Source organism: Pelodiscus sinensis, chromosome 13 (genome assembly GCF_052426305.1).
Source record: "Pelodiscus sinensis isolate ZL-2025 chromosome 13, ASM5242630v1, whole genome shotgun sequence".
Classification (NCBI taxonomy): domain Eukaryota; kingdom Metazoa; phylum Chordata; order Testudines; family Trionychidae; genus Pelodiscus; species Pelodiscus sinensis.
Window position 1 is genome coordinate 47,581,717 of NC_143064.1, and position 66,437 is coordinate 47,648,153.

General features: G+C 64.5%; 3 protein-coding genes across 3 annotated transcripts in view; 1 reads left to right on the forward strand and 2 right to left on the reverse strand.

Annotated features, from left to right (window-relative positions):
• Positions 1 to 294: 294 nt before the first annotated feature.
• On the forward strand, positions 295 to 18,511 carry ZDHHC9 (zDHHC palmitoyltransferase 9). Its single transcript, XM_089781683.1, has 10 exons — positions 295 to 413; positions 3,445 to 3,710; positions 12,082 to 12,242; positions 12,730 to 12,888; positions 13,429 to 13,566; positions 13,670 to 13,716; positions 13,881 to 13,985; positions 14,310 to 14,413; positions 15,504 to 15,648; positions 16,429 to 18,511. The coding sequence occupies exons 2-10, from the start codon at positions 3,544 to 3,546 to the stop codon at positions 16,531 to 16,533; spliced, it is 1,131 nt and encodes a 376-aa protein (XP_089637809.1). The 5' UTR covers positions 295 to 413; positions 3,445 to 3,543; the 3' UTR covers positions 16,534 to 18,511.
• A 450-nt stretch (positions 18,512 to 18,961) lies between these two features.
• On the reverse strand, positions 18,962 to 42,176 carry SASH3 (SAM and SH3 domain containing 3). The gene is made up of 8 exons (XM_075896612.2): positions 41,318 to 42,176; positions 29,875 to 29,970; positions 29,099 to 29,248; positions 28,086 to 28,218; positions 27,160 to 27,323; positions 25,670 to 25,876; positions 21,513 to 21,663; positions 18,962 to 20,564 (listed from the first exon to the last, which is right to left on the reverse strand). The coding sequence occupies exons 1-8, from the start codon at positions 41,372 to 41,374 to the stop codon at positions 20,377 to 20,379; spliced, it is 1,146 nt and encodes a 381-aa protein (XP_075752727.1). The 5' UTR covers positions 41,375 to 42,176; the 3' UTR covers positions 18,962 to 20,376.
• An 8,128-nt stretch (positions 42,177 to 50,304) lies between these two features.
• The window catches only part of XPNPEP2 (X-prolyl aminopeptidase 2), a 25,300-nt gene continuing 9,167 nt past the window's right edge, over positions 50,305 to 66,437 (reverse strand). Inside the window, exons 4-21 of the mRNA XM_075896609.2 lie at positions 65,660 to 65,723; positions 64,886 to 64,990; positions 64,499 to 64,585; positions 64,220 to 64,366; positions 63,023 to 63,124; positions 62,260 to 62,341; positions 61,732 to 61,927; positions 60,470 to 60,559; positions 59,824 to 59,933; positions 59,251 to 59,328; positions 58,798 to 58,869; positions 58,295 to 58,355; positions 56,339 to 56,408; positions 52,910 to 53,014; positions 52,454 to 52,513; positions 52,122 to 52,198; positions 50,735 to 50,833; positions 50,305 to 50,661 (exon numbers count right to left, since the gene is read on the reverse strand). Of these exons, the coding sequence (XP_075752724.2) occupies positions 50,461 to 50,661; positions 50,735 to 50,833; positions 52,122 to 52,198; positions 52,454 to 52,513; positions 52,910 to 53,014; positions 56,339 to 56,408; positions 58,295 to 58,355; positions 58,798 to 58,869; positions 59,251 to 59,328; positions 59,824 to 59,933; positions 60,470 to 60,559; positions 61,732 to 61,927; positions 62,260 to 62,341; positions 63,023 to 63,124; positions 64,220 to 64,366; positions 64,499 to 64,585; positions 64,886 to 64,990; positions 65,660 to 65,723 (1,806 nt within the window). The 3' untranslated portion in view covers positions 50,305 to 50,460. The remainder of the gene's footprint in view (positions 50,662 to 50,734; positions 50,834 to 52,121; positions 52,199 to 52,453; positions 52,514 to 52,909; positions 53,015 to 56,338; positions 56,409 to 58,294; positions 58,356 to 58,797; positions 58,870 to 59,250; positions 59,329 to 59,823; positions 59,934 to 60,469; positions 60,560 to 61,731; positions 61,928 to 62,259; positions 62,342 to 63,022; positions 63,125 to 64,219; positions 64,367 to 64,498; positions 64,586 to 64,885; positions 64,991 to 65,659; positions 65,724 to 66,437) is intronic.

The following is a 66,437-nucleotide window of genomic DNA, read 5'->3' on the forward strand; positions in this document are numbered from 1 at the left end:
GCTGGGCCCGGAGCCCCCTTCCCTGCCCTGTGCTCCCCTAAAGCCAGGGCCCGCTCCCTGCGCCCCGGGCGCTGGCCCCCCTCCGAGCCCTGCCGTGGCTCCCGCATCGCCACGCCGTGCGTCCTGGGCCCCCCTGCCCGGCCCCTGGGCCGCACCCCCGTCCCTAGGCCCTTCTGGCGCTAGGACCCAGTGAGGTAGGAGCGGGGCGGCGGTGAGAGTGACACACGCCTCAGCCAATAGGAATGCGCTGCAGAGGTTAGGGGCGGGGCCTCGTATAGGACTGAGCCAATGGCAGTCGCCGCCGCTGTCGCGCCCCACCCGAGCTGGGCGGCTCCCCGGAGTCCGGGAGCCGGAGGGAGCAAGAGGCCCGGCCCGGCCCGGCCTGCGGAGCCGGCTGCGGGAGCGGCCGCCAGGTGGGGGCCGGGCGGGGTCAGGGATTCGCTGGGGGGGGCCCGGTTCGGGGGTCACGGCGGGGGGCGGGGGCCGAGTCGGGGGGGTCCGAATTGGCCCTGGCTGCGGAGCCGGGGCCGCATCCCGGGGATGGAGCCGCCTTGCCGGGTGCAGGGGCCCAGCCCCGGGGCGCTCGGCTCGGGGGCGGGCTCGGCTCGGGGGGGGGCCCAGCCCCGGGGTACTCAGCCCGGGGGGGGGCTCGGCCCGGGGGGGGGGCTCGGTTTGGGGCCATTGCTGCGAGCCCCGGGGTGCTCGGCTCGGGGGGGGGGGGCCCAGCCCCGGGGTACTCAGCCCGGGGGGGGGCGCTCGGCCCGGGGGGGGGCTCGGCCCGGGGGGGGCTCGGTTTGGGGCCTTTGCTGCGAGTCCCGGGGTGCCCGGTTCCCCCTTGTGCTCCGCTGCGCGGGGCGCGCTGCCCGCCCCTCTCCTGCGCTCCCTGGGCGCCGGGCCGGGCTGGCGGGCGGTGGGAGAGGCGCCCGGGCTGTGCGGGAGCCGCGGGGCCAGGCAGCCTCCCCTTGTGTTCCCCTCGCCCGGCCAGGGCGGTGCGTTCGGCTGCTGTTGGTCCCCTCCCTTTGTTTTTGTCTGCCGGGGGATCCGCAGGCATGCCGAGCCCACGTGTGACACAGCTACACGAATGGCTTCATCCCTGCGCTGCATCTCCAGCTTCCCTTTGCAAAGCCCCACCCCCGGGTGCAGGGGGACCGTGCATTGTGAGCAGGGGGCCTGCTGATGCTCTGGGAGAGTCCGGAAGCGCTCCCTTCCCTTCCCTTAGCGGGCGGGTGGGACCTGACGCCTGGCCATGGCAGCTTTTTGTTAGCGGGTTCTCTGCCGCCGCCTGTCCCTGGCCAGATTGCCCGCGGGGTCGCCAGGTAGAGAGGAGTCCAGTGCGGAAGCGGCTTGTTACTGAGGTGAGACGCTTCGGCTGGCCAGCCCCTCCGAGTTACTCTGCTCGGATCCTTCTCCCGAGAGGCAGGGAATGAATCCGCTCCCGCGTGCTGCAGGCACCCCCCGAACGTCCTTTGCGAGGCTGTCTTGTGTGGTAATGCTGGTTTGGAAAGAGGAGGTGCCGTGCCGGTGTGTCCTCGTCGCATTGGCCTGGAAACCTCCCCTCGGCGTCGCTATCCATCTGCCACAGAGCGCCCGAGGCGCAGTCCAGTGCCCTGCACGCCACGAGGCCATGTGGCTACCCTGCGGCCTTGGGCGGCTTGTCTCCTGCAGGCTCCGGGAGGTCCCCAGTGAGGTGCCCATGGGCTAGAAAAGCAAGCGGTGAGGGAAGACTGGACAGGCCAAGCAGATCTCTTTGAGTCAGTGTGCAAACCGTTGTGACTGCAGTCGGCCCAGATACAGGGCAGGCCTGTCTTTATTCCCCCGCATCTCTGGCCCTGTGTGCTCAAACCTCATTGCTCTGCAACACCTCCTGACAGTAAAACTTACCGCGCAACCCGGGGGAGGGGGAGCTGACGCCTGAGCCTGCCTATCCCTGCCACCGTCGGTTTTGGGGGGCAGGGCGAAGCTCGAGCCCAAGGGTTTCGGCTAGGGATGTCAGATGTCGGTTAACCGAATAGTCGATTAACCTCACGAATTCTTGTCGGTTTACTTGACTGTCCTTTAGCCCCGGGGGCGGGGCCGGCAACCTGTGCGCTCTGGCCTCGCTCCCGGGGAGCCCCCGCCCCCCCCGCACTGCTGCCTCTATCAGAGGTGCCAGGCAGGAGCTGGTCTATGAGGGGGGGCAGTTTAAAAACCAGCTCCTCTCATAGAGGCAGCAGCGCAGGGTGACAGCAGCCCTTGTCCGGGGGTGGGGCTGAGCTCCTGGACCCAGGACTCGCTGGAACTGGGCCGGGCTGTCTGCCCACCTGGCTCCTAATACGCTTTCAGTGCAGAGCCGCAGCAGGGGCAGGTCCCGGATCTGGCGTGAGCCAGGACTGAGCCGGCCTGCTGGCCAGCCTGCTAAAACCTTTGCTGGTGAGGGGGGAGTGCGTGTAGTCTGTAGCATTAACCTCTACGCTTCTGCTTAGCGGTTAATCGACTCCACTGTCACATCTCGAGTCTCAGCCCCCGTGGAGGGGCCTGTGACCTGAACCTCACTGCCCGGGGCTGGAGATGGTGGGGCTCTGGCCTCGGCTCCATCAGCTCTAACCCCAGCCTGCCAATCCCATTGAAACGGGGCTATGACCCACTCTGGGGTCTCGGCCCCCAGTTTGAGAGCCGGTTTTAGCCAGTTGTGGATAGTTACGGGAGCAGCGGTGGGAAGGGAACTGGGCGAGGGCCTTGGCTGCATGAATCTAGGATTTCCCATGCGTAAATCAAGGTCTAACTTTGTAGTGTCTGAGCCTCTTGGAGGGGTCAGAGGGACCAGGAAATCCATCCCAGACTGGAATGCGTAAGTGGTGTGGGCTGCTGGGTAGGGCTCACAAAGGGGGAGTCAGGGACCTGGGTTCTAATCCTGCCTCTGCACCTGGGGCTTTGAGGGGTAATGTGAGTTCCACAGCTGTGAGAAGGGGACTGATGGCTTGATGATTGGGGCCAGGAAGGTGGACTCAGGAGACCTGGGTTCTATTCCTGGCCCTGTCACACATTTCCGGCATGGCCACAGGCATGTGACTTAATTAGTCTGTGACTCAGTTCTCTGCCTCTGGAATGGGGATAATCCATCCCCACGTCACTGCCCTGAGTGGGACATGTGCTGTGGGGTGGGGCAATGTGAGTACCCAGACAACGTGTGAGATTTCTCTAGAGAGAGATGCTGTGAGTCGGGCTCTCCTGAGGGAGGATCTAAAGGCGGAACTCCTGAGCTACAGACACCGTCGGCTCCCCGCTGGGCAAGGCTGGCAGTGCCTGACTGGAGAGCCGCAGGGGTGTGGAGGAGCTGGATCCGAGAGGGCGGGAAGAATCTTGTGCCTCTTTGCAAATTGGGCAGCTCCAGAGCCACGTGCCGTGGGGGGCATTGCTGCCTAGCCTCCGAGCCCGTGGTGATGGCCTTGTCTCTGATCTCTCTAGTGGCCGTGGCTGGGCTCCTGATGATGCTGCATTTGGCAGCGCGGGTGGAGCAGAGGCTGGACGTCGCGTGGTCGCCCTACGCCCTGTGAAGGAGCAGTCATGTCGGTGATGGTGGTGAGGAAGAAGGTGATGCGGAAATGGGAGAAGCTGCCGGGCAGGAACACCTTCTGTTGCGACGGTCGCATCATGATGGCCCGGCAGAAGGGCATCTTCTACCTGACGCTCTTCTTAATTCTCGGCACCTGCGCCCTCTTCTTTGCTTTTGAGTGAGTTTGGGGGGCTGCTTGTGGGGGGGCTCGTGGGGCTGAGGGTGAGGGATAGAATTTGCCCCCCCCCCCCAAGGGGCATGAGGCTTGGGATTTGGCTTCCGGCATGAAGGAATTTCTTGTCGGCCTCAGGTTCTGATTCTGGTTGGCGAGTGTATTGGGATCTGTGGGGTGGGTCACCAAATGAAAATACAGGTTTTTCAGGGCCCCTGCTGTGTTCCTCCCTGGAACCAGAAATGCCTTTGAGATGTGACTGAGTCACATGACGCCATTTGGAAAGAGCCAGTAAGCATGCGAGGCTTTGGGCTCGTCGGGGTTGTGTCATTGGTCCCGCATGACGCCGTGTCACTGTGGTTGTTCCTCTTACGCGTAGGACGAGCACACGCAAGTTGCTGGTTTGAAACCGGCTCTTGCTTAAACCAGCATAAGACGAGGCTTCGCCCTTCGCCCTCCCCGCCTGGATGGGGTGGGTGGAGCGGGTTGCTGGAGGTACCGCCTTGTTGGCCAATATGGATCGTGGCTCCTAGGAGTGGAGTAAAAGTCGCTCTTGAGGGGCCTGCGTCGGGGAAGGCGACTTAGAGGAAGCTCAGTTTGTTAGTGGCGCTCTGCCGTCTCTTGAGGGCTCGTTTTCAGCTGCCTTTCAGGGGGACCAGCTCCACTGAGCCTCCCCTCCTGGGCATTTGTGATGCTGGCAGGGGCCTGGTTGCCCTGACGGGTACTCGAGGCCCGCGGTGTCCAAGCAGCTCTGAAGCAGTAGCCACTACGGTAGCTGCTGCTATCGCGAACTAGCCACGTTATTCTGAAACTGTCAATCGTTTTGTGAGCCGCCGTGCTCCGCTCAGTCGGCCAGACGGCCCCCTGCGGCTACCACGCGTGCGGGACACCGGGGCTCTGGGTTATGTGATGGGCTGGCAGGCCAGCGTGTGCCTTGGGAAGCAGAGGAACGGGACCTCTCTTGCGTCTGCAATCTAAGCAAATGTCGCAGCTTCGAAAACCTGCCTGTTTCTGCCAATGGGATACGGTGTTTGTCAAACTAAACGGCCGCTCTGGTAACCCCAGACTTTGTGGCTTGCTCGCCTCGCTGGCCTAGACCAATCGCCCCAGTTACGGTTTGACTACTTCCTGCCTGGATCAGCCTCGCTCCTCTAGGTCGGGTGGGGAGCTTCAGGCTCGGGGGCTGGACGCGGCCCTCGGCTTGCCTGGATCCGGCCCCCGGGGCTCAGGGCCCCCCATCAGAGTTTGGGGAGCCCATGCTGGTGCTCCAGCCCCCCTGCTGTTGCCCTGGGGGCTGGAGCGCACAAGATCTGCCAGGCTGGGCCCCCCTGGCTCTTGTGTGCAAGAGGAATCCGGGGGGGGGGGGGGGACTCTTTCCTTCTCTGTCGGGGGCCATAGTGAGGGATTTTTTCCGTGGCCCCCGACTGATTTTTCTGGGGGTGAGTGGCCCCCGACCCAGAAGGGTCCCCGCCCCTGCTCTGGATAAAGCCTACGGCTCAGACCACGTCCGTGTTGAATAGCCTCTCTGGAACGTCTGGCGAGAGATGTGCCAGGTCTTAGCAGTAGCACCAAAGGGGTTAATGTCAGGGCATAGACCTGCTCGACCTGGGAAACTGGCTTTCCTGCTTTGCCTGGCATCCGGGGGAGGCCTGGCTCTGTCCCCGGGCCAGCGTCCCCCCCTCTCGGGGTTCATTTCTGCCCCGTGACCTCCTGCCCTCCCGGAGCAGGGACATGAGTGTGTCCACGGTGCTGCTCTTGGGGTGGAAGCCGCGTTCCTCCGCCCCACACGCGGCAGGCAGCCGCTGTTATCGGCCGCGGGTTGAGACCCCGGCTCGAGTATGTGGTAAGAGGTGTGATTCCCTCCCCGCCCCGCCCCCGAGGAGGTGAGCAGAGGTCCTGAGGTCCCGGTGTCCCTCCCCATCAAGAGAACCCATGAGACAGAGCTCCCGAGGGTTCAGTCCGCGACTGCCTGTGCACGGGTGCTGAAGGAAATGCCCCGAGTTGTGTTGAAGAGGGGGCTGAGTCACTGCAAGTGGCTTTTCTAGCCTCCGGACCAGGCCCAGGCTAGCGAAGGGGGGGGGGGGGGGCGGGGGTGTTTTGGGTGCCTGTGTCATTCAGCTCAAGCATTCCTCCGGCCACACCTTCCCAGGAGGTGAGCGAGCCCTGGGAATGCCTGGAATGGGGAAGTGTCAGCTGCTGCCGTGAGCCTGCAGTGCTCCCGGCCTTTGTCCCGCAGGCTGTCCCCGGGCAGGGCCAGAGCCCCGGGCTCCCTAAGGCCTCCGCCTGCAGCAGCCCGGCTCCGTTTGAATGTGTCCCCCTCCCCCGGGGGGTTGGGTCCCCAGTGCTGCTGTCTTGCCAGGTCTCCGCGCAGGTGGCCTGGGGCCCGATCGCCCCGGCTTGCGGTGACAAACGTTCTCGGCATCCTCCCGCTCCGAGGCCCCGGAGCGTCCTGTCTGGAATGGGAGAGGAGCCCGGCCTTTGGGCTGCCCGCGGTGCGCCTGGGAAATTGCGCTGCAGCGACGGAAGGGCTCGCTGCCACGCCCCGGGCAGTGACCTGATTGTCACGGCAAGCAGCTCCGTGCAAATCTCCGCTCGCTCGCCACGAAGGGATGGCGGGCGGAACGGCACAGAGAGCCTGAGCCCCGCGCCGGAGGCCAGCTCTCTGCGTCACAGGCCATGGCAGCGTGTTCAGAGACGGGGGCGTGGGGATCCTGAACAGAGAGAGCCGCTGAATTCAAAAAAGGGGGGGATGAGTAGGGATGTGAGCGACTAATCGACTAGTCGTTTTCCCCCCCTTGCTGCCCCTATCAGAAAGAGGCAGGGGGGGGGGGGGGGGAAAGGATCCTGGCGGGAGGTGGCTTAAAAGCCGTTTCCCCTCCAGCTCCGTGGGAGGGGGCAGGGCGCAGCGGCAGCGTTCCACCCTTGAAATGTCCCCCTGGGGCCCTTGTGCATGGAGCCAGTCCCCTGGCTGGCCCAGGCTCCCCTGGCGTTTGTCTTTGAAAGGCCCTAGAGCCCCTGCCGAGCTCTTGCTACGTTTCAAAGCAGAAGCGCCCTTATCGACCAATCGAATAGTCGATGGAAATTCCGTCAACTATTCGATTAGGTGATGAATCTGATTTTAACATCCCTAGAAATGAGATGTATGCAAATGCACAAAGAGGTGGAGAAAGGCAAACGGTGCCCTTGTATTTATCCTTTTCAGAATACAGCAGTAAAAGGCCATCCCACTTAATAGGCAGTCATTTAAAAGCTGCTCGGAGTCTAGTGTGTACGCACTGCTGCGCTGTCTTGGAAGTTCGCTAGGGATCAGCCTGTGTCTCTGAATTGTCCTGCTTTTCTGACTACGTTGCCTGAATGCTACCGACCCAGTCGTCAGACTGTCCGTTTGCCGGAGCAGCGGCTGTCATGGGGCGGCGTCCTTGAGACCTGTCCTGGAGCGTTTGTGCTGTTGATTGTTCTCTCTCAGGAACGAACTGTAGCTGTTGACAGTTTCTGTTGAACTCCGCTGTTGGTCGTGGTCACGTATGATCTGGCTGCTGAAGTCTCTTTCAGACGTTGGTGTGTCCCTCTTTTTTTTTTTTTTTTTTTTTAAATTGCCTGGGTAGGTTTCTTGAAGCTACCTCTGAAAGATTTGTCAATTTCTCATTAATGGCCTGGGCTCATGGCTTAACCTTCACAGTTACATGCAGGGGTCCCCCACGTGGTGCTGCTGCCTCTGCATCAGAGGCAGCTGCATGGAGGAGCAGGCAGGAGCTGCCTTTTAAGCGCCAGCTCCCAGGGAGCCGCCTGCGCCCCGGGTGTAGATATGTAACCACTGAAAATGTCAGCAGTTACATTTACCAACACCCCCCCCGCTGTTTAACATCCCTCCCCCGGCGAGGAGCCCTGGGGGTACCGTATCCTAGTATCCCAAAGCCCTTCCCCCTGCGCACACGACAAACGCGGCTGCCAGGGCGGTGGAATTCAAGAAGCCCGGTGCCCTGATCCCGGTCCCGCCGGAGGACCTGTCCAGTCAGGGCGCACGCTGCATTCGCTGTCTGATGAAAGCGCAGTGCAAGCTGCTGCAGGCCGAGTCAGCAGGGAAACGCGGAGCCAGCCCCCCGCCAGGCGCTTTCAGACCCTGCCGGAGGAGAGGGAGGAACGTGCTGCCTTTGAGCAGGCTCTGGGACCAGCGGCTTCCTCGCTCCCCTTTGCTGGGCAGATTCCCTCGTCCGCCTCCTGTTCCGCCCCAATCTTTCCAGCCCCTGCTCGGCCAGCCGAGCCCAGCTCTGCTTTGTGAAACGTGGGGCGGGCAAGGACCCAGCCCGTGAGCTGAGTGCAGTGCAGGCCCCAAAGGAAACCAGCTAGGTGCCCTGCCCGCCGAGGGAGGCCTACCTGGGCGGCAGCCGAGAGAGTGGGAGCAGTCCCTGCTGCCTAGCTCAGAACACAAGTTACTGGCCCAAGGCAGGGGTCGTTTGAGGCAGCGAGAGAGGGTGGCCCTGAGGCCCAGCGGCCAGAGAGCAGAGGAAAACCCAAAGCTCAGACACGCTGTGTGGATCTTACAGGCCGGGGACGTCTGCAAGGAGCTCTTCGTGCCTGTTCGCCTCGGGCCCCTGACTTGGGCCCCCAGACTCCGACCCAGACATCTAAGCCAGGCAGGTGGGAGAGGTGTTTCCCCTGACGCCAGAAGCACTTGACTCGCTCCCTGTTGTGTTCTCGTCCTGGCCCAGCCCGGTGGCGTGGCACCGTATCGCGCTGGCACTGTGCCCGTGTGCCCGGGAGGCTCCCTGGCCCCCCTGCAGAATATGGGCAGTGCTGGCCTGCGAAGGTGGAAGAGCTGCGCGCCGAATGGAGAAGCCCTTTGTGTTGTGCCACAGCGAGACGGCGCAGGACGCTCCTGCACGGCTTCTCTTTGGAAAGATCAATGCAGCCCGCCTGCAACGCCAAGGAAAGAGCAGCTGCTGGGGAGTCTGGGAGCGGCCCGTCACAGAACTGCCTTGCGTTTCCCAACGGATGCTGACGTATCTTGGGCACCGGGATCCTGCTTGTCCCCTGCCCTTTGGTTTACATCCGGTAAGAATCCTGCCCTGCAGCCCTCCTGGGCGGTAGGCGCTTTCAAGAGGCCGGTAGACCTCGTTCTGCAGACGGTACGCACGTGGGCGACATGGCTGTCCTGGCCAGGCCTGGGCTAGCCAGGTTAGACGGGTCTCGGCAGTCCTGTCCCTCACAACGCAGGCCTGGCCGCCGACGGTAAAGTGGGGAACCACCAGGCCGCATGTCTAAGCAACCCCATGGAAGACTGACTACAAGCACTTGCCAGCAAGGTCCATGCTCTGCCAGCCCCATGACAGACAAAGAAGCGGGGCGCTTCCAGGGTCTGGTGGCGTCACTGGCCTTTGTCACGGTTGCAGCCCCCTCGTGCGTCCTAGAGCGGCTCCGTGGTCTGAGGCCTTTCCGACGCCAACGGATCGTCTGGCTCAGGAGCCAGTTCTTCACTGTTCGGACTCCCGAGAGCACGCGACAGGAGCGTGGGCCGCGGGGAGCTGGGGTGGATCTCCAGCAGGAAGTTGAGGGAGGAGGCCTCAGGGAGAAGCGTTGTGCCCGAGGAAGACGGGCTTGGTGGCGAAGTGGGCCGTGGACTCTGAAGGTACTGTGTGCTCGGGACCCCTCTTGCTCTGATCAGACGCCCTGAACGATCCCAGCCTGGTACCCGTCCCTACCACGTCAAACTTCCAAATACTCCACAGGCCTGGGGAGGCAAATCACAGTGTGGAATTTCTGATCCTGGGGGCGGCATGGCAGCACCCTGGCCCTCCCGGCGCGAGGGGGGAGATGGACAAACCCCACCGCACAGGAAGATGCTCGGGGTTGTCCAGACCCGCGCGTGAATGCCGCGTGCGCCAGACGCAGTGTAGCCACGGCTGACCTGTGCTTCCTCTGCCGCTACCATGGCTACGCTGCTTACCGACTAACCGGTTAGACGTTCGCACCCTTAGTTAATCTCGCCCGGTCTCTGGGCTCGTGCATGGCGCGCTCTACTGGTTCAAGGCTGGGGGACGCGGTGTCCTTAGCACCCCTCTTCCTGCACCCGTCTGACCACACGCCCGTTGCAGACACGCAGGCCTGTCTCCGGGGGAAGGGCTGGCTGGATCCCAAAGTGCTTCTAGACAGAAGCTTGTCTTGGGGTGAACGCGTCGCGTGTGTCGCCACAGTAAGTGGCGTTTGCATGTGGCTCCCTTTAGGGCTCAGACTTTCAGCGGGGTGGCCCTTCTGAGGCGTGGTTCGTTTGCCGTGTTTCATGCGTGACGGGAGGTTGTTCCTGTGGCTGGAATAATCCCGCTGATTTTCCAGTTAGATTGTGGCTGAGGGGTGTCCGTGGCGAACGGTGCCTGTCCTGCTGCGGCGGGCAGATCTGTCCAACTTGTCTCCGTTCGCGAGATGTAGGTGACCTCATACGGCAACAAGCCGGAAAGGGGGGTTAAAAGAAGCTCTTTCTGGATGACGCTCCGTCTGTCTGCGTGTCACTTCTCCAGGTGCCTGACTGCCCGCGTGTGGCATGTTTCCGTGGGTGGAGGTTTGCAGCCTCCGAAGGGCACGCTCCAGATTTGCCTCCAGCCCGCGGGCTGCATGAGCACGTGTCAGAGCGCCTGCTCTCGGGAGCGGGTCGCCCGCCAGACACAGGACCCGTTGTCGTGGGTCAAAGCCTACGTCGGGGACAGGAACTGGGTTACCCTTCCGTGCCTCGCTAGAGCATCTAGCGCCTACCGTGGAAAATCAGGAGCCCAGTGCCTGGTGCGCTGTGTGGAACCACCAGCTTCTCTCCCTTTTTGGCTCAAAACGCCGCCCGGCCACTTGGATCTCACCTGGCTCGGCTCACGGTATTGCTGGGGGAGGGGCCCTGGCCATCGTGGCGCAGGCGGGTCGGGGCGCAGGGCCGGCAGAGGGCTCCGGAGCTGGTTGGATGCCGGGAAGCAGTGCTGGGCGCCCCGTCTCCACCAGGGGACTGCCGGGCCGGGGGGCTCCCAGGAGAATGGTGCGACCGGGGGAGGGGGGAGATGGCGAGCGCTGGGGCAGGTAAGAGGGGTCGAACGGGCTAGAGCAGCAGGTCTCAAACCACGGGGCAGGCGCGAGCCGGGCGCCCCTCTCCACTCGGCTCTGGCTGTCCGCCCCGCGTGGCTGTGGCTTGTGATAAAGGGGACAGCTGGAGCCCCCAGTCCTGGGGCAGTCGCTGCTGGAGGCTGAGTGGGGGGCTGCCATCCAGGCATGGGCTCTCTTCCCCCTCCGTCCCTCAGCGGGAGACGGCCAGGTCTCGGGCTCTCCTCCTCCTTCCCCGCCCCCCAATTCCTCAGCAGGAGACAGGCCTGGGCCTCGGGTTCTCCTTCCCGCCCCCCTCCCTGCCAGGGGCTGGTCGTCCTGCAAGGGTGGCCACAGGGCACGAGCTCAGCTGTGCCAGTGACGTTTGCTGAGTGTTGCTTTTCACATTCCCCCTTTACTTCTGCGCTGCTGCTGGCCCGGCGCTGCCTTTCTAGCTGGGCACCCGGCTGGCAGCCCCTGCTCTCCGCTCTGCCCAGGCGCAGCCTGTGTGGCAGGAGACCGTCCCAGCGGGCGCCAGGAAGGGGGCCGGTCCAGCAGCGGGAGAGCCCTCGGCTCTGGAGAAGAGATGGCGGGAGCGGTGCTCTCCCTGCCTCACAGCACAAGAACAAAGGGACACTCAATAACGGGAAGGTGGCAAACTCCAAAGCGATAAAGGGAAAGACTTTGGCCCATGCTGTGTGATTAGCCTGTGCACTCCCGGGTCCAGGTCAGGCAGGCGGAGCGCTAGTCGGTCCAAGAGGGACGGGTGTGTATAGAGAGGGGCAGATGAAATCAGGCTTTTAAAAACTGTTTTTATTTAAACTGTATCTTAAACCCCCACCTGTGTTACGCTGGAGTCCCCGTGGTGAGACTTGGGTCTGCTCGAATCCCGGAGATGGCATTTGAAACGGAGCAGTGCAGGGTCACTGCTGAAGTTTAAAAAAAAGGCCTAGCACTGAATGAGTGAGAGTTACTGTCTGGGCACCTGAAAGCTAGCGCCTGCGGACGGGCTGGCCCAGCTTCTGACAGGCGCAGGCTCTTCTGCACTGGCAGCGTATTCGACTGTCGGTTCAGCGAGGAGTTACTTCAGTCCCCGCCGTGCGGGGGACGCGTCTCTCGAACAGTCAGCACAGCGTGGCGTAGTCACTGCGCTGAAACTGACTGCACTGCCCTGAGAGGCGCCAGGGTACCACTGTCGGTAGCTGCCCCGGGGGTATGCCCGGGTGATGGGCTGGAGACGCGGCGATCCTCACGGAACTGCGCCGAGGCCTGGCCTGGCCGTGAGGAGATGACCCCGCCCCTCCTCGCTGCTCTCCCTCCACAGGTGTCGCTACCTGGCGGTTCAGCTGTCGCCAGCCATCCCCGTCTTCGCCGTGGTTCTGTTCCTGTTCGCCATGGCCATGCTCCTGCGGACGAGTTTCAGCGACCCCGGCGTGATCCCCAGAGCCCTGCCTGACGAGGCCGCCTTCATTGAGATGGAGATCGGTGAGTGGAGCAGCTCCCATGCACAGAACCGGGCCAGAGGCCACGTCCCGTCCCCGTGCACCAGGGCCTGGCTTCTCTCTCGGGGGTGGGGGGGGCCGGCGTCTTCCCTGCGGAGGAGGGCGTGTGCCTGGAGAGTGGCGGGGTGCCCTCCGTGTGTCTCAGCCCTGGACTGCTGCTCCATCCCTCGGCTGTCTGGAGGCCTCTCCTGCGCTGGGTTTGGCTCAGGAATTCCCCTCCCTCCCCCGCCAGGCCTTGGTCAGGACTGGGAGCAGGGAGATCCAAGCGGAGCCGTTCTCCCCTTTCTGGAGGGTGGTTGGGCAGCGACGTCGTCCCAGGGGTTCGCCCCTGGTCCTTTCCCCGCCGAGCCCTTGGCGTCTCGCCCCCGGCGCTGCGAGCGGGGCCGCTGACTGAGCGTGGCGCCGGCGAGACGGGACCGTTCTCCGACAGGCGGTGGCCAGTCTGGCGTCTGATTGGCGTTTGCTTTCAGAGGCAACCAATGGAGCGGTGCCTCAGGGCCAGCGCCCGCCCCCACGGATCAAGAACTTCCAGATCAACAACCAGATCGTGAAGCTGAAGTACTGTTACACCTGCAAGATCTTCCGGCCGCCCCGCGCCTCGCACTGCAGCATCTGTGACAACTGCGTGGGTGAGCGCGAGCCGGGGAGCCGCGGGGCCCGGCCCAGCACGCCCGCCTCGCGCAGCGCCGGGGGCCTCGGGCGGCTCCCACAGCGGCTAAGCCCAGCTGCGTTGGGGGCAGACCCTGGGGGTTGGGCTGCCCCGGGGAGGCCTGGCTCGAATCCCAGAGTCCGAGATTGGGCTGGAGGCTGGAGGGTTTCTCCCCCTCCCGTGCGTTGGTGCTGAACGAACTCCTCGAACTCGGCCCGGTTCTCGGCCACCAGCCGTTTGGGGCAGCGCGTCCCGCAGGCGGCTCCGTCCGCCAGGGCTGAATGGGAGGTCGGATCAGGAGCCTGCGTGTGTGGGGCGGGGGGGTAGGAATGCTCTTCCCAGGATCCTGCCCCCACGGGGCTAGCCCCAGCACAGCCCACGAGCACTTCCGGCTGGCGGAGGCAGAGGACGGGGCAGCCCCTTGCTTGGCCTTCCCCGGCTGCACTGGCGGGTTGTGTGGGCAGAGCTCGGGTGCCCCCCTACCCCCCACTGCAGCTGAGCTCCCCTCTTGCCCCCCCAGAGCGCTTCGACCATCACTGCCCCTGGGTGGGGAACTGTGTGGGGAAGCGGAACTACCGGTACTTCTACCTCTTCATCCTCTCGCTCTCGCTCCTCACCATCTACATCTTCGCCTTCAACATCGTCTACGTGGCGCTGAGTGAGTCCGGGGGGGCGGGGAGGGGCCGGGTCAGCACAGACGCTGGGGGGCGGGCCTGGCTCCGGGGAGCGCCGGGCGTGACCCTCTTGTTTCTGTTGCCCAGAGTCCCTGAAGATCGGCTTCCTGAACACGCTGAAGGAGACCCCGGGGACATATCCTTGCGTGCTGCGGGCAGATAGCGCCAGGGGAGACCCTGGCAGCGTTTGGGGGGCGATGGGGGAGGGGCAGGCCCGGGTGCTGGGGGGGTGCCGTGAAGCAGGGCCGTTGGAAGTAGGGGCCCTGCCGTGTGGCTCTGGATCCTTAACCGGCTGCGCACGGTCCTGGAGGTGCTTATCTGCTTCTTCACCCTGTGGTCGGTGGTGGGGCTGACTGGGTTCCACACCTTCCTGGTGGCGCTGAACCAGACCACCAACGAAGACGTGAGTGACGGTCCCCGCGGGGGGGGGGGGGGGGGGAGTCCCAGGGCAGCACGTGGGGTCCCTGCTGCCACCGGCTCCAGAAATGCACCGTGGGTCGGAGGCCTTTGAGCTGCTGCCCATGATCCGGGAGGCCCAAGTCACCCCCCGGGGCCTTTGGCCTCTGCCCTGCCCCGGAAGCACCAGGAGGGGTCCTGGGTGGAAGGGGGGTGTGGCCGGGGCACGTTACCTCCGCCATCAGCCCGCAGAGGAAAGGAGGGGCTGAGCCCCGTGTGCCCCAGGGCGTCGGGGGCCTCACGCCCGGCCCGGGATGGTCTCTGCTTGCAGATTAAGGGGGCGTGGACCGGGAAGAACCGGGTGCAGAACCCCTACAGCCACGGGAACGTTGTGAAGAACTGCTGCGAGGTGCTGTGCGGGCCGCTGCCCCCCAGGTAGGAGCCGGAGCCCCTGAGGCCTGCGTGGCCGTGGGGCCGGAGGGGCCCTGGTGGGGGATCGGGGCCGAGGGCCCGACCGTGCCAGCCCATTACACAGTGGGGCTGCCCGGAGCGAGGGGCTGCCCCCCGGCCCTGGCGCTGGCCGGGGACAGAGGAGCCTCTTTGTATGAGCCAGGCGGCGAGAGCAGACGTGGCCTGTGGCGCTGGCCGTGGCCGTCTCCTGCCCTGGCAGCAGCCTTGCTCCTGTCCTACCAGCGGGCCTGGCCAAGCTGTGCCCCCCGCCCTGGGCCTGGCCAAGCTGTGCCCCCCGCCCCCCCGCCCTGGGCCCGGCCGGGCTGTGCCCTCCGCCCCCCCCACCCTCCCGCCCTGGGCTTGGCCAGGCTGTGCCCCCGCCCCCCCCACCCTCCCGCCCTGGGCTTGGCCAGGCTGTGCCCCCCGCCCCCCCACCCTCCTGCCCTGGGCTTGGCCGGGCTGTGCCCTCTGCCCCCCCCCCCTCCCCCCCGCCCTGGGCCCGGCCGGGCTGTGCCCTCCGCCCCCCTACCCTCCTGCCCTGGGCCTGGCCAAGCTGTGCCCTCCGCCCCCCCCACCCTCCTGCCCTGGGCTTGGCCAGGCTGTGCCCCCCGCCCCCCCACCCTCCCGCCCTGGGCTTGGCCGGGCTGTGCCCTCTGCCCCACAACCCCCCTCCCCCCCGCCCTGGGCCCGGCCGGGCTGTGCCCTCCGCCCCCCCTACCCTCCTGCCCTGGGCCTGGCCAAGCTGTGCCCTCCGACCCCCCCACCCTCCCGCCCTGGGCTTGGCCAGGCTGTGCCCCCCGCCCCCCCCCCGCCCTCCTGCCCTGGGCCTGGCCAAGCTGTGCCCTCCGCCCCCCCACCCTCCCGCCCTGGGCTTGGCCGGGCTGTGCCCTCTGCCCCACAACCCCCCTCCCCCCCGCCCTGGGCCCGGCCGGGCTGTGCCCTCTGCCCCATCCTCCTCCCCCAGCCCCGGGCCAAGCCGGACTGTGCCCTTATCTCCCCCCCCCCCCCCCGGGCCAGGCCGTCAGCCCCCGCCCCCGCGCCATTCCTTCCCTCAGTGCGGCCCCGTTTCTTGCAGTGTGCTGGACAGACGGGGTGTCTTGCCGCAGGAGGAGAGCAGCACTCGGGGGCCCGGCGTGCCGGAGAAGAGCCCCTGGGGGCCAGGCGCTGCGCAGGCGCCGAGCGGCACAGGGCAGGGCAGCAGCCCCACGCAGCAGAGTGCGGTACGTGTCCCCTCCCCACGCAGCCAGGTGCCCTGCGCTCGCCGGGGGGAGGGGCTGAGCACTACGTGCAGCCGGGGGCGGGGGGGGGAGGCAGCTTCCTGGGAGCGAAGCGTGGCCCCTGGAAGGAGCCTGGCGGCAGAGCTGACGCTGGCAGGGGGCCCTCGCCGGAGGGGGCTGCAGAGCAGTGTCCATGCGGCCCCTGGTGCTCCCGGCAGGCAGGTGTCCTTGTCTGGGGAGTTGCTGGCCCAGGCCGGCGCTCGCTGCAGCCGGGATGCAGTAACGGGGGCCCCCAAAGTCCGGGCCCTGCTCTGACTCCTCCCTCGCTCTGGAGCCTTTTCTCTGCCCCGTGGCGCCGTCTCCGGGTGAGGGCTCTGGGCAGTGCCGGCTGGGTCCCGCTCAGCCCGCCAGCGGCACACGGTGGGGCTGGGCATGTGACCTCGGGACAGGGCAGCGGCTGAGGGGGCTGCTGGCCTCGTGGCAGGGGCAATCGGAGGGCTATTCCCCCGCCTGCGGGTGAAGGAAGGCAGGCAGGAGCCCCTCCAGCCACGGGAGCAGAGGAAGGCAGCTCAGGAACAGCCTCTCGGCCGGCGCGGGCGGGGGCACAGCCCGGTGTGGAGCCTGTTCAATCAAACCGGTGTATGACGGGGGCCTGCGATAGGCGGCACCGAGCTCAGTGCCCCTGGAAGGGCCTTCGTGTCCGCTGGCCCCGTCCCTGCCTGAGCTCCGGGGAGGGAGCTGTCGCAGGTGCCTGCTCCGAGCCGTTCCTCTCCCTCCTCCCAGGTCCCCATGCTGCCGCTGAACCCCGCTGAGACGCCCGAGGAGACTCCGCCTGCGGCCTCGGCGCCCCCAGCCCCGCCCCGGGACGATGGGCCGGCCCAGCACTAGCCTCTGCTCCCGAGGGGAACGTTCTGTTCTGCCCGTCGCCGCCAGAGGGACTGAGGCGGAGAAGCCGGCTGGCGGGCAGGAAGCAGGCTGCTGGGGCCGGACGGCCATTTTGCTTTCGTCTTTATTCACCTCGACCGTGGACAGGAGCCGCCAGGCTGCGGCCGGCGGTGTCTGGCGTGAGCAGAGCGTGTCGGTTGGTGGCAGAGACCCGTCCCCGTGAGCTGCCCTCCTACCGCGCTGAGGCAGGACTCCCGGCTCTTCAGCTGGTCCTCAGTGCTACATCCTTGCTCTGGCATGGCCTCTCCCGGCCCTGCGGGCGCCCGGCCTGCCCGCTGCCCTGCCGGCGAGTGGCAGGGAAGGTGACTGTGACCATGGCAGTGTTTGTCTCTCTCCCTTCCCCCTCCCCCTCCCTCTGTGGCTTTCTTGTGTTGGTTCAGGTGGCGGGGCCGGGCGCGCCCGGGCAGGCGTCCCCCCCCCAGGTGGTTTCCGTCGCCCGTGGCCCTGGGAGCGACTGGCAGGCTGGCGAGAGGCCCGTGAGGAGGCAGGCGCGGGCAGCGTCCCCTGGGGAGTGCACCTTTCACTGGGAGCTGTGCCAGGCGCAGAGCGCGCTGCTCCCTTGCCTGGGCACCAGGGCATCGTACGGCGGGAGGGCAGAGTCCTCTGGGGCCTTGTGCTCCGGGCCTGGGCAGGATTCGCTCCCTAGTGCCTTGCTGACGCCTGTCAGGCCCCAAGCAATGGGGCTTCCTCTCTTCCCTGGGAGGCCGTTCCCCCATTGAAGTAAAAGGTGAAAAGCTCTCCCTGCCCCCCGTGCCCTGGCTGCTCTGAACGCCCGTTGCCAGGCGGGGCTCAGGCAGTATTGCTGCAGTATTCCAGGGCCCCACGTCTGCACAGGGCCCTCGAGCCTGACCTGCGGCACCTCCTCCCTGCCTGCGCCAGGCCCCGGGGGCTCCCGGCTCCACTCCTGGGGCAGGGAGAGCTGTGGGGAGGCAGCTCAGCCTTCTCCTTCGCGCTTCCCTTCCCTCCCCGAGAAACGTGGGGCGGGGTGAAGAGGTGGAGCCCTCCGTGGCACCCCCGTGTCCCCTGCCCGCCTCGGGAGTTCCCGGTCTCTGCCCAGATGGGGAGTGCTCGAGTCCACGGAGGGGCGTGCTGATTCCCCTCCAGCTTGTATGTCCTCGGGGGAGACCCTGGCCTGGGTGGGGGGGGGGGGACTGGGGTATCTGAGGGGCTTTCATGCTCCCCCGGCCCCATATTCCCTGGCTTGTTCGTCAGGAGCTCGGAGCTCTCGGCTGGCAGCGGAGGAAAGACCGGCAGCACCCCCCTCGCAGGGCAGGGGAGCGGCTGGCGTTGCCCGTCCCGCTGGCCGAGGGCAGCGCCGGTGGGAGCTGAGGCAGGGTCCCTCACTTGGCCGCGTGGCCGACTCCTGTGCCGTTCAGCCCCGCTCGGTGCCGGCTCATGCAAGGGGGTGGCCAGGGTAGAAGGCCCAGGGGCGTTCCCACTGTTCCCCAGCCTGGTTCAGAGCTGCTGCCTCCCTCCCCTCCAGCCGGGGGTCGTCCCCTGCAGCCTGTTCCCTCCCTCCCTGACGGGAGAACCCAGCGGAGCCGCCCTGGGCCCGGCTGCCCCTTCGGAGACTGCCAGCCCTCGGCCAGGCTCTGAGCTCTCCGTGTCCCACGCTGGCTCGGGGCTGCCCCTCGTGGCTCTGCCCCCGCCCGTCCATTGGAAGCTGTGGCCAAACCCTCTTCCCCCTGCCAACGTGCTACCGACCAAATCTCAGCGTGTTGCAAAAACTGTATTTTTGTTGTTACTGATCTATTTTCTAACGTGCCGTGTCCGTCTCTGCCGGGGGAGCCGGTGCCTCCAACGCCGCGGCTCCGGGTCTGGTCCGTTCTGTTTGGCAGGGAAGGAAGCTTTGGGTTTGGGCGGTTGGATGGTTTGTTTTTGTGGTTTTTTTTAACAAATGAAGGAACCCTGATCAGCTGGAGCCTGAGCCGTGGTCTCTGCCTGCCTGTGTCTGTCAGTCGCCTCCCGTCTCTGCGGCGTCCCAGGGGACTGGGCCTGGCCCGGAAGAACCAAGGGGTCAGATTTCTGCGGTGTGCTAATGTCCTGGCAGGAGCCTTGTGGGGAGCCCTTGGCAGGCCTGGCGGGAGGGCACGTCGGCTGCTGGGCTGAGCTGGGGGCCTGGCGGGGATCTGGGATTGTGCGAGGGGGAGACGGGAGCAGCCGTTCTGCAGAGGAAGAACACAGGCCGCTGGGCCGGTAGAAACGGGGGGAAGTTGCAGGCTGGGGCGGGAGGGAGGCAGCCGCCCCTCACGGGGGATCGGTTTCTAACAGGCGGAAGCCTTGTACTGCCCCTCCCACGAGGGGAGATGGCATCCCCAGCTCCCGAGCCCCTTCCCTGGCTGGGGGGAGGCAGGAGGCTGATGCACGGAGCCGTAGGGCAGAGCAGCTTTTATTGGGGTCAAGCAGGGGGCGAATGCAAAGCCCAGACCTACCTCACCGCCCCAGCACGTTTTTACGGGCAGAGGCGCCCTGCGGTTCAGGGCTTGCCCCCGAGCTGGGGCCAAAGGTCTCTGCTGGACGCCAGGGCTCCTGGCAGCAGTTGTGGGCGCTGCAGCCTCTGGCGCCGGGCCGGAGTTAGCCGGTTACCCAGCCGCTCCGCTCGCTGCATCTCCTTACCGAGTGTTCCTCAGAGGGCCCGGGCACGGCGCCCCTCGGACAGCCCCGACGCCAGCCACGCCGCCCTGCGTTGAGCCGCACAGGGCTGCTCCCGTAGTCCGTGTGCCCAGCCCGCCGGGGTCGGTCTGTCTGGCGCGCTGAGCAGGGCCAGCACATGGACTCAGGTGGTGGGCACCCTGGGTCTCTGCCCCCTGGGGGCGCGTGGGCGGCTGTGGGCCCCGGCGTGGAGCAACGAGGATTGTTGCCAGCCAGCTCCGCATCAGCTTCCTGGGGGCAGGCTGGGCGTGGCCGTGCCCGGCGGCTGTCGTCGCCCGGTGGGAGGTGAGGACGCTGCCTCGCCAAGGCAGATGGGCCGGGGGCAGGGAAGGCCGGGAGTGCGGGTGCAGGGCTTTTCCAACACACTGGTGCGTTTCCCGCCGAGCCGCCGCCGGCCAGAGCCCCAGAGAATGCACATGGGGGGTGGTTTGCTGCAGCGTGGGCCAATTTCCACGACTCGGCGTGCTGTGACGAGGGCCAGCAAAGCCCCTGGAACCAAATCCTCTGCTTTCCCGCCAAGCTGGGCCCTGCAAGGACGCGCCCCGTGCGGGGGAATGCTGCTCCCGGCGCTTTGCGTGGCAAGGCTCTCGCGTGGGCCCCGTGGCCCTGCTCTGCCACGGGTCGCCCTGCAGCCGCCTTGCGCTAGAGCCACAGCGCTCTCCATCCTCGGTGTCCAGCTCCCTGGCCTCCTCGCGTAGCCGCCCTCGTAGACAGCCTCTGCTGGGCACCTTCCGCTGCCCGGCCTCAGGCACGGGGCTTTGGGACGCCAGCCACCTCCCGCCGGCTTCCCGTTCAAAGGGGTGCTGCTTCCCGCAGCCTCCAGCGAGGCCCAGGCAGCCCCCGGCTCTCAGCTAGTGCACGGCGCAGAGCCTGCAGGGTCTAATGGAGAGGCTGGGGGCCGAGCGATTGGCAGCAGCAGGGTCTGTCTTGGCTGGAGTGCGGGGGGCCCCGGCGGCTCCCCCAGGACAGAGCTGTAGGGCGGGGACCTCGGCAGCCGACCGTGGACCAGCCCCAGTGTCTGCCCTTCGGGCTCCCAATGCCAGTCCCCTGCAGGGTGGGCACCGTGCCTGGGGGTGGGGCGTGCCCGGGGGTCCTGTCCTGTGCTGCTCCTCGCAGGCTTGGGGCAGGGCAGGCTCAGGAGGACTCGTCTAGCGCCAGAGCCCGGAGCTGCTCCTCAGTGCAGGGCAGCTCCGCCTCGTCCCGGCCGCTCTCCAGTGACTCGGATCCTTCGAAGCAGCCCGAGTCGCGGGGGATGTCCCCTTTGGGGTCCGTGGGGGACGGCTGCCGCTCGGAGCTCTCCCCTTCCTCCGCCTCGCTGGCTGCTGCCGGGGGAGGGAAGCCGAAGTGTTAGAGCTGGGGACTCGTGGGCCGTTTGCAGCCCAAGCAGGTTCCCAGTCCGGCCTGCGCCCGGCTGCTGGCCCAGGAGCTGGGGAGGGGGCAGGACAGGCTGCTGCATGGCTGCCCTTCCCGGGCCTCCTGCCACCATGGTGAGTGTGTGTGTGGGGGGGGCTGATCCCTGCTGCCGGCCTCCGCCTGCCCAGGGTCCTGCCGGCTGACCGGAGCGAGGGGACTCCCATCCACAGGACAGCTGGGGCGGCTGCTGCAGGGCCAAACGGGACCATCCTACGGGTGGGACGGCTCTGACCCGCCTGCCCCGGCCACGGGCACGGAGCGAGCAGCTGTGATACTGGGGCCACCCCTGCAGCCCTACCAGAGGGGGGTGCCCACTGGCCCCCCAGCAGGACTTGAGGCCTGGCACTGGCCCCGAGATGCACTGAGACACCCCTGCGGTAAAGCCAGAGGGCTGGGCCAGGCCGGGGGGGGGAGGCTGCTGCAGGGACGATCTGGTTTACGAGCTACGACTTGCTCTGGGTCTGGCCAGCTGCCCTGGGGGAGGCCCCTGCCTTATTCTGTCCCCCTCCTGCTGCTCCCCCGGGCGCACGGAGCAGCTTGCTGCGGGGAGGTCTCCGGGGCTCACCCTGCCTGGGCACCGGGAGGCCGCTGGGCAGAGCAGGTGCCATGTGGGCTGTGGGCTGAGCACTGGCTGGGCTTAACCTGCCTGGCTGCCAGCTGGGGCTGGAGGGGAAGCTGCCCTAGTGGCTGAGTCAGCAGCTAACGCCCAGGCCCCCTGCCTCCCGGCCCCTCGCCTGGGGGCCCTCTGCCCCAAGCAGCAGGTGGTTGCAGGGAGGGCCAGAGCCAGCCGGGAGTTGCAGGCTGGCTCAGGCCAGGGCCCGCTGCAGGGGGGGTCTCAGCAGGTGTCGGCTCCTTACTGTCGTAGTCCAGCAGCAGGTCCGCAGCGGTGAGCAGCTTGGCGCGATGCTGCGGGTCCATGATGTTCAGCTCATTGAGGTGAGTCTCCCGCAGCTCCTTGAAGTCCTCCAGGGTCTGGTAGCCATTGAGGAGCAGGGTGGAGATGTGTTCCTGGGGGGACAGACCGTTCAGCACCCGGCAGAACGCACGGCCCGGGCCGCAGGGTCTATTTACCCTCCCACCCCGCTGCCAGCCCGGGGGCTGCAGAAACCCCTGGCAAAGAGGAGCAGTGGGACCGCTGCCGGCAGGGCTCCAACGGCCCCTCGCTCCATGGGCCGATGCTAGTCTATCCTGGCCTCAGCCGCACCGGGGTTAACTCTGGCCTGCCTACTGGACTGACGGGAGCATTCGTGGCTTGCAAGGCCAGGGGGCTCCCCTGTACAGCACAGGCCAGAGATGGCCCCAGAATAGTCCTTAGGGCAGGGCTCCTAGAAAAACAGCAGCTCTAGTTTGCAGTGTGCTCTGTAGAGGAGAACTGCGTTCTGCCACCATGCTCGGTGGCCGTGGTCCCCGGGATCGGCACAGCTGTACTGAAAGGTGAAGGGATGGGACATAGCGTGGTCCCGGTGTTCGTTGCGGCTGTACTGAAAGGTGAAGGGATCAGAGGGGGCAGAGCTGTCATGGTCTTGGTGTTTGGTGCGGCTGTACTGAAAAGTGAAGGGATGGGACGGGACGGGGCGGAGCTGTCGTGGTCCTGGTGTTTGGTTCATCTGTTCTGAAAGGTGAAGGGATTGGAGGGGATAGAGCTGTTGTGGTCCCGGTGTTCGGTGCGGCTGTACTATAAGGTGAGGGGATGGGACAGGACGAGGTGGAGCTGTTCTGGTCCCAGTGTTCGGTACGGCTGTTCTGAAAGGTGAAGGGATCGGAGGGGGTAGAGCTGTCGTGGTCCCGGTGTTCGGTGCGGCTGTACTGAAAAGCGAGGGGACCGGACGGGGTAGAGCTGTCGTGGTCCCAGTGTTCGGTGTGGCTGTACTGAAAGGTGAGGGGATGGGACAGGACGGGACAGAGCTGACGTGGTCCTGGTGTTCGGTGCAGCTGTACTGAAAGGCGAGGGGACCGGACGGGGTGGAGCTGTCGTGGTCCTGGTGTTCGGTGTGGCTGTACTGAAAGGTGAGGGGATGGGACAGGACGGGACAGAGCTGACGTGGTCCTGGTGTTCGGTGCAGCTGTACTGAAAGGCGAGGGGACCGGACGGGGTAGAGCTGTCATGATCCCGGTGTTCGATGCGGCTGTACTGAAAGGCGAGGGGATGGGACAGGACGGGACAGAGCTGTCGTGGTCCCGGTGTTGGGTGCGGCTGTACTGAAAGGCAAGGGAACAGGACGGGGCAGAGCTGTCATGGTCCCGGTGTTGGGTGCGGCTGTACTGAAAGGCAAGGGGACAGGACGGGGCGGAGCTGTCGTGGTCCCAGTGTTCGGTGTGGCTGTACTGAAAGGCAAGGGGATGGGACAGGATGGGGTGGAGCTGACGTGGTCCCGGTGTTGGGTACGGCTGTACTGAAAGGCGAGGGGAGCGGAGGGGGCGGAGCTGTCATGGTCCTGGTGTTGGGTGCGGCTGTACTGAAAGGTGAGGGAAGTGGGGGGGCGGAGCTGTCGTGGTCCCGGTGTTCAGTGTGGCTGTGCTGAAAGGCGAGGGGATGGGACAGGACGGGACAGAGCTGTCATGGTCCCGGTGTTGGGTGCGGCTGTACTGAAAGGCGAGGGGATGGGACAGGACGGTGCGGAGGTGTCGTGGTCCCGGTGTTGGGTGCGGCTGTACTGAAAGGCGAGGGGAGCGGAGGGGGCCCCGGTGTTGGGTGCGGCTGTACTGAAAGGCGAGGGGAGCGGAGGGGGCGGAGCTGTCGCGGTCCCGGTGTTGGGTGCGGCTGTACTGAAAGGTGAGGGGAGCGGAGGGGGCGGAGCTGTCGCGGTCCCGGTGTTGGGTGCGGCTGTACTGAAAGGCGAGTGGAGCGGAGGGGGCCCCGGTGTTGGGTGCGGCTGTACTGAAAGGCGAGTGGAGCGGAGGGGGCCCCGGTGTTGGGTGCGGCTGTACTGAAAGGTGAGGGGAGCGGAGGGGGCGGAGCTGTCGCGGTCCCGGTGTTGGGTGCGGCTGTACTGAAAGGCGAGTGGAGCGGAGGGGGCCCCGGTGTTGGGTGCGGCTGTACTGAAAGGCGAGTGGAGCGGAGGGGGCCCCGGTGTTGGGTGCGGCTGTACTGAAAGGCGAGGGGAGCGGAGGGGGCCCCGGTGTTGGGTGCGGCTGTACTGAAAGGCGAGGGGAGCGGAGGGGGCCCCGGTGTTGGGTGCGGCTGTACTGAAAGGCGAGGGGAGCGGAGGGGGCGGAGGTGTCGTGGTCCCGGTGTTGGGTGCGGCTGTACTGAAAGGGGAGGGGATGGGACAGGACGGTGCGGAGGTGTCGTGGTCCCGGTGTTGGGTGCGGCTGTACTGAAAGGCGAGGGGAGCGGAGGGGGCCCCGGTGTTGGGTGCGGCTGTACTGAAAGGCGAGGGGAGCGGAGGGGGCGGAGCTGTCGCGGTCCCGGTGTTGGGTGCGGCTGTACTGAAAGGCGAGGGGAGCGGAGGGGGCCCTGGTGTTGGGTGCGGCTGTACTGAAAGGCGAGGGGAGCAGAGGGGGCCCTGGTGTTGGGTGCGGCTGTACTGAAAGGCGAGGGGAGCGGAGGGGGCCCTGGTGTTGGGTGCGGCTGTACTGAAAGGCGAGGGGAGCGGAGGGGGCCCTGGTGTTGGGTGCGGCTGTACTGAAAGGCGAGGGGAGCGGAGGGGGCCCTGGTGTTGGGTGCGGCTGTACTGAAAGGCGAGGGGAGCAGAGGGGGCCCTGGTGTTGGGTGCGGCTGTACTGAAAGGCGAGGGGAGCGGAGGGGGCCCCGGTGTTGGGTGCGGCTGTACTGAAAGGCGAGGGGAGCGGAGGGGGCGGAGGTGTCGTGGTCCCGGTGTTGGGTGCGGCTGTACTGAAAGGCGAGGGGAGCGGAGGGGGCCCCGGTGTTGGGTGTGGCTGTACTGAAAGGCGAGGGGAGCAGAGGGGGCCCTGGTGTTGGGTGCGGCTGTACTGAAAGGCGAGGGGAGCGGAGGGGGTCCCGGTGTTGGGTGCGGCTGTACTGAAAGGCGAGGGGAGCGGAGGGGGCCCCGGTGTTGGGTGCGGCTGTACTGAAAGGCGAGGGGAGCGGAGGGGGCCCCGGTGTTGGGTGCGGCTGTACTGAAAGGCGAGGGGAGCGGAGGGGGCCCCGGTGTTGGGTGCGGCTGTACTGAAAGGCGAGGGGAGCGGAGGGGGCCCCGGTGTTGGGTGCGGCTGTACTGAAAGGTGAGGGGAGCGGAGGGGGTCCCGGTGTTGGGTGCGGCTGTACTGAAAGGTGAGGGGAGCGGAGGGGGTCCCGGTGTTGGGTGCGGCTGTACTGAAAGGCGAGGGGAGCGGAGGGGGCGGAGCTGTCGCGGTCCCGGTGTTGGGTGCGGCTGTACTGAAAGGCGAGGGGAGCGGAGGGGGCGGAGCTGTCGCGGTCCCGGTGTTGGCTGCGGCTGTACTGAAAGGCGAGGGGAGCGGAGGGGGTCCCGGTGTTGGGTGCGGCTGTACTGAAAGGCGAGGGGAGCGGAGGGGGCGGAGCTGTCGCGGTCCCGGTGTTGGGTGCGGCTGTACTGAAAGGCGAGGGGAGCGGAGGGGGCGGAGCTGTCGCGGTCCCGGTGTTGGGTGCGGCTGTACTGAAAGGCGAGGGGAGCGGAGGGGGTCCCGGTGTTGGGTGCGGCTGTACTGAAAGGCGAGGGGAGCGGAGGGGGTCCCGGTGTTGGGTGCGGCTGTACTGAAAGGCGAGGGGAGCGGAGGGGGTCCCGGTGTTGGGTGCGGCTGTACTGAAAGGCGAGGGGAGCGGAGGGGGTTCCGGTGTTGGGTGCGGCTGTACTGAAAGGCGAGGGGAGCGGAGGGGGTCCCGGTGTTGAGTGCGGCTGTACTGAAAGGCGAGGGGAGCGGAGGGGGCCCCGGTGTTGGGTGCGGCTGTACTGAAAGGCGAGGGGAGCGGAGGGGGCCCCGGTGTTGGGTGCGGCTGTACTGAAAGGCGAGGGGAGCGGAGGGGGTTCCGGTGTTGGGTGCGGCTGTACTGAAAGGCGAGGGGAGCAGAGGGGGTTCCCAGCCTGGCTCTCACCTCCAGGTTGATGCGCTCCAGCAGCTCATGTAAGGTCTTGGGCTTGGGCCGCTTGCTCTTGCTGTGGCCCCGGCTCTTGCGGGCCGGCGCGGGCTCCTCGGGGATGATGTCCACGTAGATGAACTTGAAGGAGCCCACGCGGTTGTTCAGCACCCCCGTCCAGGTGCCCATGGGCAGCTTCTCGATGATCCCGATGATGTCGCCTTTCTGGGCCAGGCAGCGAGAGGAGCCCCCGTGAGCATCCCTGGGCAGGCGCGGCGGGGGCTGGGCGCGGCGGGGGCTGGGCGCGGCGGCTCTCCTGGCAGTGCCAAGGGTAGGAGCCGGCTGGGGGCCGGACCCCCGCAGGACAGCTACAGGCAGAGGGGAGCAGCCACGCAGAGGTACCACTGGGAGGGGGGAAGGGGTGTTGTCCTTTCTCCAGCCCCTGCAGCAAGGGCGAGGCTGCCTGTGCCAGGGTTTCCCCTACATCTCCCCTGCCAGCAGCTGCTGGGTGAGCTCCTCTGGTGCCAGCTGGCCAGACGGGCAGGGCTCGGCCAGCTGCTCAGGGCTGGGCGCACGGGGGAGACCTGAGGAGAGCGGCAGCAGAGCCTGGCTGGAGCCAGGAGGCCCCCGGGGCTGGCGGCTCTTGGCCCCCCGGGGAGCGAGAGGCTGGTGTGGGGCTGATGCCAAGGCTGCAGCGTTCATGAGCCCAAGCAGCGCCCTGGACTAGCTTGGGGAAGGCTGGCCCAGTGGTTAGGGCAGCAGGCGAGGGGGGCCCTGGTTCTCTGGGGAAGGGCCCTTGGTGTCCCTGGGCCTGGTGCCCCCGGGGCGGTGGCCTGGCGGGGGGGGGGGGGGAGGAGGAACCCAGGGGCGCTCAGGCCCTGGTGGCGGGAGGGCAGAGGCGGGTCATCTCCGCAGCTCTGTGCTGGGAGCCAGCTGTGTTGTCTGCAGGGCTGGCGCAGCGGGGGCTGGCTCCTGGGCGGTGGCCCCCGCCTCACTTGGCCCCAAGGCTGAGCTCTCTGTAGCCTGGTAGCCTCCCGCACGGGGCTCTGCTCTGGGCGATGGCTGAGCAGGCTGAGGGACGATCCTGCTGGCCACAAGGCAGCTCCTGGCAGCTCTGCCACGGGTGCCTGTGCCCTGGGCCGCGCCCCAGAGAGCAGCTGGCTGGGAGGGAGAGTTAATCCCAGTCTCGCTGCCTGGCGCCTCGTGGCACGACCCCTCCGCCCCCAGCCTCTGCCACGGCAGCGTCTGGCGCCCAGCGGGCTCTGGAACCCGCTGCCAGGGGAGTCTCCGGCCCTTGGCATCCTCGGTGCCCAGACACTGGGGGCAAGGACGGCCGTGGGAACCCCCCGCCCGCCCCCTCAGCTGGGCTGCCCGCGAACCTGCCCCCGGCCGCACCATGGGGAGGTGGCTCCCTGCCCGGAGCCGGCAGAGGCCGAGTGAGCAGGGGCCGGTGGGGTGTGCGCACAGCAGCCCCTCGCCTCTGCGGCCACCGGCCGCGCCTCACTCACCCGCAGCTTCAGCGAGTCCCTGTCGTAGGGGCTGGGCGTGAAGTCCGTGTGGACCCGGGCTCTCCCGCAGAAAGGGCCGCTGTAGGGCAGGCCGGGCTCCTCCAGCTGCACGCTGTCCCGGTTGCTGCCCGCGGTGCTGGGACTGGTGCAGCCCCGCTCGCTCCCTGTGGCAGGCGAGACGTCAGCCAGGCCGGGGCATGTGCCTGCCTGCTTGGGAGCCAGCCCCGCCCCGGGGCCGCTGCCTCTGCCCTGTGTGCTGGGCGCAGGGGTTGGTTTCCACCGTGCCCGCCCCAGCTCTCCCACTGCCAAGGAGCAGGAGCCCCAGCGAGGCGGGATGCTCCTCGCAGGGGCGCTGCCGCTGCCGGCGGTGCGGGGCCCGGAGCCAGGCCGCCGAGGGCCTGAGGGGAGGTGTTGCTGTACAGCGTGGGAGCGGTGTAGGGCCTGCGGGCGCAGCACCCAGGCTGCCCAGAGCACAGCCGGCGGCAGCTGAGTGCAGGAGGCTGAGGGGTGATCCTGGGAGGTTCAAGGCAGGGGCGAGGGACTCTAGGTGAGCTGGGCCACCCCCGAGCCCACTAGCTAGGGCGGCTTCCCACTTCACCGGGGGCAGCTCGCCGCCAGGCCCTGCCCCAAGCAGGCTGGGGCAGCAGAGGCACCGGCGGTCGCCCGGTCAGTCCCAGGGCCCGCAGCAGTCACTCGGGGGCTGACAGGCGAAGGGGGGAGGAACCTGCCTCTCAGTCCCAGAGCAAAGCCCAGGCAGCTCCGGAGGGTGGCAAGAGCCGGGGCGGCGTGGCCACGTGGCCAGGCTGACGGCTGCGGGCCGGGCCCTCTCCTGCCGCCAGAGCTGGCCACGGAGAGCTGGCCACGGGAGGGGCGCTGGAGCACTCTGCTGACCCTGGGAGTAGGAGCAGCCCGGCCCCTGCGCTCACCACTGGACGTCTGGCAGCTGAGAGGCATGTGCGGCTCCTCCTCAAACTCCAGGTACGACAAGGGCATCTTCTCGAGGCTCGGCTCCTCCAGGCTGCCGTCCAGCGACACGGGCCCTTCCTCCCCGGCTTCTCCCTGCAGCCAGCGGGCAGAGGCAAGGACAATTAGAGCAGGCTGGGGCCGCCTCCTCCCTGGGCCGGTGGGGCAGCGCCCCACACAGTTGCCAAAGCGAGGTCCAAGGGCCCAGGGCAGCTCTGGCCCGGCAGGCCCGGAGGCTGGGTGCCTCCTGCAGGGGGGAGAGGAGCCGTGGGGCAGCTCGGAGCCCCACCACCATCCGGAGCCCCCAGCCCTGGGCCCGCGGGGCGGGGAGAGAGGCCAGTGCAGGGGGCCTGAGTGATCAGAGAGCCTGCCACAGGCCCCTGGAGGAGACTCAGACGCCAGGCACAGCACCGCCCAATGCCCCCGGGGCGCTGGCACAGGGACGGTGAGATGCAGGCTGGCTGGGGCGCCCTCTGCCACTACCACAGAACAACCCTGCGCCAGCCGGGGCGTCCCCGCCCACCCGCTCCACGCAGGTCTTATCTGGCCTCAGGCCCTGTGGGCAGAGCAGGTACATAAGTAAGAGGAAACCCCTCGCCCGCCTGCCCACCCTCCCCCACCCCCCCAGGGATTTCGGAGGCCAGGCAGGCAAGGATGTCCACACACCAGTCTTGCACAGACCTCACAGTTCCTAAAAGGGAAAGTTTGGAGTGTTGCCATGACTGCGTTGTCAGTAGGCCCCAGGGTTAACAGCTTCGGGGGCGGGAGCGGGGCTGGGCAGGCTGCCCCCTGTAGGCGCAGGCAGGCCCTAGCGCACCAGGTCACGTTGACAAGACTTTCTATGCCACCCCAAGGGCTAGGAAAGAGCAGCCTGGATTGTACCGAGCCAGCCAGGCCGGCAGCCACTAGGGCCGTCTCGGCCCCACGCCGGGCTCTGTGGGTTCTCTGCGTTCCAGGCCTTTGTTCTGCTCCTGACCTTCCCCTCGGCCAGCGTCTTCACGGCCATCTTGCCCATCTTCCGGTTCATGGTGCGGGAGATGACAGCTCTCCATTTCTTGCCCAGCTTCATGCCACCGCTCTTCCCAGCCTCCTCCGGCGGCGCGTTGGCCAGGTCATCCTCCGGGATCTGCAGGGGCAGCCGGAGCGGCTGGCGGTGAGGGGGAGGGACAGAGCCAGAGACGCGACTGCCCGGCTCGCCTCTCCGCCCCCCCACTGGGACAGGATGGGCACGGAGCAGAGCCCTCCCCAAGGACACCCCCGTGCCCCACGCGCGCCCAGGCCGGCCCTGAGGGAGCGGCATGTCTTCAGTGAGCACCTGGCGGCCACCAGTGCCCCACGCTGTGCCGGGGGGGGGGGCTGAGAGCCCGTGGGGGCGTGCCCGGTGGGGGGGCTGAGAGGGCAGGGGGCTGAGAGCCCGTGGGGGCTGAGAGACTGTGAGGGTGTGCCCGGCAGGGGGCTGAGAGCCCGTGGGGGCGTGCCCGGCTGGGGGGCTGAGAGCCCGGCAGGGGGCTGAGAGCCCGTGGGGGCGTGCCCGGCGGGGGGGCTGAGAGCCCGGGGGGGGGGCTGCCAGCCGCGGGAGCTGACCATGCAGAGCGGCGTCTGTGCGGGGCACCTCCGACCCCTCGGAGCCGCCGCCAGCCGAGAGCCCTGCGGGTCTGGGCGCGGGGCTGGAGAGCCCCCGGTGGGAACGGGCGGTGGGTGGTGCGGGGCCCGGGTGCCCGGAGGGGTCGGATGCCGGCGGCAGATACTCACGTTCGCCTCCAGGTTAAAGTCCTTCTCGCTCACCACGGGGGAGCTGGGCTTGGCCTTGGCGAAATCCTTGAAGCTGCTGGAGCGCTGCAGGGAGAGCTGGGGGGAGGGACAGTGTGAGCCGGCGAGCCCCCCCGCTGAGCCCCCCCCCCCCGCCCGGTGCTCCTCGGAGCCTGGCCCCCGGCACAGGGCAGGCACAGGCCGGGCCCCCAGGTCTGGCCCCGGGCCCTTCCCCACCTCCGGCGAGTCGCCCAGCCCCACGCTGGCCGGAGGGCTCCTGCCCTGTCCTGCTGGGGGGGTAGCAGGGCCGTGCCCGGCAGCTCAGACGCGCACGGCGAGCGTGCAGCCCACCCCGCAGCGGCCGTGCCCAGGCTGGAGCAGCAGGGACAGGCTGCAGCTTGCGGGGCCCCGGCCCTTATCCAGCCCCCCCCCCCGCCCCATCCCCTGCTGGGCCCGCGCGACAAGCGGTGCTGGGGAGCTTGGAGCCCGAAACTCCCCCCCCCCTTCCCCCAGCTGGCTTTGGAGTCCGCGGTGTCAAGCCAGCGGCAGCGAGGGGCGAGTCCAGCCCTCGAAGGGGGAGCTCCCTGGATCCGTCCCTCCGGCAGGGCATGGCGCTGGGGGGCAGGCCTGCTCCCTCTCCAGGCCGGGCATCCTCACCCGGCTCCCACCCCGGCTCTCTCCCAGGCCCGGGGCCTGCATGGATTGCTCTGAGAACCGCACCAGCCCCATGGCAGCCCGGCCCAGCTCCCACTATGCTCTCACACACGTTGCCCTCGGGGGTGGTTTCCTGGCGCCCCGACACCAGAGTCCCGATCCCGGGCTGTCCCTCGCCACGCAGTAGCAACACGTGGGTTTGGAGGGGCACAGATACTGTCAGACAGTCCATGGGAGTCCATGGCACCAGCCACTGTGACCCTGGCGGCTGGCATCCCGCCGGGCTCGGGGTAGCGAGGGTCCCGGCTCTGGCTCCATCCTACAACTCCCTACATCTCTGGCATGTTCTAGGGCACGAGCTGGCGAGCTCACACACCCGCTGGCCAGGGGTCTGACTCTCCACGCCCAGGGCTTCTGCCCGCAGCTCCAGTGACAACCCAAAATTCCCTCCCTGGCCAAATGGCCACACCCGGCGCTACCAGCCACGTGTGGGAAGGGCATCTGGCCCACTCGCAGGCATCCCCACCCACGGATCCGCACTTCCTGGCAGGAGGCTTGTGTGAGGCCAGCAATGCCTCCCTGGTTTGGAAGCTGTCTGGATAACCACATCGACTTTGGCTGCGACTCCACTCCAGCCTGCCTTTGACCCTGGCTCAGTTCTAACCTGGGACACCTTTCATCTCCCGTCTCCAGCCCCCGCCCAACTCTGACCCTGGTTCTTGTCTACAGGACCTGGCCTTGTGATGCAACTCCAGTCTCTGGTGAGCAGGCCTCAGCCCAGCTGTGTGACCACTAGGCCAGACTGCCGACCCCCTGGTCCCTTACGCACTGGGGCAGTCACAAGGTACCGGGCCTGTGTTGTAACTCTGTGTTTTCAACAGGCATCGCTGGTGTGGGCCAGCCTGCAGAGCGTGAGCCGTGTCGGCTCCGGAGCATGCCCGGGGTCACGCGGCCAGACAAGGCGGAGGACCGGTCTATGATGTGTCACATCGGGTCTCCATCCGTTACCAAAGGGGCGTCTCTATGGAGATTTGCTCCCGTGTGAAAATGGAGCAGTTGGGTTGCGGCTCTTCTCACGGGCAATCACCACTGATTTTACAGGCACGATGCGCGTACGGAAGGGCCCCTTTGGACACTACAAACTTTATTGCCTCATCAAAAGCCATGGGGCAGGCTGGGGACCAGCACCCTCTCTGGCCATTGTGTCAGAGGGGCTGTCGCTGTCCGGACAGTGCAGCTCTTTACAACGCGGGCGGCTGTTGCGTGGAGGCTGTTTACAGTTGGCTGTTACTTTCACTTGAATAACTCAGGAAATGAAGATTTTCCCCTCCCTGTTTTTAGTGGGAGTTTCTACAACATCACCTCTTTGTATTGCCTCTAATCCTGCTCTGAAATTAGACACGGCTCCATTGCAAGTCCTGCTTCTTCCACTTGTAACGACACCCATCCGGTGTGGTCTTCCACGTTACTCAGGGGTGGGGATGCTGGATCAGCCTCCCGGGACGGCAGGCTGCCATCTGCACAGGGCTGCAGGCGCTAATCTCTGGCAGTACCTCCTGAACCAGGCTGCTGTGTTCTCTGCACTCACCTGCACGTTTCATCTGGAAAGCCCCATTTGCTGGAGTGTTTGTTCTTGATGCAGCCATCGCTGAACGACTCTTTTGTACACAAAAATAACAGTGGGGGGGGGCCTTCAGGCGGGGCTTCCTCCTCATCCCCTGCCTTAGTTGCTGTCGCAGCTCCCCGGCATCCTTGTTAAGCTGTGCCCATTGGTACGGTAACTTCGCCACCAGTTTAGGATCAGCGCCGTCTGCCAACCACTGTTCTCTCATTGGTTCGTGGGGCACCCCACACACTAGCCAGCCCCTTAGTGTGTCAGCGAAACTGGCTCCCAAGAGGCCATGCTGTTAGTGGCCTGAACTCAGCCACAGGTTCTGGAATTATTTCCTTCCCCGCTTGGTTCTGCTAGTAAAGGCGCAGACGATCTGCGATGCCCAGGGGCTTTGGGAAACACAGTTCCCACCATCTTGCCCACGGCCTCGGCTGCAGATTGAGTGGTGCTGTTAGGCCACGTCCCATGTGGTGCGTCATGGTTCCACTCGCTCCATCTTCTTCCATCCCTTATCCCATTAGCTGGGCTAGCCTGTTTCTGTCGCTCACTGGCGGTGGGCCAGGCCTCTGCTGGGCTCCCAAACAAGTCAGTGGTCCCCAACCCACTTTCACCCCCAAACTGAGCAGGTCATGGACCCGCCGTGGCTGCAGTGGCACTGTCGCTCAGCCACTAGTGCCCCAAACCCCTGAGCCAGGGTCCCATCCTCGCCACCATGCGTTACGTCTCGAGCTCTACAATAGTCATGAATGAGGCAGCCGGGGGGGCGGCTCCAACTGGCCGCGCCAGGCCAGGCCTCCTCTCACACGCCCTCCCGCGCTGGCTGGTGGCTGGCATTTCAAGAACACAGCCGGCACCGGGAGAGAGCAAAAACTATTTAAAGGGACATGACCCTATTCCCATAGGCTCCATTAGCCTGCCGGGTTACACAGAAAAGCCTGAAAACCTGAGTCACAAAGGCTCACAACCCGGAAGGGGAGATTCACACAGGCACACCCGCTCTTGTGTGTTCACATTTCTCAGGAGCGTTAAGCCTCTCGCAGGATTTTGGGGTCTTGCCTTAGGGGTTGATCTGCGTGGGGTTTGCAGCGCGGTGGCTCTACCCGCAAAGGGACCCTGGTTTGCCAAGGGGTATCCCTGTTCTCTAGTTCACTTCTTGCCGTCCTGGATGGGGCAGGGGAAGGCTGGCCCGTGTGCCAGGCCCCGGCTCTGCATGGCCACGCTGTATGGAAGCCCGTCCGCAGGGGAGCACGGTGATGCTGTTCACATTCAGCGCAGGGCAAGGGCTGTTCACAAACACAGGCCCTTCCAGCGGCCGCCTTAGCCCCTCCCTCTCTGTCACTTCCGCGGGCGCGGGGGAAATCTGGGCCCACGGGCTGGTTGCCTTCACGGACCACAGGGCCAGGTGGTGCCGGCGCAATGGGGCTGTCGCTTGCTGTCACTTCAGCCTGCACCTGCTGGTCTCATCCCTTGGCCAGTCTCTGCGGCTGCCTCTGAGCTCCTGCCTGTTTGGAGCGCCTGAGACAGCCTGCTCCACAGCCCGGCCGCTGTCGGTCTTGGATCCCCTGCTCCCGGGCAGGTGTGGGTAGAGGTCCCCGTTCCCCCTGTAGCTCCCGGTGTCCAGGCCCGACCGTAGGACGTTGCTGGCTCGTACGAGGGGCTGGAGGTGAGCCGGGAGCGGTGACCCTGGCAGACTGTCCGGCTGAACCGTGACCTGCTGGCTGGCAGCCGAGCTGTGATCGCTGGGTTTGCTCAGCCCGTCTCGCACACCCTGGAGTTCTCACTGTGCTTTGCTCTCCGGGGAGCCCATGAAGGCAGCTTGGGGTCTGTGGGTTTCTGACCCCTCAGCACCTCCTCCTGGGAGGGGGTTGTGTAGCAACAGCTTCCTCCCTGCCAACAGCCCCCCTGTCCCTCCGGTAGTCTGCTTCCGCCTGCTGCTCGGCTCTGCGGCCAGGTCACCAGTCAGCCCTCTCCTGAGGGAACAGGTGTCATCGCCAAAGGGGCTTTGGCCCCGCTCTGGGCCGCGTGGCGCTCACACCCTTCTCGCAGGCTTTGCCACAGATTTTCCCATCTCTTGGCAGCCTTGTCCCTCCTCTGGGTCCCCTGATGACACCGCTGAACCGAGCACACAGGCTGTCGACCCCCAGGACGCCACGTGTGTGCGTGACGGCCGTGGCTGTGGGCGCCCTTCGAGCCACGTCCGGGAGTCGCTGGCAGACGCGCTCCCCTCAATTCCCGCCGCGCGCCTCGTTCTGGCAGAGGAGCAGGCCAGGAGCACGCTTGGCAGCTGATGGATCGCGCTACATCGACCCCACTGGATCGACCGCTGCCTGGCAGTCGGGCAGGTCGTGTAGCCGCGCTCCCAGCACAAACCTGCTTAGCCTGGGCCTGTCTCCCTCCCTGGGGCACTGCCCTGGCCGTCCCAGATCCTGCCGCTGGGGCTGCTCTGCCAGGCTTGGCCCCCTCAGAGTTGGAGCCCAAGGTCACCTCGGACACCCATGGAGTGACTGATGAGTCCCTCGCGCTCTACTGCCAGGGCCCCTTCCCACCCTCCTTCCTGCCAGGGTGAGCATGGGCCAGCTCCAGGGTGCCCACGGAAGCGGCCTCCCCTGGCTTCCTTAACCCTTTCAGGGGCCGTGTGAGCTCCACGCCCCATCAGCACGCCAGGAAGGCTAGAGACTTTTAGCACCCGCCCCCAAAAGCTCCCGCTGGCTCCGAAGCCCGGGGCCGGGGTATTTTAGCACTAGCCTCCAGTTGTATGGAAATATCCCTGGCGCTCACACAGCGCCGCGAGGCATCTGGCGTGTTACTATAAATAGCAGCCTAAGCTGTGCTGCATGGAGCTGGGCGAGACCTGGTTCAGGAACTGTCTGGGGTGCATGGCGGGCGGGGGGGCTGCCCGCCCAGGGCCCAGCTGTCGGCACAAGGGCAAAGAACCAAACAAGGCGCTAGCACTGGGGGAGAGGCTGGGGGCAAGGGCAGCAGCAGTACATGGCAGGAGCGTTCACCCTGCAGCCCAGGAACACGCCCGTCATTTCTGTGGAATTTAAGCATCTAATGTGGAGGGGAGCGTGGCAGCAGCAAAAAAACCCAAAACATTTTGGCTGGGTCTAGACTGGCAAGTTTTTCTGCAAAAGCAGCTGCTTTTGTAGAAAAACTTGCCAGCTGTCTACACCGGCCGCTTGAATTTCCGCAAGAACACTGGCTTCCTACTGTCTGAAATCAGTGCTTCTTGCGGAAATGCTATGCTGCTCCCGTTCGGGCAAAAGCCCTCCTGCGCAAAGGGCCAGTGTAGACAATGCGGTATTGTTTTGCGCAAAAAAGCCTGGATGGCGAAAATGGCGATCGGGGCTTTCTTGTGCAAAACCGCATCTAGATTGGCACGGACGCTTTTCCGCAAAAAGTGCTTTTGTGGAAAAGCGTCCATGCCAATCTAGACGCTCTTTTCCGCAAGTGCTTTTAACGGAAAACTTTTCCGTTAAAAGCATTTGCGGAAAATCATGCCCGTCTAGACGCAGCCTTCCAGTTGATCTGCCTGTAAAGCAGCCATCCCTGGTCCCCACTATCACAGGGCTGTCTGATGGGCATTGTGGCTAGCGGGGAGGGGCCCCGTTCATCTCAATGAGGTGTTAACACCCCAGCTAAAAGATGACCTTTTCAATCAGACTGGCTATTTTACAGCTGATCCTTTTCGCCAGTTTCCCTGGGAGGAGGCTCTGGGCCTAGGCTGGGGGCATTTGACACACTGCACTACACAACCTGCTCCTTAGGAAGTGAAAACCAGCTGGGTGGGGTTGTGGGGCCTTCCCAGTGCGTAACCTGTTTCCTCTGAGTGAGCTCCCTCCAGCATCTGGCACGGCCTGGGAGCGCCCAGCCCTGCAGCCTCCTCTGGCTTTGTCTGTGGGATGTGGTGAGGGAGTAGGGCTGGGTCGGGCCCTTGTTTGGTTATGGGGACAAGAGTTTAAGCTCTAGCCCACAGGTGCCCAGGGTGTACGGGAGAGCTGCTCAGCCCAAGAGGCTAGACTCCCCCGTGCACCCTGGGCACCCGTGGGGCCAACATTAGGAGCTACGTCTGTCAGGAAGTCCCAAGGCAACACGCACAAGGCTGGCTCTGGGGGCCAGCATCTGCCAATAAGACAGGTGGGATGAACAAGGGGCTGGTATTGCAGATCAGCATCTGTCAAGGGTTCGGAGGAGACACGCACAGACCTGTCTAGCTGGGAGTTGGAGAGGGTGCATGTGGGGCTAGCAGCGGGCAACCCGCCAGTCGGTGAGGTGGAGGGACATTCGGGGAAGGCGCCAGGTATCCCAGATGTCTGTTGGTGAGGTGCAGGGGACACACAGATGGCGTTAAGGCGCGGGGTTGGCATTAGGTGACCCGTCCGTGTGGGAGGGGATGTGTGGGGTTGGCATTAGGTGACCCGTCCGTGGGGGAGGGGACGTGTGGGGTTGGCATTAGGTGACCCGTTTGTGGGGGAGGGGATGTGTGGGGTTGGCATTAGGTGACCCGTCCGTGGGGGAGGGGATGTGTGGGGTTGGCATTAGGTGACCCGTCCGTGGGGGAGGGGACGTGTGGGGTTGGCATTAGGTGACCCGTCTGTGGGGGAGGGGACGTGCAGGGTTGGCATTAAGTGACCCGTCTGTGGGGGAGGGGATGTGTGGGGTTGGCATTAGGTGACCCGTCCGTGGGGGAGGGGACGTGCGGGGTTGGCATTAGGTGACCCGTTTGTGGGGGAGGGGATGTGTGGGGTTGGCATTAGGTGACCCGTTTGTGGGGGAGGGGACGCGCGGGGTTGGCATTAAGTGACCCGTCCGTGGGGGGGGGCAGGGAGGGCAGGTGCCGGAAATGCCAAGTTCCCCAGAAGAGCTGGAGAATGTCTCGGCTGGGGCTGGCCCTCGCTGGGTAAGGGGGTCAGGCAGGAGTCTCCATGGGGAAATCGGAAGTGCTGGCTAGTGCCAGTGGGAGGCTGCGGCTGGCGCGCGCCAGGGGCCAAGAGGCAGGGCAGGAAAGCTGGGCCAGAGAAACAGGAGCCCAGAGACATGGGGAAGTGAGAGTGGAGGGTGGGGCAGTGAGGGGAGGATGCCCCAGCAAGGGGGGTGCCTCGGCCTGCCCTGCCTTCCCCATAGGCCGGTTTCCATGGTGACAGGAGGAAGGATGTGGTACTTCCCAGTGGCTCACTCATGCCGTGCAGGGCTGTTGCAAGGGCCTGCTGCGTCAGACGGGAGGGGAAGCCGGGCCGTCCAGCACCCCCGGGGCTGGGCTGTCGTTCCTGGGCCAGACGGCAGAGGGCGACGGCTGTTTCCAAGGCCTGTAACCTCCCATGCCATGTGCCCTGGAGCCCAGCGCCTGCCCTCCAAAGCGGGGCGCTGCCCCCACTCAGCTGCCTAGTGGCTTCCTCTCCCTTGCAGGGCTGCCCAGCCTCACAACGGCCGGCGAGGCCGGATTAGGGTTCTCGTTCGCTCCCGGTCTGTCGCCTTCAAACTTGTGAACTGTGGCCCTGATCCAAAATGGCCGCCTTCTCCTATTGCTGTCAGTGGGACTGAAGCCGAAGCTCCTGTCAGCCAAGCTAGCTGGCGGGGGACGTAACGATACTCTTCCACGCTCTGCCCACACGAGCCCCACCCACTAACGATGCCCGAACGAGGCACCGCTCTCAGGAGCTGCCGAAAGTTGATGACGTGAGCTCCCTGGGCTCCATCCGACCTGTGGGCTGGGCTCCCTCGTGGCAGCACGAAACACGAAGTGGAGGCCTCTCCCAATGCCTGCTGCTCCTGACTCCCCAACAAGCCCTCACGCCACGCAGGCGGCACAGGGCTCCCTGCTCGGCTGGCTGCTCTCCTTACGTGGGCTGAAAGAGCTCAGCGCGGATATCTGACTTAGCACCCCCAAAATGTGGGGGGGAAGGGGAACATCACACCTCAGAGCTCTCATCTCAGGCGGGCATGGCCGCACCGGCTGTGCGCAAGCCAGGTTTCATGTCACAGCCGTGAGGGCTGCAGAGGTTCTGTTGGTTAGACAAACACTGAGAAGGCAGCCTGGGGGAGATGAATATGCTGTAGAACTATGTACCCACTAATAGCCCTGGGCTTCCCCCCAATTGCTTCCAGTGGGGCTAAAGCCAGGCTGCCCTCAGAGAAGATGGTAGCTCCCCAGTTAGGGCCAAGCAGGCGACAGAAATGTGGCGGTACAAGGAATGAGACTGTGACTGCAGCCGGGAAGGGGGGTGCATTACGAAACTGGAGTCAGAGGTGTGGGGTGTAGGAGGGAGATGACCTTGATGGAGGTGGGGTTGCCAGGGTGGTTGGTCCAGGGCGGGGGTGTCCCATAGAAATTAGCTGGGTGTGGGCTTCTCGGGAGGTTAGATATGAAACAGGTTCCTAGGGTGGTTAATTGGGGATGGGGTTCCTGGGGTTATTAGTTGGGGGTGGGTTCCTGGGGAGGTTTTAACCCTGGAGCTAGCTGTGGTGTAAGTATTGAGGACTGTTGGAATTACAAGCTATCACTGCAAGAGTGGAGGTTTTCTTGGTCTTGCTTGCTGGGACGTGTGTGATCAGAGCCAGCCTAGAACAAGGTGGGGTAAGTAGTAAGTAGGCTCCTGCAGCCTGGAGCAGCCTGGTTTCTTTCTCGCTGGTGAAAGCCGTGTTATGCTGCAGCCTTCCAGCGGGAGTAGGGATGTAAGAGTGTAGTCGATGAACCAATAAGCAAAAGCTTATAGGTTAATGCTATAGAGTACACGCATTCCCCCCCCCCCCACACACACACACTTGCCAGTACATTTTTTAGCAGGCTGGCCAGCGGGCCAGCTCAGTCCTGGCTTGAAACGGTCGGGGACCTATCCCTGCTGCGGCTCTGCATTTAAAATCTATTAGGAGCTGGGTGGGCAGGTAGCCTGGCTCAGTTCCCGCTTGCACTGGTTCCGGGAGTTCAGACCCCCCTAGTTAGGGGCTGCTGCTGCCCCACGCTGCTGCCTCTAGCAGAGGTGGCAGCGGAGGGCCACAGGCAGCCGGTCCGCGAGGGGAGCTGGTTTTTAAACTGGCTTCCCTCGTGGACCAGCTCCCGCCTGGCCCCCTGCACTGCTGCCTCTGATCCAGAGGCAGCAGCGTGACATGGCAGGGGGCTCCTCAGGAGTGAGGCTGGAGCGCACTGGCCCCGCCCCCAGGGACTCTCGACTAGTGGAGTAACGATCAGTATTCTTGAGGTTACTCGACTATTCAGTTAACCGATGTTTAGCAGCCCTAAGCGGGAGCGTTTGATGTTTGTATCCAAGGTCTGTGGGCAGGAGAGGAGCGTCCCAGGGGAAATCCTTGTAGCACACTCATGGCATGAGGGGATGTCCACGGCCTCGCCCTACGGAGACGGGTTCCGCTGCTGTCTATGTGCTCAAGGCAGGTCTCCGGAGCCAGTACGACGCCTGCGCTGGCTGCACACCAGGCCTGGCCTCCCGCCCAGCCCATTCTGGCCACCGCACACCATGGGGCTCTGCTGGCAGGGGCTGAGCTGGGAGATCCAGGCTGCTTGGCCATGGCGTGTTGGGGGAGGAGCCCCGACACCTAACACCAGCCAGACCCAGGAGCCCATCTCCGTCAGCCTCTTCTGGCTGCTTGGAGCTAGCTGGGCTTGCACGCTCAGTGAAGCCGGTCCTTGCAGCCTGCCAGAGGAAGTGGTTAGCAGCACGTGGCCTGCTGAGCCTAGAATTGCCTGAGCCACAAACACCTTGAAGGGCTTTGATCCATGAGCTAAAACCTGGTGAGGTTTCTGCATAAGTTTCTCACCAGCCTGAGAGCAAGTTTCTCACCAGCCAACTGTTCTCTGCAGAGGCAGCGCAGCCCGTCAGCAGCCTCCCAGGCAGGAAGTGACAGGCGCACCCCCACCCCCAGCCATCCTTCCACAGGCAGGGGCTTTCACACCCCTGTGTTGGGCCGCATTCCCCTGCACCCCTGCTCTCACTCACCCCGGTGCAATCCCAGGCCATCTCCCCGCCGGCTCCCGGCTCTGACGCATTCCATGCTCCCTCCCAGCTCATCTGGTGCCGGGCAACCCCCAACACGGCCACCCCCAGCCAGCCAGCAAAGGCAACGCCACAGCCCACGGCCCTGGCGGCAGGATCCACCCTAGTGGTCCCCTCACCCCGTCCTCTGCTCGGAGCACGTCAGCCCCTGGACAAGTGAGTGCGAGCCTAGACAGGAGCAACCCCAGAGATCGGGGGAGTCAGGAACCAGGCAGAGGGGGGCAAAGAGACACCCAGCTGAGGAGGGGGGGCAGGGACGTAAGAGCGATGGGGGGTAAGGAGATACCCAGCTGGGGGGGGGGCAGGGACGTAAGAGCGATGGGGGGTAAGGAGACACCCAGCTGAGGGGGGGGGCAGGGACGTAAGAGCGATGGGGGGTAAGGAGACACCCAGCTGAGGAGGGGGGGCAGGGACGTAAGAGCGATGGGGGGTAAGGAGACACCCAGCTGAGGAGGGGGGGCAGGGACGTAAGAGCGATGGGGGGTAAGGAGACACCCAGCTGAGGAGGGGGGGGGGAGATGGGGGGCAAGGAGACACCCAGCTGAGGGGGGGGGCAGGGACGTAAGAGCGATGGGGGGTAAGGAGACACCCAGCTGAGGAGGGGGGGCAGGGACGTAAGAGCGATGGGGGGCAAGGAGACACCCAGCTGAAGGGGGAGATCGGGACATAGGAGCAATGGGGGGTAAGGAGACACCCAGCTGAGGAGGGGGGGTAGGGACGTAAGAGCGATGGGGGGTAAGGAGACACCCAGCTGAGGAGGGGGGGCAAGGAGACACCCAGCTGAGGAGGGGGGGCAGGGACGTAAGAGCGATGGGGGGTAAGGAGACACCCAGCTGAGGGGGGGGGCAGGGACGTAAGAGCGATGGGGGGTAAGGAGACACCCAGCTGAGGAGGGGGGGCAGGGACATAAGAGCGATGGGGGGCAAAGAATCACCCAGCTGAGGAGGGGGGGTAGGGACCAGGAGCTGAGGACTAGTTCAGGGGCTCCACCATTCCCTGCCAGCCCTGGAACTGGCTGGATCGGGCTCTGCCAGAGTCTAGTGTCAGGTCCAACCCCGGCAGCTGGAGCCCCTCGGGGCGGGGAGAGGGGGAAGCGCCGGCCGGGCCGGGCCGGTCACAGCTGGGACGTGGGCTGCCCTGTGCCGGAGTGGGCAGGGGCGCGTCTCACACTCACCTTCTTCTTCTGCGCCTGCTCCTTGTCGCTGGCGTTGGACGGCTTGCGGCGCAGCATGGCTCCCGCGGCAGGGCTGGCAAGGGGCGAGCGAGGCGCGGGCTGAGCCGCGGAGCACAGCGCCCGGCGTGTCTCACTGCACCGAGGCAGACACGGGGAAGTGCACAGGAAGCCACGGCGTCACATGGGCCGCACTTACGGCAAGGGCTGCTCCCGGGCAGCTGGTGCGGGGGGAGGAAGTAGCTTGCGGCCGCAGTGTCCGGGGTCCAGGCCGTGAGGGAGGGCACGGCCGTGTGCCCAGAGCCCCGGCTCCCTTTGGGTGCCCTCGGCGGATGCGCTGCGGATGCTCGTGACGGCTGCGTCCCCCCCACTCCACTGGCTGCAGAGATTCCTCTGGGAGGAGCCTGCCCCGGGGCGGCGCTAGGCCGGCGGAGGGGTTTCTCCAGGGCTGGGGGTAGCAGGGGATTCCTGGATCTGGCCACATGAGCACCAGGCCGCTGGGTTCTGTCCACAGCCACCGCTGGGTTCTTGCAGGGGCCCAGCCGCAGGCCCCTTTTCGCCAGCCCCCAAACATGGAGGAGCCCCACACTCAGTGCAGCACCGGGGTGCAGGGCGGAGCAGGGGCAGGAAGAGGTGGGGCTGGGGTGGAGGGGGGTTGTCCCAGCCCTTCCCCGGGCTGGGGGTCACATGGCCGGTCCCCCTGAAGCCCCCAGTTGCCAGTCGTCTGGCTCCGTCCTAGCAGTCGGCGTGTCCCCACACGCTCCCTAGAGCCGCCGGGCACGGCCGGGGCAGCGATCCACAGACACGTCCCGCCTGCCACCATCCTGCCTCCGGACTCCTGCGCCTAGTGGTCCGGTCCACGCCCAGGGCAGGGCCCCACAGGCACCCAGTCACAGCTGTAGCCAAATTGTGCCCCGCTGCTGTGGGCACAGACCCCATAGAGCAGGGTTGGCAGAGACCTCGGGAGGCATCTAGCCCAGCCCCTGGCTCAGAGCAGGGCACAGGGACGCACCATCCCTGAATCCTGGACGAGTCTCCGTATGCAGGGCTGATGAGAGTTCGCCAGGGCCGGAGGGGAGCCAGCTCCAGACCCTGGGGGCGAGCCTCTCTCAGCCAGCCCTTCAACAGCGCTGGGACTGCAAGGTGCATGCCGCCAGGGGCTCCGGCGGTGATTTAAAGGGCCAGCGCTTCCAGCCTCTGCCAAGGTAGTAGCCGGGAGCCCCAGGCCCTTTTAAATCTCTGGGCTGTGGGGTCGCTGCCTCCTTTCCCTCTCACGGGGGCCAGTCATGCACTGAGACTGCCCAGGGACTCACCCGGCTGAGCAATGGGGAGCTACTGTGGCCATCTAGTCACCCCATTAGCTGCTTTTGCCCCAGTCACCGTCCAGGCCTGGTTCTTCTGGGCCCTGCCTCCCACTCTGCAGGCTGTAACTTCCTGATTTCCTTCCCAATTGTATTTATTTGGCAATGCCTCTACCCACCCCCACTCCTGCCACCTCCTTCCTGGCAGGGTCCCCAGGGCAGCTTGGGAGGGAAATTCTGACCACAGGGAAACCCCCCCCTTACTCACCCGCTAGCCGGGGACTCCTAAGAAAACACACACCCAGTGTAGTCACCACAGTCATTACGCTAAGCAAGAGACAAATGCTAAGATGGGCGGGTGAAACCTGGTTCTCGGGCATGGTGCCCATGCTGATAACACCTGGGAATTTCCCCCGTCACGGGACCTGAGATGGCAGACATGAGATTAGCATCTGGCTGGCACGGGCGTTTTGTAGGGCCCCTTGCTGGCCTGTGGCCACAGTCTCTTTTGATTGAGCAGCGGCGCCGTGGCTGACTGGGGTCACATCTACACTGCAGGCTTCTTGTGCAAAAGTGCGTCCACACCGCAAAAGCGCATCGGAAAAGCCACGTGCTTCTGTGCAAGAGAGCGTCCAGACCGCATGGACGCTCTCGAAAGAAAGCGCCGATCGCCATTCCCAGAACGGCCACCAAGGCCTCTTCCAATCGGGTTTTTTTGCGCAAAACCAGCCTGTTTCCCATCCACACACCCCTTTTGACGCCAGAGCTCTTGGGCAAAAAGGCTTATTCCTTGAGCTGGCTGGCATGGCCCAGCTGCAGAATGTTCTTTTCTATGTTAGCTACCCCCTTAGCATGAAGCTTACAAAGGCACCAAGGACACTTAAGCTTCCACCTCGCTGATTAAAAGGGAGTTGGGGGCCCAGCAGTGTCTTCTATGTCTTTGAAAAATCTCTCCGTTAGTTGCTGTTTGCATGTTTATTGCCGACTGAGCATAGCAATATGCATGACATGTAGATAAAGTCTCTGCCCCAAAGAGCTTAACATCCATCCTTTGATGGTTTTTCTTTCAGTTATTTTTCAATTTTGCTTTGAAGAGATTACTGTCCTTTGTCATTTAATATTTTTCATAATCAGGCCTTCCAGTCATAACAGAAATGTGTACTTTAGGAACAAAAATAATTTCCCACTAAAGTACAGTATATTGATATATTTAGGGTGGCTGATATTCTCAATAGGTTTTTTGAAACACCTTTGAGAAAGGGTAGATCAAATTGTGGGCCTGCTAATTTAAGTGTACCCATTTTTAATGCTTTATAGAGCAAATTGTCAACATCACAAATGTATTTGTTAAATATATTGCTTAAAGCATTTCCTGATGCGTTAGCAACATGTACAATGTTTTTTATCTGTGTGAGAGAGAAATATTGTTAGATATATGTTGATGGCTTAGAAACCATGAGTCCAACAACTACAATAACCAATGGATCTTGTAGCTCTAATTTTGTTTTTAAGCAGCGGCTGTATAGGAATCTCAGCTACTAGGTAATACCTGCTGTTCAGAATAACTGCATGTTTTGTTGATTCACTGTAAATTTTCTTGTGCAAAAACGCGCGTGAGGTGTGGACGCGCTGCGGGTTTTTGCGCAAAAGCTCTGCAGTGTAGGCGTAGCCGGGGGTCGCTACAGCCTGAAGACCCTCACATGGGAGAAGGGGGGGGTCAGTCCCTCCCCAGGCGTAACAGGCATCAGGTAATAAAATCCCGAGTCTCAGCCCCAGGCTGGAGGAGACAGTTCAGGGGGCTGGGGGCCCCCAACCAGTCTCCCGGATGATGGAGCTGAGGAGCGGGGCTCTGGCAGCACGACGGACGCTCCTCCGTCACTGCAGAGGCGGCGATCGCGGGGGGCAGGGGTCCCCTTCACGCAGGAGTCAGGCAGGTCCTGGCGCCGGCGTTCCCCCTCCCCACGGGGGGTGCAGGGTTCCGGGCGCAGGCTGCAACGTGACTCCGATCCTGGCGTTACTGCCCCAGTCTCCAGGCGGCCCTTACCTCGGGGACTCCCCAGAAGAGGGGACATGTCCCTCAGCTCCTAGGGACAGAGACGTTCCCCACCATTGGGAGCTGCAGAGCCAGCCCCCGGGGCCGCCCCTGCGCCTAGGAGCTGAGGGACACGTCGCTGACTCTGGGGAGCTGCATGGAGCTGGTAGGGGGCTTGCCAGCTGTGGCACCCCGCTCAGCACCAGCAGGGCCCCTCCCTGCTCCCTGAGCACCCGCAGTGCCCCCCACCCCCAAGCAGCCAAGGTCAGGGCCGGGGTGTATAGTACAAGTCATGGGCCGCACTATACTTGGGTTACTGCCCACGACCGGTCCCTGACTGTAACTAGACAGGCCCACGGTTAAACGTGGGTAACCGCTCACACCACTTCTCCCCGGGGGCAGTCGCAAGCCCCTCTCTCTTAGCCGGGGCCCTTGTCTGGGAACCTGGCTGGGTTTCCTTGGCTCCGGCCTGCGGCTAGTCAGACAGCAAAGCCCCAGGGATGTGCATGGTTCTTACGGCGACAGGGTCGGCGCCCTGCTCTTGGGTTTCCCACCCCATGGGAGAGGAGGGAGTGTAACATCCCACGCGGCGCACGGCTCGAACACGGTTTGGCTGAGAAACATCCCACAGTAACCGTGACAATCGGCGAGTGCGCAGCTCCGGGCAGGAATCTGGAGCAATACGGAGAATCCCACCCCGCTGGTGAAATACTGAGAAGGGGGTCGGGCTCCGGGCTAGCACGCCTGCCTGTTGGAACTGTGATGGGCACCTCCTGGGACTCGGTCAGGCCACAGGGCTGCCACGGAGGGGCAAAGGCAGCCCTGAAACGGGAGAAGGCGGCTAAGTAGGGGCAGGCGTGTGTGGGGGAGGTGGGCTGCAGGGCAATTAGGAGCAGCTGGCAGGGAGCTGGGCCAGGAGATTGGGGCCACCTGACTCCACTTCAGGCCTGCCAGAGGCCTTTAAAAGCCTCCCCGGTGTGACAGTGGGGTTGGAAGAGCAGAGCAGAGCAGAGCAATTTCCCTAGGCGGGTGGGGAAGTGCTGGGCTGGGTTCCTAGGGAGGGGGTGGAATCTCCATCCCTAGGGGTGTTCAAGTCCCAGCTTGGCAAAGCCCTGGCTGGGCTGATGGAGTTGGGTTGGTCTTGCTTTGGGCGGGGGGCCAGACTCGATGGCTCCTGAGGTCTCCGCCCGCCCTGGGAGTCTCAGAGCAGAGCAGACACATGAATCACCCGCAGCGACAGAGCTGGAGGCAGCAGGGGAGGGAGTCCAGGAGCAGCTGGGCTCCAGACCCAGAACCCAGCTGCAAGCCCGGCCCAGGGGGAAGGCTGCTGGCCCAGACGCTGGCCCAGGACAGAGGGACCCTTGCAGTGGAGCGGGGAGGGCTTGTGGGACAGCAGGGGGTAAAATGAAGCTGTGAGGTGTCTTTCTCTCCCAGGCTGGGCTGGGGCAAGGTTTCCAGGTCTGGGAGGCTGACTTGCATCTTCCTTTAAAACTAATATAAGAAAGTTCTTCTTCACACTGCGTGTAGTCAATCTGTGGAACTCCTTGCCAGAGGAGGCTGTGAAGGCTAGGACTATGACAGAGTTTAAAGAGAAGCTAGATAATTTCATGGAGGTTAGGTCCATAAAAGGCTATTAGCCAGGGGATAGAATTGGTGTCCCTGGCCTGTGTTTGTCAGAGGCTGGAGAGGGATGGCAGGAGACAAATCGCTTGATCATTGTCTTCGGTCCACCCTCTCTGGGGCACCTGGTGCTGGCCACTGTCGGCAGACAGGCTACTGGGCTAGATGGACCTTTGGTCTGACCCAGTACGGCCGTTCTTATGTTCCTTGCCTAGAAGCTCCATCTGCTCGCTGGGAGCACGGTCCAGGGGAATTCTCGCCAGTGCTGTGAGCAAAGTTCAGACTCTGCCAGCAGCAGGGCCCTGATGCCGTGGGGGCTCTGTCGCCCGGCCAGGCTTTGCACGGGGTCCCAGCCACCGACTGCGGCCAGGGCCCCAGATCCTGGGCATGTGGGTGAGACCCCCGGGCAGACCCTGGGAACGGATTCTCTGCAGTAACTCCGAGCCCTCCCGACCTAGTCTCCCATCCCCCGCCATCGCAGACGGGCCATGTGCATCGTCCCTCCCCCCACAGACGGATCAAGCTCAGGCTTGAAACAAAGGACGCTTGAGCCCCCCACTGCTGCTTTTGGGAGGCTGCTGCAGGACGTCCCTCTAGTGGGAAACCTTCGCTTAATTCAAGTGCACGGTTGCTGGCGGCCAGTTTGTATCCAGCACTGGCCCTTAGCTGCAATGCCCCCCCTCTCCAATGCCCCCCTCTCCAATGCCCCCCCTCCAATGCCCCCCCTCCATGCCTCCTCTCCCATGCCCCCCCTCTCCCATGCCCCCCCTCCCAATGCCCCCTCTCCCATGCCCCCCCTCCCCCTCCAATGCCCCCCCTCCATGCCCCCTCTCCAATGCCCCCCCTCCATGCCCCCCCCCCCCCTCCAATGCCCCCCCTCCAATGCCCCCTCTCCCATGCCCCCCCCCCCCCCCCTCCAATGCCCCCTCTCCAATGCCCCCTCTCCCATGCCCCCCCCTCCAATGCCCCCCCTCCAATGCCCCCTCTCCCATGCCTCCTCTCCATGACCCCTCTCCAATGCCCCCGGGGTGTTTGTTCTCACCCGAGGGATAACTATCGCCCTGCACTTGGGGGGGCTGGCGAAGCAGCCCTCGGGGTCTCCTCTCAAGGCAGGTTTCCATTCCAGGCGCTGCCTCTGCCTTTGTTCCACTTTGGGTCCATCTTCCTTACCCGAGCGAAGCAGGACACACGCTGCTCCAGGTGCTCTCACCTGTGCCTTCGAGTGGCACCAACGCGCCCGTCCTTGCGCTCGCCGCACAGTGAAACCAGATCGCCGAGCAGTGCGACGGCCCGCCCTGGGCCCGCTGCGATCTCTGCAAGGGGCACCTTGGACGGGAAACTGGGAACTCCGGATTCACTGGCCGAGTACGCTCCCAACAGCGCAGCCCCAGGGCCGGATTAAGGCATGGGCTAGCTGGGCAGCTGCCCGGGGCGCCAACCTATGGAGGGCGCCTGATGGCATCTGTAAGGGGCACACAGCACCCCCTTATAGCTGCCATCAGGCGCCGCACGCCCAGCTCCCTGATTGCAGGCTGCAACAGCTCCCAGCAGCCACCCTGCAGCGGCCGCCCGGGGCGGGGGCTGCGTTAACCCCCGCAACACCGGCCAGCAGCGCCCTTCCCCCCGTGGCCACGGGGCCTTGCACGGCCAGGCTCAGCCCAACCTGGGCGGCCCTGGGCTGTGCGCCAGAGACGGTAGCCAGGCTGTGCTGGGCCGGGCACGTGCGTCCTGCCGCCACCAGCTCCGCACGCCCTCTCCCACACGCCGGCGCCAGGGTGGGCCTGTGCATGCGTCCTCCCCCAACCCGGGGCGCAATTAACCTGCCTGCCCGGGGTGCCGGAATGGCTCGGTCCGGCTCTGCGTGGCCCCACTGAATGGGAAGTGACAGGAATCCCCCGAACACAAGTTCTGCGCCCCACGAGGAGAGGTCTGTTTGAACAAAGGACTGAGTTTGCCTTGATTTGCATGTAATCAGGACGGAGGTTCACGCAGGAAGGGGAACCAAGGCAGCTCAACTCGGTGAAGAAGAAACAAGCAGGGAACATTCTTCCCTCAGGCGCTGGGTCTCTTCGTTCCCATCTGGAAATGGTTCTCAAGAGGGGGTTGAAACTATAAAAAGAAGGGGGGTAACCCCCACCCCCACTCTGTCTCTGGCATCGCACCTAAGAAAACAAAGGGAAACAGCTGCTGGACTCTGAGTGGGGGTGGGGGGCTGACTGAAGAGTGTACGAAAGCTTCCGAGTGGGAGCCGAGTTAAAAACTTAAAAAACAACCAATAGTCTAGTAGTACCTGCCACTCATGAATGGGTCTCCAAGTCACCCTGTTGTTTCTGGCCAATTCCACAAGCCAAATGCACAGGGAAGGGTTGGAACTTCACTTCATTGACAACTTTAATTCTTATCCGATTGAATGGAACAGAGGCATGGGCTGGCTCGCACACGACCTTCCACATCCTAATGACTCAGCCACCCAATCCATGGAGGGGCCAATTGTTATCAGCCTCTTGTAACTTGAGCAATCTAGTCACTGTCTTTTTGCTCCTTTTTTTCCCTCCTCCCCCGCAACATTTATCCTTGGATCTGGACTTTGAATACTCCGGTCATCTGAAGAAGTGGGCGGTGCCCACGAAAGCTCATGGCCCATCGACATGTTTTGTGAGTCTGTAAGGTGCTACTAGATCATTGGTTGTTTTCTGAAGAGGGAGGCCAGCCACCGTGCTGGAAGCGTGGGGCGAGGCACTTTGCTTGTCGTTAAATGTCATTAGAGTTAGGCCCCGGGAAGCAGGGGATCTCTTTCTCGGTTTGTAGGCCTCATTACTTGGACTTGCTCTAAGTCCATCTCTTTGGGGTTAATCAGCCTCTTTTGATTGCTTTATCTCAGCCAGTGCGCTCCAGCCGTAGTGTCTGGCTCACGCCAGTTACGGTACCGAGCTCGCACCTTCCTTTCCAAGAATGGACGTCAGATAGTGGCACTGTCAAGGTGAGGGCGGGCAGTGCAGGACTTGCAGGGCTGGGTGTGCTGGGGTCACCCTGCCACGTAACAAAGGCTGGCGAGAGCCAGGGTGTACCTGGCTGGCTGCCACGTGCACACCCCGCCCCTTTCACTCTCAGGCTGCTCTAATTTACATGGGGCCAGGCAGGCGCCAGCACTGCCCCAGAACACATGGGTCCTGATTTTCCACGACCCTGAGTAGCCAGTCATGCACAGTAGTGCAAAGTGGGTGTCAGTCCGTCACTGTCAGGATGGGGGCTCGCACGCCCACTGTGCACAAGTGGCAGGCCCTGGAGTGCAACGGGGGCTTAAAGCCACCGTCATGCCCTGTCCCTGCCCCTGCCCCAGCTGCAGGGGAGCAGAGCGGTGGAGAATCAGGCCTCCCAGCTCAACATCTCCTGGGGGGGGTTCTAATCTGGGGTCTGTGCCCGTGACCGGACTCCCCCAGCCGCTGCAGGCGGGAATGGGCAGGGAGGCAGGGGACAGTCCAGAAGGGGACACTGAGGGCGGGTCCAGGAAGTGACACTAGTGCTGTGCCAGCTGGATGTACAGCCTGTCCCTGTTCCTCGTGTGTCTGGCCCGGCCACGCCAGCCTCCCCCTATGCAGAACTCAGGGCGTCAGGGCCACGGGGCCCTTGGCGTGTGGTTGGGCTTCAGGGCTGGACCCGGGAGCCCCAGTGCAGGCAGCAGCCCTGTGCACAAGCCCGACTCTGCACCGCCCCCCAGCCGTGCACACACCAGCATTGTACGTATTCCCGCACCCGCCAGCGCCACATGCAGAAGCCCAGCACGCAGCTCTCAGCTCAGCTCAGACGCCTCGCCCCCCACCCTGCACACCTCAGCCCCCTCCACGTACGCCTCAGCCCCCCCGCCCTGATGCCTCAGGCCTCCCTCCCCACATGCCCCAGGCCCCCTCACGCAGCCCCTGGCTCGACACACACCTACCAACCCTGCTCATTTGTGTGGCCGGGGCACAGCTGTGCACGTGCACCCCCCGCCGTGCACCAGCCCCACGCCCCAGGGGCAGCAGCCACTGAACACGGGGCAGGTCTCAACCCCTCCCAGGAGGTTTTTTGCTTTTAATCTCAAGCGACACAGGAAGTGAGGTAACATGGCGGAGGGGGGGGGGGACACAAAACTGCTGGGGGCAGGGAGGGCCGGGGGCTAGGAGATCCCTGGGCTGGCCCATTCGCAGTCTCCCTCAGGCCTGCCTGTCCGGCAGGAGCGTGGACACCAGAGTGGTGACCGCCAGGGTGCCCAGGGAGGCGGCCACCAGGGAGCCCCCGGAGAAGGGCTCCGTGTTCCTCTGCAGCCAGGCGTACTCCTCCTCCAGCTGGCGCCGCTGCAGCTCGGGCCCCACGCGCCGGCGGATGGCCTCGTAGTACGCGTTCAGGTACCGGATCTGCGGACAGACGGGAGACGCCGTGAGCGGCGGCGAGGGGGCAGCCCCCCGGCCCCCAGAGAGCCCCCCTCACCTGGGCCTCAGACAGGAAGCTGGTGTCGATGAGGTTCCGGTCGTAGGGCACCAAAGACACCACCTCGAAGGTCAAGTAGGGCTCCACCCCTGTCCCGTGCTGCAGCGGGGGAGAGAGTGAGGGGCCGAGGCCAGCCCCTGCCCCATGGCTGCTCGCACCCGGCCAGCCCCCCAGCCCTGAGCTGGCCCCTCCTCCTCATAGGGGTCCTGGCCCCATAGCCACAGCCTCGCCCGTCTCACTGCCTGTCAGGCCATGCCGAGCTCCGTGCATATCACCCCGCACTGGCTGAGAGAGATCCCCCTGGACTGGCTGAGGGAGACCCCCCTGGACTGGCTGAGAGAGACCCCCCTGGACTGGCTGAGGGAGACCCCCCTGGACTGGCTGAGAGAGACCCCGCCCCCGTGACCTGTGCCTGAGGGAAAAGGGCACAAAGCAAACCCCACATGGGGAGGGGTCTAAAGCCAGCGCCTCCCCCACTGACCAGTCCCCCCACTCCAGGGTGCTGCCCTCTCTACTGCCTGCTTCTGCCTCTCCCCCCACAGCCCCCATGGTGCTGCCGAGACAAGGCCAGTAGCCCCCCGGTCCCAGTCCTGGGCCAGCTGCCTTGCAAAAGGGCCGGGCCCGAGGAGCTCTCCGGACTCCTCCTGCCTCGCTCCGACTGCCAGCGAGCGCCTCATGGCCCTGGGCCCGGGGGGGGGGGGGTTGCCCCGAGCAACTGCCCCCCCAGCCTCTCCCCCAGTGTCCCACCTCCACAGTGCCCCCCTTTTAGGGGCCCCCGCGTGCTTTCTGCAGCTCTTGTCCCCGGCTCCCCTCTGTGCACACGCTGGGCTCCCCCCGGCCCTGCCGCGCCGCCTCGGCCAGGCTCACGCAGCTGCCGCTGCGCTTCCTGTGGCTGGCAGCGGAGACAGACGCGGTTGGGTTGAGCAAGGGGGTGACTGGCCCGCCCCAGCTCCCCTCCTCTCCCACGCTCCAGCTCTCTCACCTGGGCCTGCCAGGCCTGCCGGCCACCCCCGGGGGGGCCGCCCCCCCTGCTCTCCTGCTCTGCACCCAACGTGCACCCTGCTCCCGGGGATACTGGTGAGCGTGGGCACCGCCCGGGGGGGCTCACAGGCCACGCTGGCTCAGTGGCCCTGGTTTCACGCACGGCTGCACAAGAGCCGCGTGGCTAGCTGGTCTCCCTGGCGCCTGGCTGATCTCCCTCCCCGCCCGAGCCACGGGTCTCAGACCTCCATGGCCTTACACCCTTCTGCAAGCCACTGCCCAGCACCTGGCAGGGGCCTGTCCCCAGCCGCAAACCCCTTTGTCGGGCCCAGCCCTCTAGAAGAGAGGGAGAAAGTGGGGGAGGGGGCGGCCGAGCGTCCGTCTGTCCCACCCGGGGAGGCGTCACCTTGGTCTGAGCTTCCACCACCAGCGCCACGTCTTCGATGCGGATTCCAAAGTCCCCCTCCTGGTAGTAGCCAGGTTCTGGGGAGCAGAACGGGAGGCCGGTGAATCCCGTGCCCTAGCACCTGGGTCACGCTGAACTGGGGGTCTCCCTCGAGCTCTGTGGTCCCACTTCCCGGCATACCTCCAGGCAAGCTAGACCCCCGGCCCGGCCCCAAGTAGAGCCCCGGGCTGCATGCCTAGGGGATCTCAGGAAGGCTGATGCTGCCTGCGGGGGGGAGGCCCGGCAGCCCACGTCTCGAGGCAGAGGGCGCTGGAGGGGAAGGACTCACGTACCTATGGATGTGAACATCCCTTTGGTCAGGGGCACGTTGTTGGACTGGAATCCCACGGGCCCTGCCGGGAGGAGATGCCACGTTTGCTGGAGCAGGGCGATCCCGGAGACGTCCGCGCCCTGCTCCTCACGCAGGCTCTGCTGGAGAGGGGGCTACCCCTTCCCCATGCACAGCGCCCAGGGACCTGTGCTTACCACACGTCTCCCCAGACCCCAGCATGCTCAGCCTCCCAGGGCCCCCGCTGGCCTCCCGCACTAGCCAGATATCCAGGGGGCGGGCAGATGCCAGGCGAGGAATGGGAATTCCTGGCAGGCAGCCGTCCCTCGCGCAGGGCCCCTGGATCCCAGAGGCTGGCCAGGCAACGGGAGCAGGGGCACAGCCCCCCTGTGCCTGTCCAGTCCAACCCCCCGGGTGGGGAGGAGAGCCGAGGGGCACAGGCAGCCCGCAGAGCACCTACACTCATGAACAGACAGAAAGTTGCCGATGCCGTGGCCAGTCCCGTGGCCGTAGTTGAGTCCAGCCTCCCACAGAGCACGGCGCGCGAAGGCCTCAACCATTCGCCCTGAAACACACAAAGCCGAGAAGTCCTGGGAAGAGAAACCACGTCCCCCGTGCGCCTGCCTGCGCGGCAGAACGCTAACCTGTGTTCTAAGAACATCAGCACGGCCAGCCTGGGCCAATGCCAGGCACCCCAGAGGGAGAGAACAGGGAATCCCAAAGTGATCCCTCCTCTGTTGCCCATTTCCAGCCCCTGACAAACAAAGGCCAGGGACACCCACCCTGCCCAGCCTGGCTCGTAGCCATTGATGGACCCACCCTCCATGAATGTATCTAGTTCTTTTCTGAACCCTGTTTAAGTCCTGGTCTTCATGACACCTTCTGGCAAGGAGTTCCACAGGTTGTCTGTGCGCTGTGTGAAGAAAAACTTCCTTTGGTTTGTTTTATACCTGCTACCTATTCATTTCATTTGGTGACCCCTAGTTCTTGTTATGGGAACAAGTAAATAATGTTTCCTTATTCACTTTCTCCACACCTGTCATGATTTTATAGACCTCTCTCCTATACCCCTCAGTCTCCTCTGTTCTAAGCTGAAAAGGCCCCATCTTCTTAATCTCTCATCACAGAGGACCCGTTCCAAACCCCTCATCATTTCTGTTGCCCTTTTCTGAGCCTTTTCCAGAGCCAATGTATCTTTTGAGATGAGGTGACCACGTCTGTATGCAGGATTCAAGACGTGGGCCTATCGGGGATTTCTCTAGAGGCAATAAGGTATTCTCTGTTTTAATTTTGATCCCTTTTTTTTATACCGTTCGGCCCCAGGCGTCGCGGTGCGTGTGTTATTTTGTTTGAGCTAACCTGAGCCAGGCCTGGCAGAGCATTACAGAATCTCCCAGTGACTGGGTCTGGTGTGTCTCTCTCTGAGAAGGAAGCTCTATGGCCAGCCCATAGCTAGGTACAGAACCCTGGCCTGCCAGTAGCAGCCCTGTTGCTATGTACAGGAAGCACATGACAAGGCGTCAGAAGTAATCTGACGCCAGAGGAGAACAACCAGAGGGGAAAAAGGAAGAGAGGTGGCAGGATCTGCAACACCTACAAGAAGTTCAGCTTGGACAAATGGAGAAGCTGGAAGGAGTATTTTGGAAGATTTCCAATTGCTACACGCTTATTTATTATTATTTACCTCTAATTAATGCTATGGGGAAGCAGGCAGAGCACATTTTTAACTCCTTTGACTGTACTGAAGCCAGTCACAAAGATGTGTAGGAAAGGGCTCTGGGGATATTTGATGTATACATTCTTTCTCAGAGAAATGTGGCTTATGAAAATGTGTGTCGTCCCCAGAGAACCACACAATGACGGGGGGAGGGGACAGGGGATGTTTTATGAGAACTCTGCATGCATGGGCTGAAAACTGTGATTTTGGAACTGCAACATGCGACAGTCTCGGAGACAGGCTGGTTCCTAGAGGTGGGGTAAGAGATAAAAATCTTTCTCCGCTGCTACAGGTGAGAAAGCTGCCTGAGCTAGTCAAACAGCAGAACAAAAGGCAGGAGGAGCATCTTCCAAAACCTGAAAGTAGCTTATAAACAGACACTTGAGAAACTTAAAAAACCCAAAGAGTCTGGTAGCACTTTAAAGACTAACTTGAGAGTCCTACAAGCCGGTCTCATAAAACCCCAGAGGCAAGAAGAGAGAACTGGCTGGAAGGGACAAATTGCAGCGTGAGGGGCGGAGAAAGTCCTGTCCCAAAAGACGATGCACCGCCCGCCAGAGGCACCAGGCACAGAACATGCACAAACCGTGAACAGCACCAGAGCAGTCAGGGGATCTGTCACTTGTGATGCCCCAGAGCCTGCCGAAGAGTGAAACTGAATATTTATGGTAAGACAACTAACTTTAGAACTGACTCAGAAGCCGTCAGTCATCTCAAAAGGGCCTTGCAGAAACCTCACTGGCCCCCCACGGCGTTCCGAGCTGCATGGCCCGGTCCCCCACAGAAACAGCGGACAAAGATGCTTGTGGGATCAAAGGACCAAGCATGAGCAGACTCTCAGCGGGGCTGCCGGGACGGGCCTAGTGAGAAAGGCGAAGGAACTCGACAGACTATCGGGGATATTGGACTGCTGAGAAGGGATCTGGTACAACCTACCTCAAGAACAAGGCTGAACTGTGCAGTGTGAATACAGATCGCTAGCTTCCTCCCATCCCTGAGTGATAGAGGACAGAGTGGACTGGCATAAGCAAGAAAGTCTCTGAGCCGGGGGCATGGTGGGCTCCAGAGGGGCTGGTTGCAAAGAAAAATGAGGGGAAAAAATCTGAAGAGTAGGATGCACTCAGGAACGGGCCGGAGCTGAAACGAGAGCCGGGCACGGAGCATTACCCTGGTCGGTGCCTACACGACCCTTCTGCAGTGACACCCCCGGCATGGACTGGTCAAGTCCAACACACCTTGGCTGCCGGGGCCAAACCAAGAAAATGCCTTTCATAAGGCCCACAAAGGGATCCCACAGCGCTGGGTCTCACGCACGATGGTGTGAACAGCCCCCTGCTCGGAGTGGAGGCGAGCGAGCAACGCCCGAGGAGGTGACATTGCCACAGCACGGAAACCGGGTGCATTTCACGCTCACCGATGCAGGAAAACGACAGGCACAGGCGGCAAAGGATGAGCACACGGGCAAGGGGGGACTTTCTCTGGTCACCGTGTGGATTGGATTCATTGACCAACACCCGCCCTGGGAACCCACATTGGCAGAAAAACCCTGGATTTCCTGGACCCCCCACTAGCAAAGGACATGGACCCATTGGAGAGAGTCCAGTGCAGGGCAACAAAAACCATGAAAGGCTTAGAGGACATGACCTACGAGGAGAAGAGGAGGGATTGGGGCTTGTTCAGTCTGCAGAAGAGAAGAGCGAGGGGGGGTTTGAGAGCAGCCTGAAACTCCCTGCAGGGGGGTCCAGAGAGGCTGGAGAGAGGCTGGTCTCAGTGGGGCAGGTGGCAGACCGAGGAGCAATGGGCTCAAGTTGCGGTGGGGCAGGTCTAGGTTGGAGATTAGGAAAATCTATTTCCCTAGGCGGGTGGGGAAGCGCTGGGCTGGGTTCCCTAGGGCGGGGGTGGAATCTCCATCCCTGGAGGTTTTTCAGTCCTGGCTGGACACAGCCCTGGCTGGTCTGATTGAGTTGGGGCTGGTCCTGCTCTGGGCAGGGGGCCGGACTCGGTGGCTCCTGAGGTCTCTTCCTGCCCTGGGTTCTGTGACTCTCTGGATCACACGCCCAGCAGGGCAGGGGCTTGGGGGCATGGAGCCAGCTGAGAAGCCCGCTCTGGCCGGGCACTGCATGGGGCTCCACCAGTGATGCCAGGGCAGGGCTGTCCCCGGGTCGCACTCACCTGACGTTCCCGAGGGGAAGACGAGCCTGGCCAGGTCAATGTTTCCCATCAGCACTCGCGTGTAGGCTTCCTGCGCGGGGCAGATGAACATAAGAACATAAGAACGGCCAGACTGGGTCAGAACAAAGGTCCGTCCAGCCCAGTGTCCTGTCTGCCCACAGTGGCCAATGCCAGGTGTTCCAAAGGGGGTGAATCGAACAGGTAATGATCAAGCGATCGCTCTCCTGCCATCCATCTCCACCCTGACAAACAGGCTAGGGACCCCATTCCTTACCCATCCTGGCTAATCGCCATTGATGGACTTAACCTCCATGAATTTATCTAGCTCTCTTTTAAATCCTGTTATAGTCCTAGCCTTCACAACCTCCTCTGGCAAGGAGTTCCACAGATTAACTATGCACTGTGTGAAGAAGAACTTCCTTTTATTTGTTTTAAACCTTCTGCCCATTAGTTTCATTTGGTGGCCCCTAGTTCTTATATTACGGGAACAAGTAAATAACTTTTCCTTATTCACTTTCTTCACACCACTCATGATTTTATAGACCTCTGTCATATCCCCCCTCAGTCTCCTCTTTTCCAAACTGAAAAGTCCCAGTCTCTTTAATCTCTCTTCATATGGGACCCGTTCCAAACCCTTAATCATTTTAGTTGCCCTTCTCTGAACCTTTTCTAATGCCAGTCTATCTTTTTTGAGATGAGGAAACCACGTCTGTACGTAATATTCAAGATGTGGGCGTCCCATGGATTTATATAAGGGCAATAAGATATTCTCCATCTTATTCTCTATCCCTTTTTTTAATGATTCCTAACATCCTGTTTGCTTTTTTGACGGCCGCTGCGCACTGCGTGGACATCTTCAGAGAACTAGCCACGATGACTCCAAGATCTCTTTCTTGATTAGTTGTAGCTAAATTAGCCCCCATCATACTGTACGTATAGTTGGGGTTTTTTTTCCAATGTGCGTTACTTTACATTTATCCACATTACATTTCATTTGCCATTTTGTTGCCCAGTCACTTAGTTTGGTGAGACCTTTTGGAAGTTCTTCAGTCTGCTTTTTTCTTAACTACCGTGAGCAGTTTAGTATCCTCTGCAAACTTTACCACCTCACTGCTTACCCCTTTCTCCCGATCATTTATGAATAAGTTGAATAGGATTGGTCCTAGGACTGACCCTTGGGGGACACCACCAGTTACCCCTCTCCATTCTGAAAATTGACCATTTATTCCTACCCTTTGTTTCCTGTCTTTTCACCAGTTCTCAGTCCATGAAAGGACCTTCCCTCTTGTCCCATGGCAATTTCATTTACTTAAGAGCCTTTGATGAGAGACCTTGTCAAAGGCTTTCTGGAAATCTAAGTGCACTATATCTACTGGATCCCCCTTGTCCACATGTTTGTTGACCCGTTCAATGAACTCTACTAGATTAGTAAGACAGGATTTCCCTTTACAGAACCCATGGTGACTTTTGCCCAACAAATTATCTTCTTCTATGTGTCTGACAATTTCATTCTTTACTATTGTTTCGACTCATTTGCCCCGTACAACAGGAGGCAACAGTGCAGGGAGCACCCCCTGCTGGGGCAGGGCGGTCATGCAGCCCCACAGCCCTCCTGCAGGGCATCCCAACTGTGCTGCTGGGGTCCTAGGCCCCACCACGCCAGCAGCTAAAGGAGACTCTACTCGAGCGCGGTGGCGGGGCCTGTGCTTCTGCAGCAGGGGGAGGGGGCCTGTCCCAGCTGGGGCCTCGAAGGCTCAAGGCCTATGGGGTGTGAAGCTCCAGGCGGCTGTAGCTTTGCAGCGGCTGCCGCTAGGAGCCCAGGGAAGAAAGGGGAGAGGGCCCTTGTTACTGACACGGGCAGGGAGTGGGGGCCCTTGCTGCCTCCCCCGCCAGCGACGCAGGTCAGCCCAGGGCAGTCACAGACTGCGGCAAATAGGGCCCAGCCCAGCCCAGTACCTTCTGGAATGGGGTGGGCGTCCCCCAGTGGACAGTCCGGGTTATGTCCGTGGTTCCACCCCTGCAGCAGAGCAAAACCTGTCAGCAGCTCATCCAGGAGCCAGGCCCTCCCGCCAGCAGAGCGCTGAGCTAGTCCCTCTGTGGCAGAGCGAACAGCTCCTGCCCTGGCCCTGGCCCTGGCCCTGGCCCTGGCCCTGGCCCTGTGTGGGACCGGAGGCACATGGGGCTGGCCAGGGTTCCCTGCAAGCTGAGCGTGGATTGGCAGAGTGCACACGGCCGGCAGTGTTTCTCCTGGTGGTGCACATCGACACATGGCTCAGTGCATGCAACAGGGTTTATTCCGCACATGGGTGGAAACCATTCGAGGGAACATGGCTGGGCATGGCCTGAGGGTCGGTGGCTCATTGCAGCCACCGTGGCTGGCCCATTTCTGGACACGGTTAGTGCTGTGCTTGTGGGGACAGAGCTGGGGCAGCGCGAACACGAGGCCCGGCCATACGCACAGATATTGCCCTCCGGAGTCTGAAAGGTACAGCTCATCCACAGACAACTTCCGGCTGCTGACGTTGGATGGGCTGGAAGGGAAACACCCCACAATAAGAGAGATCCTGCTAGCAGGCCCGGGGAGACCCACCAGCCCCTCCCAATCTCCCGCACGCTCATGTTCACTCTGACATGGGCTCACGCGCTAGAGTGAGCCAGGCCAAGGGCGCTGCAGCCCCTGACCCCCAAGAATGCCTGGATTTGCACCCAGCCCCACACCCCACGTTTGCCCTGGGGGCTGGGGGGAGCAGCCACTCGGCCCTGAGAGGCTGCAGCTGGTTCCCCTCTGGGCGGGGGGCAGTTCTGTCTTGTGCCCTGGGCTGAGAGCCCCCTGGTCCCGGTGGGCAAGGCAGGTCCCGGCTGTGGAGGGCACCAGGGCTGATCTTGCCCCGGAGAGGCTGCGCCCTGGGTACCTGTAGTGGGCGAGGGCCGCGTTGAGCCCGCTGGCAGAGATGGTCTCGAAGCTGGGCCCCCGGCAGTGCTCCTGCGCTCTGGAAAGGAGAAAGGAGGCCGGGGAGGCGGGGGGGCCGAGAGGGGGCAGCCCGGCGAGAAGGGGCCGGGGCACTGGCAGGGGCGCAGCGGGAGGGGAGCACAGCTGGGCCCTGGCCATCGGCCCAGATCAGTTCTGGGCTCCCCGGGCTGGGGAGGGGAGGGCCAGGCAGGCTGGGGCTTACGCTGGCCCCTGACGGGAGCAGGCCCCAGGGCACTGTGGGGAGCAGCCCCCCTCCCCAGGTTCTGGGCTCTGACCCCGCCACACGCTGCCATCTCCCCACCACCAGGGGGCGCTGCCGGCCTATATAAGCCTGGCCACTGGCACCCTGCCCCCACGGCGCTGCCCAGCCGCTCTGCAGCCCCCCTGCACCATGGGGCACCGCACAGAGCGACCCCTCTGCCCCCTGGGCTGGAGGGGTCCCTGGGCCCCACAGCCAGACCGACCCCCAGGGCCCATCCCCCCAGGCTGGAGCGGGGGTCCCTCTGGCACTGACTTGCGCAGATTGTCCACCTGGCGCGCGCCGGAGAATTCATCCACCGCGCCCGTGGGGACGTTCTTCTCCAGCCAGAGCAGGTACTGGATCACCGCCACGGCGTCCTGCACCTGGGGGCGAGCCGCGGGGCGTGACTCCCCCGAGGAGCAGCACCAGGCCCCTCCCCATATCGGCCAGCCCCCCAGCCAGCCCCCGTCCCGCCCAGCCCCCCGGCATGGGGAGAGCCCCCACCCCAGCCAGCCCCCGCCCCGCCCAGCCCCCCGGCATGGGGAGAGCCCCCGCCCCGCCCAGCCCCCCGGCATGGGGAGAGCCCCCACCCCGCCCAGCCCCCCGGCATGGGGAGAGCCCCCGCCCCGCCCAGTCCCCCGGCACGGGGAGAGCCCCCGCCCCGGCTGGCCCCTGCCCTGCCCTGCCCAGCCCCCCGGCACAACAAGAGCCCCATCTCTGGCCAGCCCCCATCCCAGCCAGACCCCTAGCATGGGGAGAACCCCCATCCCACCAGCTCCCCTGGTATGGGGAAAGCCTCCTGCCCCACCTGGCCCCCCAGCACGGGGAGAGCCCCTTGCCCTGGCCAGCCCCCTCCCTGGCCAGCCCCCTCCCCGACCAGCCCCCCAGTATGGGGAGAGCCAGAGCCTGCAGCACATACATGGGTCACCTTCAGCAGCTCCTGCTCCTTGGCGTTCTTCACGGCCTTGGTGGTCATCACTGGCGAGTAGCTGCTTTCCACTAGCTTGTCCTGCAGTGGGCAGCAGAGCCTGGTCAGCCGGCCAGGGGAGCAGGGCGCCAGCCACCCTACTCCCTGTGTCCACTGCGTGCCAGCAAACCAGTGAGGTCCAAGGCAGGAACATGGGCAGGAGGGCAGGGCAGCCTGGCGGTGCCAGGGCAGGGCATGGCCGTGGGAGAGAGCAGCTGTCAGGTGAGCAAAAAGGCTGAGGGCAAGGCCCAGTGCCCAGTGAGCCACATGGCACACACCCGGGCACCCTCGCTCTGCCAGTGACCAAACGCCCCAGGTCCCCCCCAGCTGGGGCCTGACCCTGAGCATCATGACCCTCTGCTCTGGGGCACGAGGCAGGACTGGCCCATGAGGGAGGGAAGGGGAAGGACCAGAGCAAGCACAACCCTCTCACCCCCGCCCCTGGCACGCCCGGGCCTCTCACCCCCGCCCCTGGCACGCCCAGGGCCTCTCACCCCCGCCCCTGGCACGCCCAGGGCCTCTCACCCCCGCCCCTCACACACCTAGGGCCTCTCACCCCCACCCCTGGCACGCCCGGGCCTCTCACCCCCGCCCCTCACACACCTAGAGCCTCTCACCCCCGCCCCTCACATGCCCGGGCCTCTCACCCCCGCCCCTCGCACGCCCAGGGCCTCTCACCCCAGCCCCTGGTACACCTGGGCCCTCTCACCCCTGCCCCTCGCACGCCCGGGCCTCTCACCCCCGCCCCTCACACACCTAGAGCCTCTCACCCCCGCCCCTCACATGCCCGGGCCTCTCACCCCCGCCCCTCGCACGCCCAGGGCCTCTCACCCCAGCCCCTGGTACACCTGGGCCCTCTCACCCCCGCCCCAGCACGCCCAGGGCCTCTCACCCCCGCCCCTGGCATGCCCAGGGCCTCTCACCTCCACCCCTCGCACGCCTGGGCCCTCTCACCCCCGTCCCTGGCACACCTGGGCCCTCTCACCTCCACCCCTCGCACGCCCAGGGCCTCTCACTCTTGCCCTCTTCCCCTTGCACACACAGCCCATCACTGCTGGCCCTGCCCTGCATGCCAGCCCCTTCTATGGGCAAGGCTGCCCGTGGCCCAGGCAGCTTTACCAAAGCCCCTCCCAGGCCAAGGCTGGCTCCCGCAGCCAGGGGGATGGGACAGCGGAGGCCTAGCCCCATGGTACCGGCAGGGCGGGGCAGCCCACCTTGGGGATGACCCCGTAGAGCCCGTAGGTCGTGTACTCCGTCCCAATCCAGACCCGGACGTCGCCCTGGGCGTAGGCCTGCACCCTGGCTCGCACCTGGCCGTACTCCTCCACCTGCACGCACAGGGGCCCCGGGCACTCTGCCCTCAGCGCCTGCTGCGCCTCCGCCGTCAGCCGGCTGCTGTCCACAAACAGGCTGGGGAAGGAGCACGGCTCAGCTGCGGCCCCGCCCCGTCCAGCCCCCTAGGCCAGGGCTCGCAGGGGAGTGGGGCAGGAGCCTGAATGCCAGGAAGAGAGTCCGTGGGGGATGGGGGAGCGAGCCCAGGAGACAGGCTGGGGCTCCGAGGGGAGGGGGACCCAGCCCTTGAGGCCATGAGGGGGCTCAGGGGATGTGGGGAGCTGGTGCCCAAGAGATGCACTGGGGCTCCGAGGGGGCCAGCCCCAGGGCCCGTGCTGGGCTCAGAGGGGCTGGGGAGCCGGGGGAGGGGGCAGCCCCAGGGACTGCTGGGCCTGGGGGCTGCTCTGTACCTGATGTTGGCGGTGGTGAGGAGTGTGTAGGAGTAGAAGACGGGGTTGTACGGGATGTCGCTTCCTCGGAGGTTGAAGAGCCCTGTGGGAACACGGGGATTACAGGGGTTACAGGCCCCGCTGGGCTCCAGGGCAGCGCCGGCAGAGAGTCTGGGCGCAAGGTGACGCTGGAGGGTGCCGTCTCTCAGCTGTGGGGGCAGTGCCCAGCACAGGGGACTGGGTCTCGCCCCCAGGACCGTGATCAGCCAGGCTGGGCAGGCAGTTCAGCTCGGTGCAGGATGCCTGGTAGGGACGCTGGCCTGAGGACACTGGGGCTGTGCTGGGCTCAGAGGGGCTGGGGACACTGGGTTCTGTTGGAGGCTACAAGGGTCTGAGGGATGCTGAGGACATGGGCGGTTGTTGGGGGGCTGCGATGCTCTAAGGGGTACTGAGAGAACCGGGGGGCTGTTGGAGGCTGCGAGAGTCTATGGGGTAGTGAGGACACTGGGGAGTTGTTGGGGGGCTGTGAGGGTCTGAGGGGTACTGAAGGCCTGTTGGAGGATGCAAGGGTCTGAGAGGTGCTGAGTACACAGGGAGGTTCTTGGGGGGCTGTGAAGGTCTGAGGGGTACTGAGGACACTGGAGGGTTGTTGGGGGGCTGTGAGCGTCTGAAGGATGCTGAGGGCACTGGGGGGCTGTTGCAGTCTGTGGGGCAAAGCCGGAACGTAGGCGGAGGCCATGCTGTGGAGGGGGCAATGGCAGCATTGTCCCGGCCCATCTCTCACAGGCTGTCTCCTCCAGCCCAGACAGCAGCACGGCCATGGGGCTGCGGGAAAACTGCTCCATCTGGCTCCGGATCCCGGACACCTTCTCTTGCCAGGTGCTGCCTGGAAGGACAGGGGGAGTCAGGCATGTGAGAGTCAGGTGCACCCCCCTGCGGGAGCCCTCCCATCCCTGCCCAGCTGGGAGGGGACCATTCCTCCAACACCTGCCCTGCCAGAGAGCTTGGGGCCATCCAGGGCTCTCTCCGCAGCCTCCCAGACATGCCATGCCCTGGGCGAGCGAGCTGAGGGTCTCCCAGCCTGACCCAGCCCAGCCAGACTCCACTGGGGGACCCAAACCTCTGGAGAGTTCCTGGGGCTGGCTGCATGTGTGGCACTCAGACACCTGTCTCTGGCCGTGCAAATGCCCCCAACACCACAGCACGCCCAGCCATGCACAGGGATCATGCTCCATGCCATCAGCAGGGGGCGCCGGGGATGGGCTCACGCTCCGTGCCACCAGCAGGGGGCGCCGGGGATGGGCTCACGCTCCGTGCCACCAGCAGGGGGCGCCGGGGATGGGCTCACGCTCCGTGCCACCAGCAGGGGGCGCCGGGGATGGGCTCACGCTCCGTGCCACTAGCAGGGGGCGCCGGGGATGGGATCACGCTCCATGCCACCAGCAGGGGGCGCCGGGGATAGGCTCACGCTCCGTGCCACTAGCAGGGGGCGCCAGGGATGGGCTCACGCTCCGTGCCACCAGCAGGGGGCGCCAGGGAGGGGCTCACGCTCCGTGCCACCAGCAGGGGGCGCCGGGGATGGGCTCACGCTCCGTGCCACTAGCAGGGGGCGCCGGGGATGGGCTCACGCTCCGTGCCACTAGCAGGGGGCGCCGGGGATGGGATCACGCTCCGTGCCACTAGCAGGGGGCGCCGGGGATGGGCTCACGCTCCGTGCCACCAGCAGGGGGCGCCGGGGATGGGCTCACGCTCCGTGCCACTAGCAGGGGGCGCCGGGGATGGGATCACGCTCCGTGCCACTAGCAGGGGGCGCCAGGGATGGGCTCACGCTCCGTGCCACTAGCAGGGGGCGCCAGGGAGGGGCTCATGCTCTGTGCCACCAGCAGGGGGCGCCGGGGATAGGCTCACGCTCCGTGCCACCAGCAGGGGGCGCCGGGGATGGGCTCATGCTCTGTGCCACCGGCAGGGGGCGAGTTCCTACCCGTGAAGGTCTCTGGCAGGAGGTAGATCGGGCTGGTGGGCGGAGGAGGCCGCTGCGATCCCCACACCAGGTCCACGAGGTTGTCCTCAATGGGAACCAGGGTCCGGCCGGAGTCCTTCAGGACGCGGGTGTAGCCTTGCCAGAGAGCTGGGGAGGGAGGCGCTTGGTTAGCTCCGCGGCAGGTCAGTCTGACGCCCTCCCCAGGCCCTGCCCACCTGCCCTTCCTGGGGAGGGCAGCCGGGCTCCGGGGGGCAGGAGCAGCAGGCGGCGGGGCGGTACCGATGGAGAAGAGGAAGGGATCCAGTCCAACGTTCTCGCCGGCAGGGACCTCCTGGAGCAGCCACTCGCCGATGGCGTCCATCCAGACTGCAAGACAGGGCACAGCACGTGGCAGGCGGGCTGGGGGGAGCAGTGGGGAGGGGGAGTGGGGCCAGGCCTGGAGAGCAAGGCTCAGAGCTCCGAGTCTGCCAGGCCGGCTCTGCCGGAGCCCAGGGCTCAGTCACTGGCAGGCAGTGTGCCCGATGGGGTTTGCCCACGGCTCCGGTGCCCGGGGCTCCTCTTGGCAAAGGCTGGGGCTGGGAGCCCCGGCTGGGAACAGAAAGGCCACGGAGCGGGCGGCTCCCTGGGGGGGTGACCCGCAAAGTCTCCCTGCTCCTGGCTCCTGACCTATCTTCTGCAGCTCCCAGTTGCAGTCCATCTGGCGCTCTGCCTGGGTCCAGTACCGGCTGTCTGTCCACAGAGCCGCCTTGTGCAGCGTCACCACGCCGGTCCCTGCCGCCCGGAGGAGAGAGCCCGTTTGCCTGGGCAGCCTCGTTCCACAGGCCCCGGAGCCGCGGGCGGCCAGGCCGCTGGCTCCCTGTGGCCCTGCCCTAGGTGCGTCTGGCTGCTCTGGGGCAGGCCGGGTGTCGCCCCAGCCACGTGGCCCAGGCATCCCCCTGGAACCCAGCTCCACTCGCGTGTGGCCCGGCCACCCTCCGCTGGGCCAGGGGAGCTGGGTCCCGCCGGGCACAGCACGGGAGAGCAGCGCTCGCTCGCCTCTGGGCCAGAGGGGAGACGGCCCCACCAGGGAGACCCGGGGTTCTGCGGGGAGGGCTGGGATGAGTGAGGGGCCTGGCGGCGGCTCAGAGACCGGAATTTTCTCCACAAAGAGTCTGTGAATTGGGGCTGCTGCTGGCAAACCCGGCTCACCACCCCGTCCCCCCCGATGGGCTCTAGCGCCAGACTGTCCTGGAGCCGACTCCAGCAGGGCCCCATTAGCCCGCCTGGCTAGTGCACGGGCCTGTCCTGAGGCTTCTCACAGACGCCTCAGCTTCCCAGCCTGCCTCCTACGCCAGCCCCCTGGGCGCAGGACACAGGCCCATAGGCACAGGGGGCTGGAAGAAGCATCAAGGGGGCATCTACTTCCCAGGGAAGGCCGACGGTCTTTGGGGACGTGCTCACCTGCTGAGCCCGTGAAGCCGGTAATCCACGCCAGCCGCGCATCTCGCTCAGCAATGTACTCGTTCTGGGACACAGAGACACCCCTCACAGCGCCTCTGCACCCCCAGTGACCCCTCACAGCGCCTCTGCACCCCCAGTGACCCCTCACAGTGCCTCTGCGCCCCTCACAGCACGTCTGAACCCCCAGTGACCCCTCACAGCGCTTCTGCACCCCCAGCCACCCCTCACAGTGCCTCTGCGCCCCCAGTGACCCCTCACAGCGCCTCTGCGCTCCCAGTGACCCCTCACAGCGCCTCTGCACCCCCAGTGACCCCTCACAGCGCCTCTGCACCCCCAGTGACCCCTCACAGCGCCTCTGCGCCCCTCACAGCACGTCTGAACCCCCAGTGACCCCTCACAGCGCCTCTGCACCCCCAGTGACCCCTCACAGCGCCTCTGCGCCCCTCACAGCGCGTCTGAACCCCAGACACCCCTCACAGCGCCTCTGCACCCCCAGTGACCCCTCACAGCGCGTCTGAACCCCAGACACCCCTCACAGCGCCTCTGCACCCCCACTGACCCCTCACAGTGTGTCTGCGCCCCTCACAGCACGTCTGAACCCCAGACACCCCTCACAGCGCCTCTGCACCCCCAGACACCCCTCACAGCGCGTCTGCACCCCACAGTGACACCCCTCACAGCACGATTGTCTCCCCACAGTGACACCCCAGCTCAGTGCACGACTGCTCCCTCAAGACCCCCCGCAGAGCACACACCTCCCCCTCCCCCCCAGCTGAGC

What these genes read in the sequence shown, in the direction of transcription:
- ZDHHC9 (XM_089781683.1), top strand. Translation starts at nt 3,544, where the DNA reads ATGTCGGTGATGGTGGTGAGGAAGAAGGTGATGCGGAAATGGGAGAAG. An exon ending in CATCTGTGACAACTGCGTGG is followed by an intron (nt 12,889 to 13,428) that starts GTGAGCGCGAGC and finishes TTGCCCCCCCAG; the next exon opens with AGCGCTTCGACCATCACTGC. An exon ending in GCCCCACGCAGCAGAGTGCG is followed by an intron (nt 15,649 to 16,428) that starts GTACGTGTCCCC and finishes CCCTCCTCCCAG; the next exon opens with GTCCCCATGCTGCCGCTGAA.
- SASH3 (XM_075896612.2), bottom strand. Translation starts at nt 41,374, where the DNA reads ATGCTGCGCCGCAAGCCGTCCAACGCCAGCGACAAGGAGCAGGCGCAG. An exon ending in GGGACTCGCTGAAGCTGCGG is followed by an intron (nt 25,877 to 27,159) that starts GTGAGTGAGGCG and finishes TGCCTGGCCCAG; the next exon opens with AAAGGCGACATCATCGGGAT. An exon ending in TGGAGCGCATCAACCTGGAG is followed by an intron (nt 21,664 to 25,669) that starts GTGAGAGCCAGG and finishes CTGTCCCCCCAG; the next exon opens with GAACACATCTCCACCCTGCT.